Genomic DNA, 72,089 nt, shown 5'->3' with positions numbered 1-72,089 from the left:
AGTTTCCGTTGCACATCTGGGGACATTCTGTAATGTGTGGACAATCAGAGTGTTGATGAAACACAGAAATTGCATCGGGATTGAGTACTACAGTCACCATGCGCGCTTTCACCATGGGAGTAATGTCTCAAAAGGTCTACGCTTTGATCGTTCCCTGCAAGACCAGTAGTAGTTTCCGATGCACATCTGGAGACATTCCGTAATCTGTGGACCTTCAAAGTGTTGATGAAACACAGAAATTGCATCGGGATTGAATACAACAGTCACCATGCGCACTTTCCTCCACGGGAGTAATGTCACAAAGAGTCTACGCTTTGATCTTTCCCTGGAAGACCAGTAGCAGTTTCCGCAGCTCATCTGGAAGCATTCTGTAATCTGTGGACTATCAGAGTGTTGATGAAACACAGAAATTGCATCGGGATTCAATACAACAGTCACCATGCGCACTTTAGTCCATGGGAGTAATGTCTCAATCAGTTTACGTTTTGATCGTTCCCTGGAAGACCAGTAGTAGTTTCCGATGCACATCTGGAGGCATTCTGTAATCTGTGGACTATCCGAGTGTTAATGAAACACAGAAATTGCATCGGGATTGAATACAACAGTCACCATGCGCACTTTCCTCCATGGGAGTAATGTCTCAAACAGTTTACGCTTTGATCGTTCCCTGGATGAAAAGTAGTAGTTTCCGATGCACCTCTGGGCGCAATCAGTAATGTTTGGACTATCAGTGTGTTGATGATACACAGATATTGCATCAGGATTGAATACAACAGTCACCATGCGCACTTTCCTCCATGGGAGTAATGTCTCAAACAGTTTACGCTTTGATCGTTCCCTGGAAGACCAGTAGTAGTTTCCAATGCACATATGGAGGCATTCTGTAATCTGTGGACTATCAGAGTGTTGTTGAAACACAGAAATTGCATCGGGATTGAGTACAACAGTCACCATGAGCACTTTCCTCCGTGAGAGTAATGTTTCAAACAGTTTACGCTTTGATCGTTCCCTGGAAGACTTGTAGTAGTTTCCGTTGCACATCTGGGGGCATTGTGTATTGTGTGGACTATCAGAGTGTTGAAGAAACACAGAAATTGCATCAAGATTGAATACAACAGTCACCAGGCGCACTTTCCTCCATGGGAGTAATGTCTGAAACGGTTTACGCTTTGATCGTTCCCTGGAAGTCCAGTACTAGTTTCCGATGTACATCTGGATTCATTCTGTAATGCGTGGACTATCAGAGTGTTGTTGAAACACAGACATTGAATCGGGATTGAATACAACAGTCACCATGCGCAAATTTCCTAAATGGGAGTAATGTCTCAAACAGTCTACGCTTTGATCGTTCCCTGGAAGACCAGTAGTAGTTTCCGATGCACATCTGGAGGCATTCTGTAATCTGTTTACTATCAGAGTGTTGTTGAAACACAGAAATTGCATCGGGATTGAATACAACAGTCACCATGCGCACTTTCCTTCATGGGACTAATGTCTCAAACAGTCTACGCTTTGATCGTTCCCTGGAAGAACAGTAGTAGTTTTGGATGCACATCTTGAGGCAGTCTGTAATCTGTGGACTATCAGAGTGTTGTTGAAACACAGAAATTGCATCGGGATTGAATACAACAGTCACCATGCGCACTTTCCTCCATGGGAGTAATGACTCAAGCTATCTACGCTTTGTTCGTTTCCTGGAAGACCAGTAGTAGTTTCCGATGCACATCTGGAGACATTCTGTAATCTGTGGACCTTCAAAGTGTTGATGAAACACAGAAACTGCATCGGGATTGAATACAACAGTCACCATGCGCACTTTCCTCCACGGGAGTAATGTCACAAACAGTCTACGCTTTGATCTTTCCCTGGAAGACCAGTAGCAGTTTCCGCTGCACATCTGGAGGCATTCTGTAATCTGTGGACTATCAGAGTGTTGATGAAACACAGAAATTGCATCGGGATTGAATACAAAAGTCACCATGCGCGCTTTCCTCCATGGGACTAATGTCTCAAACAGTCTACGCTTTGATCGTTCCTTGGAAGACCAGTAGTAGTTTCCGATGCACATCTGGGGGCATTCTGTAATGTGTGGACTATCAGAGCGTTGATGAAACACAGAAATTGCATCGGGATTGAATACAACAGTCACCATGCGCACTTTCCTCCATGGGAGTAATGTCTCAATCAGTTTACGTTTTGATCGTTCCCTGGAAGACCAGCAGTAGTTTCTAATGCACATCTGGAGGTATTCTGTAATCTGTGGAACTTCAATGTGTTTATGAAGCACAGAAATTGATCGGGATTGAATACAACAGTCACCATGCGCACATTCCTCCATGGGAGTAATGTCTCAAACAGTCTACGCATTGATCGTTCCCTGGAAGAACAGTAGTAGTTTCCGATGCACATCTGGAGGCATTCTGTAATCTGTGGACAATCATAGTGTTGATGAAACACAGAGTTTGATCGGGGTTGAATACAACAGTCACCATGCGCACTTACCTCCATGGGAGTAATGTCTCAAACAGTCTACGCTTCTATCGTTCCCTGCAAGACCAGTAGTAGTTTCCGCTGCACATCTGGAGGCATTCTGTAATCTGTGGACTATCAGAGTGTGTTGAAACACAGAAATTGCATCGGGAATGAGTACAACAGTCACCATGAGCACTTTCCTCCATGGGAGTAATGTTTCAAACAGTCTACGCTTTGATCGTTCCCTGGAAGACCAGTAGTAGTTTCCGATGCACATTTGGAGTCATTATGTAATCTGTGGACCTTCAAAGTGTTGATGAAACACAGAAATTGCATCGGGATTTAATACAACAGTCACCATGCGCTCTTTCCTCCATGGGAGTAATGTCTCAAAGTCTCTACGCTTTGATCGTTCCCTGGAAGAACAGTAGTAGTTTCCGATGAACATCTAGAGGCATTCTGTAATCTGTGGACCTTCAAAGTGTTGATGAAACACAGAAATTGCATCGGGATTGAATACAACAGTCACCATGCGTACTTTCCTCCATGGAAGTAATGTCTCAATCAGTCTACGCTTTGATCGTTCCCTGGAAGACTTGTAGTAGTTTCCGTTGCACATCTAGGGGCATTGTGTAATGTGTGGACTATCACAGTGTTGAAGAAACACAGAAATTGCATCAGGATTAAATACAACAGTCACCAGGCGAACTTTCCTCCATGGGAGTAATGTCTCAAACGGTTTACGCTTTGATCGTTCCCTGGAAGTCCAGTTCTAGTTTCCGATGTACATCTGGGTTCATTCTGTAATGTGTGGACTATCAGAGTGTTGTTGAAATACAGACATTGAATCGGGATTGAATACATAAGTCACCATGCGCAAATTTCCTAAATGGGAGTAATGTCTCAAACAGTCTACACTTTGATCGTTCCCTGGAAGACCAGTAGTAGTTTCCGATGCACTTCTGGAGGCATTCTGTAATCTGTGGACTATCAGAGTGTTGTTGAAACACAGAAATTGCATCGGGATTGAATACAACAGTCACCATGCGCACTTTCATTCATGGGACTAAAGTCTCAAACAGTCTACGCTTTGATCGTTCCCTGGAAGACCAGTAGTAGTTTTGGATGCACATCTTGAGGCAGTCTGTAATCTGCGGACTATCAGAGTGTTGTTGAAACACAGAAATTGTATCGGGATTGAATACAACAGTCACCATGCGCACTTTCCTCCATGGGAGTAATGTCTCAAGCTGTCTACGCTTTGTTCGTTTCCTGGAAGACCAGTAGTAGTTTCCGATGCACATCTGGAGACATTCTGTAATCTGTGGACCTTCAAAGTGTTGATGAAACACAGAAATTGCATCGGGATTGGTACAACAGTAACCATGCGCAGATTCCTCCACGGGAGTAATGTCACAAACAGTCTACGCTTTGATCTTTCCCTGGAAGACCAGTAGCAGTTTCCGCTGCACATCTGGAGGCATTCTGTAATGTGTGGACTATCAGAGCGTTGATGAAACACAAAAATTGCATCGGGATTGAATACAACAGTCACCATGCGCACTTTCCTCCATGGGAGTAATGTCTCAATCACTTTACGTTTTGATCGTTCCCTGGAAGACCAGTAGTAGTTTCTAATGCACATCTGGAGGTATTCTGTAATCTGTGGAACTTCAATGTGTTTATGAAGCACAGAAATTGATCGGGATTGAATACAACAGTCACCATGCGCACTTTCCTCCATGGGAGTAATGTCTCAAACGGTCTACGCTTCAATCGTTCCCTGGAAGACCAGTAGTAGTTTCCGATGCACATCTGGAGGCATTCTGTAATCTGTGGACTATCAGAGTGTTGATGAAACACAGAAATTGCATCGGGATTGAATACAAAAGTCACCATGCGCACTTTCCTCCATGGGACTAATGTCTCAAACAGTCTACGCTTTGATCGTTCCCTGGAAGACCAGTAGTAGTTTGCGATGCACATCATGGGGCATTCTGTAATGTGTGGACTATCGGAGCGTTGATGAAACACAGATATTGAATCAGGATTGAATACAACAGTCACCATGCGCACTTTCCTCAATGGGAGTAATGTCTCAAACAGTTTACGCTTTGATCGTTCCCTGGAAGACCAGTAGTAGTTTCCGATGCACATCTGGAGGCATTCTGTAATCTGTGGACTATCAGAGTGTTGTTGAAACACAGAAATTGCATCGGGATTGAATACAACAGTCACCATGCGCACTTTCCTCCATGGGAGTAATGTCTCAATCAGTTTACGTTTTGATCGTTCCCTGGAAGACCAGTAGTAGTTTCTAATGCACATCTGGAGGTATTCTGTAATCTGTGGAACTTCAATGTGTTTATGAAGCACAGAAATTGATCGGGATTGAATACAACAGTCACGCTGCGCACATTCCTCCATGGGAGTAATGTCTCAAACAGTCTACGCATTGATCGTTCCCTGGAAGAACAGTAGTAGTTTCCGATGCACATCTGGAGGCATTCTGTTATCTGTGGACAATCATAGTGTTGATGAAACACAGAATGTGATCGGGATTGAATACAACAGTCACCATGCGCACTTCCCTCCATGGGAGTAATGTCTCAAACAGTTTACGCTTTGATCGTTCCCTGGGAGACCAGTAGTAGTTTCCGATGCACATCTGGAGGCATTCTGTAATCTGTGGACTATCCGAGTGTTGATGAAACACAGAAATTGCATCAGGATTGAATACAACAGTCACCATGCGCACTTTCCTCCATGGGAGTAATGTCTCAAACAGTCTACGCTTCTATCGTTCCCTGCAAGACCAGTAGTAGTTTCCGCTGCACATCTGGAGGCATTCTGTAATCTGTGGACTATCAGAGTGTGTTGAAACACAGAAATTGCATCGGGAATGAGTACAACAGTCACCTTGAGCACTTTCCTCCATGGGAGTAATGTTTCAAACAGTCTACGCTTTGACCGTTCCCTGGAAGACCAGTAGTAGTTTCCGATGCACATCAGGAGTCATTATGTAATCTGTGGACCTTCAAAGTGTTGATGAAACACAAAAATTGCATCGGGATTGAATACAACATTCACAATGCGCACTCTCCTCCAAGGGAGTAATGTCTCAAACAGTTTACGCTTTGATTGTTCCCTGGAAGACCAGTAGTAGTTTCCGATGCACATCTGGAGACATTCTGTAATCTGTGGACCTTCAAAGTGTTGATGAAACACAGAAATTGCATCGGGATTGGTACAACAGTAACCATGCGCACATTCCTCCACGGGAGTAATGTAACAAACAGTCTACGCTTTGATCTTTCCCTGGAAGACCAGTAGCAGTTTCCGCTGCACATCTGGAGGCATTCTGTAATCTGTGGACTATCACAATGTTGATGAAACACAGAAATTGCATCGGGATTGAATACAAAAGTCACCATGCGCACTTTCCTCCATGGGAGTAATGTCTCAATCAGTTTACGTTTTGATCGTTCCCTGGAAGACCAGTAGTAGTTTTTAATGCACATCTGGAGGTATTCTGTAATCTGTGGAACTTCAATGTGTTTATAAAGCACAGAAATTGATCGGGATTGAATACAACAGTCACCATGCGCACTTTCCTCCATGGGAGTAATGTCTCAAACAGTCTACGCTTCGATCGTTCCCTGGAAGACCAGTAGTAGTTTCCGATGCACATCTGGAGGCATTCTGTAATCTGTGGACTATCAGAGTGTTGATGAAACACAGAAATTGCATCGGAATTGAATACAAAAGTCACCATGCGCACTTTCCTCCGTGGGACTAATGTCTCAAACAGTCTACGCTTTGATCGTTCCCTGGAAGACCAGTAGTAGTTTGCGATGCACATCATGGGGCATTCTGTAATGTGTTCACTATCGGAGCGTTGATGAAACACAGATATTGAATCAGTATTGAATACAACAGTCACCATGCGCACTTTCCTCCATGGGAGTAATGTCTCAAACAGTTTACGCTTTGATCGTTCCCTGGAAAACCAGTAGTAGTTTCCGATGCACATCTGGAGGCATTCTGTAGTCTGTGGACTATCAGTGTGTTGTTGAAACACAGAAATTGCATCGGGATTGAATACAACAGTCACCATGCGCACTTTCCTCCATGGGAGTAATGTCTCAATCAGTTTACATTTTGATCGTTCCCTGGAAGACCAGTAGTAGTTTCTAATGCACATCTGGAGGTATTCTGTAATCTGTGGACCTTCAAAGTGTTGATGAAACACAGAAATTGCATCGGGATTGAATACAACAGTCACCATGCGCACTTTCCTCCATGGGAGTAATGTCTCAAACTCTCTACGCTTTGATCGTTCCCTGGAAGAACAGTAGTAGTTTCCGATGAACATCTAGAGGCATTCTGTAATCTGTGGACCTTCAGAGTGTTGATGAAACACAGAAATTGCATCGGGATTGAATACAACAGTCACAATGCGCACTCTCCTCCAAGGGAGTAATGTCTCAAACAGTTTAAGCTTTGATTGTTCCCTGGAAGACCAGTAGTAGTTTCCGATGCACATCTGTGGGCATTCTGTAATGTGTGGACTATCAGAGTGTTGATGAAACGCAGAAATTGCATCGGGATTGAATACAACAGTCACCATGCGCACTTTCCTCCATGGGAGTAATGTCTCAAACAGTTTACGCTTTGATCGTTCCCTGGAAGACTTGTAGTAGTTTCCGTTGCACATCTGGGGGCATTGTGTAATGTGTGGACTATCAGAGTGTTGAAGAAACACAGAAATTGCATCAGAATTGAATACAACAGTCACCATGCGCACTTTCCTCCACGGGAGTAATGTCACAAAGAGTCTACGCTTTGATCTTTCCCTGGAAGACCAGTAGCAGTTTCCGCTGCTCATCTGGAGGCATTCTGTAATCTGTGGACTATCAGAGTGTTGTTGAAACACAGAAATTGCATCGGGATTGAGTACAACAGTCACCATGAGCACTTTCCTCCGTGAGAGTAATGTTTCAAACAGTTTACGCTTTGATCGTTTCCTGGAAGAACAATAGTAGTTTCCGATGCACATCTGAGGGCATTCTGTAATGTGTGGACTATCAGAGTGTTGATGAAACACAGATATTGCATCGGGATTGAATACAACAGTCACCATGCGTACTTTCCTCCATGGGAGTAATGTCTCAATCAGTCTACGCTTTGATCGTTCCCTGGAAGACATGTAGTAGTTTCCGTTGCACATCTGGGGGCATTGTGTAATGTGTGGACTATCAGAGTGTTGAAGAAACACAGAAATTGCATCAGGATTGAATACAACAGTCACCAGGCGCACTTTCCTCCATGGGAGTAATGTCTCAAACGGTTTACGCTTTGATCGTTCCCTGGAAGTCCAGTACTAGTTTCCGATGTACATCTGGGTTCATTCTGTAATGTGTGGACTATCAGAGTGTTGATGAAACACAGACATTGAATCGGGATTGAATACATCAGTCACCATGCGCAAATTTCCTAAATGGGAGTAATGTCTCAAACAGTCTACACTTTGATCGTTCCCTGGAAGACCAGTAGTTGTTTCCGATGCACTTCTGGAGGCATTCTGTAATCTGTGGACTATCAGAGTGTTGTTGAAACACAGAAATTGCATCGGGATTGAATACAACAGTCACCATGCGCACTTTCCTTCATGGGACTAAAGTCTCAAACAGTCTACGCTTTGATCGTTCCCTGGAAGACAAGTAGTAGTTTCCGATGCACATCTTGAGGCAGTCTGTAATCTGTGGAATATCAGAGTGTTGTTGAAACACAGAAATTGCATCGGGATTGAATACAACAGCCACCATGCGCCCTTTCCTCCATGGGAGTAATGTCTCAAGCTGTCTACGCTTTGTTTGTTTCCTGGAAGACCAGTAGTAGTTTCCGATGCACATCTGGAGACATTCTGTAATCTGTGGACTTTCAAAGTGTTGATGAAACACAGAAATTGCATCGGGATTGGTACAACAGTAACCATGCGCACATTCCTCCACGGGAGTAATGTCTCAATCAGTCTACGCTTTGATCGTTCCCTGGAAGACATGTAGTAGTTTCCGTTGCACATCTGGGGGCATTGTGTAATGTGTGGACTATCAGAGTGTTGAAGAAACACAGAAATTGCATCAGGATTGAATACAACAGTCACCAGGCGCACTTTCCTCCATGGGAGTAATGTCTCAAACGGTTTACGCTTTGATCGTTCCCTGGAAGTCCAGTACTAGTTTCCGATGTACATCTGGGTTCATTCTGTAATGTGTGGACTATCAGAGTGTTGTTGAAACACAGACATTGAATCGGGATTGAATACATCAGTCACCATGCGCAAATTTCCTAAATGGGAGTAATGTCTCAAACAGTCTACACTTTGATCGTTCCCTGGAAGACCAGTAGTAGTTTCCGATGCACTTCTGGAGGCATTCTGTAATCTGTGGACTATCAGAGTGTTGATGAAACACAGAAATTACATCGGGATTGAATACAAAATCACCATGCGCGCTTTCTTCCATGGGACTAATGTCTCAAACAGTCTACGCTTTGATCGTTCCTTGGAAGACCAGTAGTAGTTTCCGATGCACATCTGGGGGCATTCTGTAATGTGTGGACTGTCAGAGCGTTGATGAAGCACAGAAATTGCATCGGGATTGAATACAACAGTCACCATGCGCACTTTCCTCCATGGGAGTAATGTCTCAATCAGTTTACGTTTTGATCGTTCCCTGGAAGACCAGTAGTAGTTTCTAATGCACATCTGGAGGTATTCTGTAATCTGTGGAACTTCAATGTGTTTATGAAGCACAGAAATTGATCGGGATTGAATACAACAGTCACCATGCGCACTTCCCTCCATGGGAGTAATGTCTCAAACAGTCTACGCTTTGATCGTTCCCTGGAAGACCAGTAGTAGTTTCCGATGCACATCTGGAGGCATTCTGTAATCTGTGGACTATCAGAGTGTTAATGAAACACAGAAATTGCATCGGGATTGAATACAAAAGTCACCATGCGCACTTTCCTCCATGGGACCAATGTCTCAAACAGTCTACGCTTTGATCGTTCCCTGGAAGACCAGTAGTAGTTTGCGATGCACATCATGGGGCATTCTGTAATGTGTGGACTATCGGAGCGTTGATGAAACACAGATATTGAATCAGGACTGAATACAACAGTCACCATGCGCACTTTCCTCCATGGGAGTAATGTCTCAAACAGTTTACGCTTTGATCGTCCCCTGGAAGACCAGTAGTAGTTTCCGATGCACATCTGGAGGCATTCTTTAATCTGTGGACTATCAGAATGTTGTTGAAACACAGAAATTGCATCGGGATTGAATACAACAGTCACCATGCGCTCTTTCCTCCATGGGAGTAATGTCTCAAACAGTCTACGCTTTGATCGTTCCCTGGAAGACCAGTAGTAGTTTCCGATGCACATCTGGGAGCATTCTGTAATTTGTGTACTATCAGAGCGTCGATGAAACACAGAAATTGCATCGGGATTGAGTACTACAGTCACCATGCGCACTTTCCTACATGGGAGTAATGTCTCAAACAGTCTACGCTTCTATCGTTCCCTGCAAGACCAGTAGTAGTTTCCGATGCACATCTGGAGGCATTCTGTAATCTGTGGACTATCAGAGTGTGTTGAAACACAGAAATTGCATCGGGAATGAGTACAATAGTCACCATGAGCACTTTCCTCCATGGGAGTAATGTTTCAAACAGTTTACGCTTTGATCGTTCCCTGGAAGACCAGTAGTAGTTTCCGATGCACATCTGGAGTCATTATGTAATCTGTGGACCTTCAAAGTGTTGATGAAACACAGAAATTGCATCGGGATTGAAAACAACAGTCACCATGCGCACTTTCCTCCATGGGAGTAATGTCTCAAACTCTCTACGCTTTGATCGTTCCCTGGAAGAACAGTAGTAGTTTCCGATGAACATCTAGAGGCATTCTGTAATCTGTGGACCTTCAGAGTGTTGATGAAACACAGAAATTGCATCGGGATTGAATACAACAGTCACAATGCGCACTCTCCTCCAAGGGAGTAATGTCTCAAACAGTTTACGCTTTGATTGTTCCCTGGAAGACCAGTAGTAGTTTCCGATGCACATCTGTGTGCATTCTGTAATGTGTGGACTATCAGAGTGTTGATGAAACGCAGAAATTGCATCGGGATTGAATACAACAGTCACCATGCGCACTTTCCTCCATTGGAGTAATGTCTCAAACAGTTTACACTTTGATCGTTCCCTGGAAGACTTGTAGTAGTTTCCGTTGCACATCTGGGGGCATTGTGTAATGTGTGGACTATCAGAGTGTTGAAGAAACACAGAAATTGCATCAGGATTGAATACAACAGTCACCATGCGCACTTTCCTCCACGGGAGTAATGTCACAAAGAGTCTACGCTTTGATCTTTCCCTGGAAGACCAGTAGCAGTTTCCGCTGCTCATCTGGAGGCATTCTGTAATCTGTGGACTATCAGAGTGTTGTTGAAACACAGAAATTGCATCGGAATTGAGTACAACAGTCACCATGAGCACTTTCCTCCGTGAGAGTAATGTTTCAAACAGTTTACGCTTTGATCGTTTCCTGGAAGACCAATAGTAGTTTCCGATGCACATCTGGGGGCATTCTGTAATGTGTGGACTATCAGAGTGTTGATGAAACACAGATATTGCATCGGGATTGAATACAACAGTCACCATGCGTACTTTCCTCCATGGGAGTAATGTCTCAATCAGTCTACGCTTTGATCGTTCCCTGGAAGACATGTAGTAGTTTCCGTTGCACATCTGGGGGCATTGTGTAATGTGTGGACTATCAGAGTGTTGAAGAAAGTCAGAAATTGCATCAGGATTGAATACAACAGTCACCAGGCGCACTTTCCTCCATGGGAGTAATGTCTCAAACGGTTTACGCTTTGATCGTTCCCTGGAAGTCCAGTACTAGTTTCCGATGTACATCTGGGTTCATTCTGTAATGTGTGGACTATCAGAGTGTTGTTGAAACACAGACATTGAATCGGGATTGAATACATCAGTCACCATGCGCAAATTTCCTAAATGGGAGTAATGTCTCAAACAGTCTACACTTTGATCGTTCCCTGGAAGACCAGTAGTAGTTTCCGATGCACTTCTGGAGGCATTCTGTAATCTGTGGAGTATCAGAGTGTTGTTGAAACACAGAAATTGCATCGGGATTGAATGCAACAGTCACCATGCGCACTTTCCTTCATGGGACTAAAGTCTCAAACAGTCTACGCTTTGATCGTTCCCTGGAAGACCAGTAGTAGTTTCCGATGCACATCTTGAGGCAGTCTGTAATCTGTGGACTATCAGAGTGTTGTTGAAACACAGAAATTGCATCGGGATTGAATACAACAGTCACCATGCGCACTTTCCTCCATGGGAGTAATGTCTCAAGCTGTCTACGCTTTGTTCGTTTCCTAAAAGACCAGTAGTAGTTTCCGATGCACATCTGGAGACATTCTGTAATCTGTGGACCTTCAAAGTGTTGATGAAACACAGAAATTGCATCGGGATTGGTACAACAGTAACCATGCGCACATTCCTCCACGGGAGTAATGTCACAAACAGTCTACGCTTTGATCTTTCCCTGGAAGACCAGTAGCAGTTTCCGCTGCACATCTGGAGGCATTCTGTAATCTGTGGACTATCAGAGTGTTGATGAAACACAGAAATTACATCGGGATTGAATACAAAAGTCACCATGCGCGCTTTCCTCCATGGGACTAATGTCTCAAACAGTCTACGCTTTGATCGTTCCTTGGAAGACCAGTAGTAGTTTCCGATGCACATCTGGGGGCATTCTGTAATGTGTGGACTATCAGAGCGTTGATGAAGCACAGAAATTGCATCGGGATTGAATACAACAGTCACCATGCGCACTTTCCTCCATGGGAGTAATGTCTCAATCAGTTTACGTTTTGATCGTTCCCTGGAAGACCAGTAGTAGTTTCTAATGCACATCTGGAGGTATTCTGTAATCTGTGGAACTTCAATGTGTTTATGAAGCACAGAAATTGATCGGGATTGAATACAACAGTCACCATGCGCACTTTCCTCCATGGGAGTAATGTCTCAAACAGTCTACGCTTCGATCGTTCCCTGGAAGACCAGTAGTAGTTTCCGATGCACATCTGGAGGCATTCTGTAATCTGTGGACTATCAGAGTGTTGATGAAACACAGAAATTGCATCGGGATTGAATACAAAAGTCACCATGCGCACTTTCCTCCATGGGACTAATGTCTCAAACAGTCTACGCTTTGATCGTTCCCTGGAAGACCAGTAGTAGTTTGCGATGCACATCATGGGGCATTCTGTAATGTGTGGACTATCGGAGCGTTGATGAAACACAGATATTGAATCAGGATTGAATACAACAGTCACCATGCGCACTTTCCTCCATGGGAGTAATGTCTCAAACAGTTTACGCTTTGATCGTTCCCTGGAAGACCAGTAGTAGTTTCCGATGCACATCTGGAGACATTCTGTAATCTGTGGACTATCAGAGTGTTGTTGAAACACAGAAATTGCATCGGGATTGAATACAACAGTCACCATGCGCACTTTCCTCCATGGGAGTAATGTCTCAAACAGTCTACGCTTTTGATCGTTCCCTGGAAGACCAGTAGTAGTTTCCGATGCACATCTGGGAGCATTCTGTAATTTGTGTACTATCAGAGCGTTGATGAAACACAGAAATTGCATCGGGATTGAGTACTACAGTCACCATGCGCACTTTCCTACATGGGAGTAATGTCTCAAACAGTCTACGCATTGATCGTTCCCTGGAAGAACAGTAGTAGTTTCCGATGCACATCTGGAGGCATTCTGTAATCTGTGGACAATCATAGTGCTGATGAAACACAGAATTTGATCGGGATTGAATACAACAGTCACCATGCGCACTTCCCTCCATGGGAGTAATGTCTCAAACAGTTTACGCTTTGATCGTTCCCTGGAAGACCAGTAGTAGTTTCCGATGCACATCTGGAGGCATTCTGTAATCTGTGGACTATCCGAGTGTTGATGAAACACAGAAATTGCATCGGGATTGAGTACAACAGACACCATGCGCACTTTCCTCCATGGGAGTAATGTCTCAAAGAGTCTACACTTCTATCGTTCCCTGCAAGACCAGTAGTAGTTTCCGCTGCACATCTAGAGGCATTCTGTAATCTGTGGACTATCAGAGTGTTGTTGAAACACAGAAATTGCATCGGGAATGAGTACAACAGTCACCATGAGCACTTTCCTCCATGGGAGTAATGTTTCAAACAGTCTACGCTTTGATCGTTCCCTGGAAGACCAGTAGCAGTTTCCGCTGCTCATCTGGAGGCATTCTGTAATCTGTGGACTATCAGAGTGTTGTTGAAACACAGAAATTGCATCGGAATTGAGTACAACAGTCACCATGAGCACTTTCCTCCGTGAGAGTAATGTTTCAAACAGTTTACGCTTTGATCGTTTCCTGGAAGACCAATAGTAGTTTCCGATGCACATCTGGGGGCATTCTGTAATGTGTGGACTATCAGAGTGTTGATGAAACACAGATATTGCATCGGGATTGAATACAACAGTCACCATGCGTACTTTCCTCCATACGAGTAATGTCTCAATCAGTCTACGCTTTGATCGTTCCCTGGAAGACATGTAGTAGTTTCCGTTGCACATCTGGGGGCATTGTGTAATGTGTGGACTATCAGAGTGTTGAAGAAACACAGAAATTGCATCAGGATTGAATACAACAGTCACCAGGCGCACTTTCCTCCATGGGAGTAATGTCTCAAACGGTTTACGCTTTGATCGTTCCCTGGAAGTCCAGTACTAGTTTCCGATGTACATCTGGGTTCATTCTGTAATGTGTGGACTATCAGAGTGTTGTTGAAACACAGACATTGAATCGGGATTGAATACATCAGTCACCATGCGCAAATTTCCTAAATGGGAGTAATGTCTCAAACAGTCTACACTTTGATCGTTCCCTGGAAGACCAGTAGTAGTTTCCGATGCACTTCTGGAGGCATTCTGTAATCTGTGGACTATCAGAGTGTTGTTGAAACACAGAAATTGCATCGGGATTGAATACAACAGTCACCATGCGCACTTTCCTTCATGGGACTAAAGTCTCAAACAGTCTACGCTTTGATCGTTCCCTGGAAGACCAGTAGTAGTTTCCGATGCACATCTTGAGGCAGTCTGTAATCTGTGGACTATCAGAGTGTTGTTGAAACACAGAAATTGCATCGGGATTGAATACAACAGTCACCATGCGCACTTTCCTCCATGGGAGTAATGTCTCAAGCTGTCTACGCTTTGTTCGTTTCCTAAAAGACCAGTAGTAGTTTCCGATGCACATCTGGAGACATTCTGTAATCTGTGGACCTTCAAAGTGTTGATGAAACACAGAAATTGCATCGGGATTGGTACAACAGTAACCATGCGCACATTCCTCCACGGGAGTAATGTCACAAACAGTCTACGCTTTGATCTTTCCCTGGAAGACCAGTAGCAGTTTCCGCTGCACATCTGGAGGCATTCTGTAATCTGTGGACAATCAGAGTGTTGATGAAACACAGAAATTACATCGGGATTGAATACAAAAGTCACCATGCGCGCTTTCCTCCATGGGACTAATGTCTCAAACAGTCTACGCTTTGATCGTTCCTTGGAAGACCAGTAGTAGTTTCCGATGCACATCTGGGGGCATTCTGTAATGTGTGGACTATCAGAGCGTTGATGAAGCACAGAAATTGCATCGGGATTGAATACAACAGTCACCATGCGCACTTTCCTCCATGGGAGTAATGTCTCAATCAGTTTACGTTTTGATCGTTCCCTGGAAGACCAGTAGTAGTTTCTAATGCACATCTGGAGGTATTCTGTAATCTGTGGAACTTCAATGTGTTTATGAAGCACAGAAATTGATCGGGATTGAATACAACAGTCACCATGCGCACTTTCCTCCATGGGAGTAATGTCTCAAACAGTCTACGCTTCGATCGTTCCCTGGAAGACCAGTAGTAGTTTCCGATGCACATCTGGAGGCATTCTGTAATCTGTGGACTATCAGAGTGTTGATGAAACACAGAAATTGCATCGGGATTGAATACAACAGTCACCATGCGCACTTTCCTCCATGGGACTAATGTCTCAAACAGTCTACGCTTTGATCGTTCCCTGGAAGACCAGTAGTAGTTTGCGATGCACATCATGGGGCATTCTGTAATGTGTGGACTATCGGAGCGTTGATGAAACACAGATATTGAATCAGGATTGAATACAACAGTCACCATGCGCACTTTCCTCCATGGGAGTAATGTCTCAAACAGTTTACGCTTTGATCGTTCCCTGGAAGACCAGTAGTAGTTTCCGATGCACATCTGGAGACATTCTGTAATCTGTGGACTATCAGAGTGTTGTTGAAACACAGAAATTGCATCGGGATTGAATACAACAGTCACCATGCGCACTTTCCTCCATGGGAGTAATGTCTCAAACAGTCTACGCTTTGATCGTTCCCTGGAAGACCAGTAGTAGTTTCCGATGCACATCTGGGAGCATTCTGTAATTTGTGTACTATCAGAGCGTTGATGAAACACAGAAATTGCATCGGGATTGAGTACTACAGTCACCATGCGCACTTTCCTACATGGGAGTAATGTCTCAAACAGGCTACGCTTCTATCGTTCCCTGCAAGACCAGTAGTAGTTTCCGATGCACATCTGGAGGCATTCTGTAAACTGTGGACCGTCAAAGTGTTGATGAAAGACAGAAATTGCATCGGGATTGAATACAACAGTCACCATGCGCACATTCCTCCATGGGAGTAATGTCTCAAACAGTCTACGCATTGATCGTTCCCTGGAAGAACAGTAGTAGTTTCCGATGCACATCTGGAGTCATTATGTAATCTGTGGACCTTCAAAGTGTTGATGAAACACAGAAATTGCATCGGGATTGAATACAACAGTCACCATGCGCACTTTCCTCCATGGGAGTAATGTCTCAAACTCTCTACGCTTTGATCGTTCCCTGGAAGAACAGTAGTAGTTTCCGATGCACATCTGGAGGCATTCTGTAATCTGTGGACTATCCGAGTGTTGATGAAACACAGATATTGCATCGGGATTGAATACAACAGTCAATATGCGCACTTTCCTCCATGGGAGTAATGTCTCAAACAGTTTACGCTTTGATCGTTCCCTGGAAGACCAGTAGTAGTTTCCGATGCACCTCTGGGGGCATTCTGTAATGTGTGGACTATCAGTGTGTTGATGAAACACAGATATTGCATTAGGATTGAATACAACAGTCACCATGCGCACTTTCCTCCATGGGAGTAATGTCTCAAACAGTCTACGCTTTGATCGTTCCCTGGAAGACCAGTAGTAGTTTCCGTTGCACATCTGGGGACATTCTGTAATGTGTGGACAATCAGAGTGTTGATGAAACACAGAAATTGCATCGGGATTGAGTACAACAGTCACCATGCGCACTTTCCTCCATGGGAGTTATGTCTCAAAGAGTCTACGCTTTGATCGTTCCTGCAAGACCAGTAGTAGTTTCCGATGCACATCTGGAGACATTCTGTAATCAGTGGACCTTCAAAGTGTTGATGAAACACAGAAATTGCATCGGGATTGAATACAACAGTCACCATGCGCACTTTCCTCCACGGGAGTAATGTCACAAAGAGTCTACGCTTTGATCTTTCCCTGGAAGACCAGTAGCAGTTTCCGCTGCTCATCTGGAGGCATTCTGTAATCTGTGGACTATCAGAGTGTTGATGAAACACAGAAATTGCATCGGGATTGAATACAACAGTCACCATGCGCACTTTAGACCATGGGAGTAATGTCTCAATCAGTTTACGTTTTGCTCGTTCCCTGGAAGACCAGTAGTAGTTTCCGATGCACATCTGGAGGCATTCTGTAATCTGTGGACTATCCGAGTGTTAATTAAACACAGAAATTGCATCGGGATTGAATACAACAGTTACCATGCGCACTTTCCTCTATGGGAGTAATGTCTCAAACAGTTTACGCTTTGATCGTTCCTTGGAAGAAAAGTTGTAGTTTCCGATGCACGTCTGGGGGCATTCAGTAATGTGTGGACTATCAGTGTGTTGATGATACACAGATATTGCATCAGGATTGAATACAACAGTCACCATGCGCACTTTCCTCCATGGGAGTAATGTCTCAAACAGTTTACGCTTTGATCGTTCCCTGGAAGACCAGTAGTAGTTTCCGATGCACATATGGAGGCATTCTGTAATCTGTGGACTATCAGAGTGTTGTTGAAACACAGAAATTGTTTCGGGATTGAGTATAACAGTCACCATGAGCACTTTCCTCCGTGAGAGTAATGTTTCAAACAGTCTACGCTTTGATCGTTCCCTGGAAAACCTGCAGTAGTTTCCGATGCACATCTGGAGTCATTCTGTAATCTGTGCACATTCAAGGTGTTGATGAAACACAGAAATTGCATCGGGATTGAATACAACAGTCACCATGCGCACTTTCCTCCATGGGAGTAATGTCTCAATCAGTCTACGCTTTGATCGTTCCCTGGAAGACCAGTAGTAGTTTCCGATGCACATCCGGAGGCTTTCTGTAATCTGTGGAGTATCAGAGTGTTGATTAAACACAGAAATTGCATCGGGATTGAATACAACAGTCACCATGCGCACTTTCCTCAATGGGAGTAAAGTCACAAGCAGTTTACGCTTTGATCGTTCCCTCGAAGACTTGTAGTAGTTTCCGATGCACATCTGGGGGCATTCTGTAATGTGTGGACTATCAGAGTGTTGAAGAAACACAGAAATTGCATCAGGATTGAATACAACAGTCACCATGCGCACTTTCCTCCAGGGGAGTAATGTCTCTAACTCTCTACGCATTGATCGTTCCCTGGAAGAACAGTAGTAGTTTCCGATGAACATCTAGAGGCATTCTGTAATCTGTGGAACTTCAAAGTGTTGATGAAACACAGAAATTGCATCGGGATTGAATACGACAGTCACAATGCGCACTCTCCTAAAAGGGAGTAATGTCTCAAACAGTTTACGCTTTGGTTGTTCCCTGGAAGACCAGTAGTAGTTTCCGATGCACATCTGTGGGCATTCTGTAATGTGTGGACTATCAGAGTGTTGATGAAACTCAGAAATTGCATCGGGATTGAATACAACAGTCACCATGCGCACTTTCCTCCATGGGAGTAATGTCTCAAAGAGTCTACGCTTTCATCGTTTCCTGCAAGACCAGTAGTAGTTTCCGATGCACATCTGGAGACATTCTGTAATCTGTGGACCTTCAAAGTGTTGATGAAACACAGAAATTGCATCGGGATTGAATACAACAGTCACCATGCGCACTTTCCTCCACGGGAGTAATGTCACAAAGAGTCTACGCTTTGATCTTTCCCTGGAAGACCAGTAGCAGTTTCCGCTGAACATCTGGAGGCATTCTGTAATCTGTGGACTATCAGAGTGTTGATGAAACACAGAAATTGCATCGGGATTGAATACAACAGTCACCATGCGCACTTTAGTCCATGGGAGTAATTTCTCAATCAGTTTACGTTTTGATCGTTCCCTGGAAGACCAGTAGTAGTTTCCGATGCACATATGGAGGCATTCTGTAATCTGTGGACTATCCGAGTGTTAATGAAACACAGAAATTGCATCGGGATTGAATACAACAGTCACCATGCGCACTTTCCTCCATGGGAGTAATGTCTCAATCAGTTTACGCTTTGTTCGTTCCCTGGAAGACCATTAGTAGTTTCCGATGCACATCAGGAGGAAATCTGCAATCTGTGGACTATCCGAGTGTTGATGAAACACAGAAATTGCATCGGGATTGAATACAACAGTCACCATGCGCACTTTCCTCCATGGGAGAAATGTCTCAAACAGTTTACGCTTTGATCGTTCCCTGGAAGACCAGTAGTAGCTTCCGATGCACCCCTGGGGGCATTCTGTAATGTTTGGACTATCGGAGTGTTGATGAAACACAGAAATTGCATCGGGATTGAGTACAGCAGTCACCATGCGCACTTTCCTCCATGGGAGTAATGTCTCAAACAGTCTACGTTTCTATCGTTCCCTGCAAGACCAGTAGTAGTTTCCGCTGCACATCTGGAGGCATTCTGTAATCTGTGGACTATCCGAGTGTTGATGAAACACAGAAATTGCATCGGGATTGAATACAACAGTCACCATGCGCACTTTCCTCCATAGGAGTAATGTCTCAATCAGTCTACGCTTTGATCGTTCCCTGGAAGACCAGTAGTAGTTTCCGATGCACATCCGTAGGCTTTCTGTAATCTGTGGACTATCAGAGTGTTGATTAAACACAGAAATTGCATCGGGATTGAATACAACAGTCACCATGCGCACTTTCCTCCATCGGAGTAAAGTCACAAGCAGTTTACGCTTTGATCGTTCCCTGGAAGACTTGTAGTAGTTTCCGATGCAAATCTGGGGGCATTCTGTAATGTGTGGACTATCAGAGTGTTGAAGAAACACAGAAATTGCATCAGGATTGAATACAACAGTCACCATGCGCACTTTCCTCCACGGGAGTAATGTCTCAAACAGTCTACGTTTCTATCGTTCCCTGTAAGACCAGTAGTAGATTCCGATGCACATCTGGAGGCATTCTGTAATCTGTGGACCTTCAAAGTGTGGATGAAACACAGAATATGCATCGGGATTGAATACAACAGTCACCATGCGCACATTCCTCCTTGGGAGTAATGTCTCAAACAGTTTACGCTTTGATCGTTCCCTGGAAGACCAGTAGTAGTTTCCGATGCGCATCTGGTGGCATTCTGTAATCTGTGGACCTTCAAAGTGTTGATGAAACACAGAAATTGAATCGGGATTGAATACAACAGTCACCATGCGCACTTTCCTCCATGTGAGTAATGTCTCAAACAGTTTACGCATTGATCGTTCCCTGGAAGACCAGTAGTAGTTTCCGATGCACATCTGGGGGCAATCTGTAATGTGCGGACTATCGGAGTGTTGATGAAACACAGAAATTGCATCGGGATTAAATACAACAGTCACCATGCGCACTTTCCTCCATGGGAGTAATGTGTCAATCAGTTTACGCTTTGTTCGTGCCCTGGAAGACCAGTAGTAGTTTCCGATGCACATCAGGAGGAATTCTGTAATCTGTGGACTATCCGAGTGTTGATGAAACACAGAAATTGCATCGGGATTGAATACAACAGTCACCATGCGCACTTTCCTCCATGGGAGAAATGTCTCAAACAGTTTACGCTTTGATCGTTCCCTGGAAGACCAGTAGTAGTTTCCGATGCACCTCTGGGGGCATTCTGTAATGTTTGGACTATCGGAGTGTTGATGAAACACAGAAATTGCATCGGGATTGAGTACAGCAGTCACCATGCGCACTTTCCTCCATGGGAGTTGTGTCTCAAACAGTCTACGTTTCTATCGTTCCCTGCAAGACCAGTAGTAGTTTCCGATGCACATCTGGAGGCATTCTGTAATCTGTGGACCTTCAAAGTGTTGATGAAACACAGAATATGCATCGGGATTGAATACAACAGTCACAATGCGCACATTCCTCCATGGGAGTAATGTCTCAATTAGTTTACGCTTTGATCGTTCCCTGGAAGACCAGTAGTAGTTTCCGCTGCACATCTGGAGGCATTCTGTAATCTGTGGACTATCCGAGTGTTGATGAAACACAGAAATTGCATCGGGATTGAATACAACAGTAACCATGCGCACTTTCCTCCATAGGAGTAATGTCTCAATCACTCTACGCTTTGATCGTTCCCTGGAAGACCAGTAGTAGTTTCCGATGCACATCCGGAGGCTTTCTGTAATCTGTGGACTATCAGAGTGTTGAAGAAACACATAAATTGCATCAGGAATGAATACAACAGTCACCATGCGCACTTTCCTCCACGGGAGTAATGTCACAAACAGTCTATGTTTTGATCTTTCCCTGGAAGACCAGTAGCAGTTTCCGCTGCACATCTGGAGGCATTCTATAATCTGTGGACTATCAGAGTGTTGATGAAACACAGAAATTGCATCGTGATTAAATACAACAGTCACCATGCGCACTTTCCTCCATGGGGGGAAAGGTCTCAATCAGTTTACGTTTTGATCGTTCCCTGGAAGACCAGTAGTAGTTTCCGATGAACATCTGGAGGCATTCTGTAATCTGTGGACTATCCGAGTGTTGATGAAACACAGAAATTGCAACGGGATTGAATACAAGAGTCTTTATGCGCACTTTCCTCCATGGGAGTAATGTCTCAAACAGTTTACGCTTTGATCGTTCCCTGGAAGACCAGTAGTAGTTTCCGATGCACCTCTGGGGGCATTCTGTAATGTGTGGACTATCAGTGTGTTGATGAAACACAGATATTGCATTAGGATTGAATATAACAGTCACCATGGGCACTTTCCTCCATGGGAGTAATGTCTCAAACAGTTTACGCTTTGATCGTTCCCTGGAAGACCAGTAGTAGTTTCCGATGCACATCTGGGGGCATTCTGTAATGTGTGGACATTCAAAGTGTTGATGAATCAGAGAGATTGCATCGGGATTGAATACAACAGTCACCATGCGCACTTTCCTCCACGGGAGTAATGTCACAAACAGTCTACGTTTTGATCTTTCCCTGGAAGACCAGTAGCAGTTTCCGCTGCACATCTGGAGGCATTCTGTAATCTGTGGACTATCAGAGTGTTGATGAAACACAGAAATTGCATCGGGATTGAATACAACAGTCACCATGCGCAATTTCCTCCATAGGAGTAATGTCTCAATCACTCTACACTTTGATCGTTCCCTGGAAGACCAGTAGTAGTTTCCGATGCACATCCGGAGGCTTTCTGTAATCTGTGGACTATCAGAGTGTTGATTAAACACAGAAATTGCATCGGGATTGAATACAACAGTCACCATGCGCACTTTCCTCCATGGGAGTAAGGTCACAAGCAGTTTACGCTTTGATCGTTCCCTGGAAGACTTGTAGTAGTTTCCGATGCACATCTGGGGGCATTCTGTAATGTGTGGACTATCAGAGTGTTGAAGAAACACAGAAATTGCATCAGGAATGAATACAACAGTCACCATGCGCACTTTCCTCCACGGGAGTAATGTCACAAACAGTCTATGTTTTGATCTTTCCCTAGAAGACCAGTAGCAGTTTCCGCTGCACATCTGGAGGCATTCTGTAATCTGTGGACTATCAGAGTGTTGATGAAACACAGAAATTGCATCGTGATTGAATACAACAGTTACCATGCGCACTTTCCTCCATGGGGGGAAAGGTCTCAATCAGTTTACGTTTTGATCGTTCCCTGGAAGACCAGTAGTAGTTTCCGATGAACATCTGGAGGCATTCTGTAATCTGTGGACTATCCGAGTGTTGATGAAACACAGAAATTGCAACGGGATTGAATACAAGAGTCTTTATGCGCACTTTCCTCCATGGGAGTAATGTCTCAAACAGTTTACGCTTTGATCGTTCCCTGGAAGACCAGTAGTAGTTTCCGATGCACCTCTGGGGGCATTCTGTAATGTGTGGACTATCAGTGTGTTGATGAAACACAGATATTGCATTAGGATTGAATACAACTGTCACCATGGGCACTTTCCTCCATGGGAGTAATGTCTCAAACAGTTTACGCTTTGATCGTTCCCTGGAAGACCAGTAGTAGTTTCCGATGCACATCTGGGGGCATTCTGTAATGTGTGGACTCTCAGAGCGTTGATGAAACACAGAAATTGCATCGGGATTGAGTACTACAGTCTCCATGCGCACTTTCCTCCATGGGAGTAATGTCTCAAAGAGTCTACGCTTTGATCGTTCCCTGCAAGACCAGTAGTAGTTTCCGATGCACGTCTGGTGGCATTCTGTAATATGTGGACCTTCAAAGTGTTGATGAAACACAGAAATTGCATCGGGATTGAATACAACATTCACCATGCGCACTTTCCTCCATGGCAGTAATGTCTTAAACAGTCCACGCTTTGATCGTTCCCAGGATGACCAGTAGTAGTTTCCGATGCACATCTGGAGTCATTCTGTAATCTGTGGACATTCAAAGTGTTGATGAATCAGAGAGATTGCATCGGGATTGAATACAACAGTCACCATGCGCACTTTCCTCCACGGGAGTAATGTCACAAACAGTCTACGCTTTGATCTTTCCCTGGAAGACCAGTAGCAGTTTCCGCTGCACATCTGGAGGCATTCTGTAATCTATGGACTATCAGAGTGTTGATAAAACATAGAAATTCCATCGGGATTGAGTACGACAGCCACCATGCGCACTTTCCTTCATGGGAGTAATGTCTCAAACAGTCTACGCTTTGATCGTTCCCTGCAAGACCAGTAGTAGTATCCGATGCACATCTGGAGGCATTCTGTAATCTGTGGACCTTCCAAGTGTTGATGAAAAACAGAAATTGCATCAGGATTGAATACAACATTCACCATGCGCACTTTCCTCCATGGCAGTAATGTCTTAAACAGTCTACGCTTTGATCGTTCCCAGGATGACCAGTAGTAGTTTCCGATGCACATCTGGAGTCATTCTGTAATCTGTGGACATTCAAAGTGTTGATGAATCAGAGAGATTGCATCGGGATTGAATACAACAGTCACCATGCGCACTTTCCTCCACTGGAGTAATGTCACAAACAGTCTACGCTTTGATCTTTCCCTGGAAGACCAGTAGCAGTTTCCGCTGCACATCTGGAGGCATTCTGTAATCTGTGGACTATCAGAGTGTTGTTGAAACATAGAAATTCCATCGGGATTGAATACAACATTCACCATGCGCACTTTCCTCCATGGCAGTAATGTCTTAAACAGTCTACGCTTTGATCGTTCCCAGGATGACCAGTAGAAGTTTCCGATGCACATCTGGAGTCATTCTGTAATCTGTGAATAATCAAAGTGTTGATGAATCAGAGAGATTGCATCGGGATTGAATACAACAGTCACCATGCGCACTTTCCTCCACGGGAGTAATGTCACAAACAGTCTACATTTTGATCTTTCCCTGGAAGACCAGTAGCAGTTTCCGCTGCACATCTGGAGGCATTCTGTAATCTGTGGACTATCAGAGTGTTGATGAAACACAGAAATTGCATCGGGAATAAATACAACAGTCACCATGCGCACTTTCCTCCACGGGAGTAATGTCACAAACAGTCTATGTTTTGATCTTTCCCTAGAAGACCAGTAGCAGTTTCCGCTGCACATCTGGAGGCATTCTGTAATCTGTGGACTATCAGAGTGTTGATGAAACACAGAAATTGCATCGTGATTGAATACAACAGTCACCATGCGCACTTTCCTCCATGGGGGGAAAGGTCTCAATCAGTTTACGTTTTGATCGTTCCCTGGAAGACCAGTAGTAGTTTCCGATGAACATCTGGAGGCATTCTGTAATCTGTGGACTATCCGAGTGTTGATGAAACACAGAAATTGCAACGGGATTGAATACAAGAGTCTTTATGCGCACTTTCCTCCATGGGAGTAATGTCTCAAACAGTTTACGCTTTGATCGTTCCCTGGAAGACCAGTAGTAGTTTCCGATGCACCTCTGGGGGCATTCTGTAATGTGTGGACTATCAGTGTGTTGATGAAACACAGATATTGCATTAGGATTGAATACAACAGTCACCATGGGCACTTTAATCCATGGGAGTAATGTCTCAAACAGTTTACGCCTTGATCGTTCCCTGGAAGACCAGTAGTAGTTTCCGATGCACATCTGGGGGCATTCTGTAATGTGTGGACTCTCAGAGCGTTGATGAAACACAGAAATTGCATCGGGATTGAGTACTACAGTCTCCATGCGCACTTTCCTCCATGGGAGTAATGTCTCAAAGAGTCTACGCTTTGATCGTTCCCTGCAAGACCAGTAGTAGTTTCCGATGCACGTCTGGTGGCATTCTGTAATATGTGGACCTTCAAAGTGTTGATGAAACACAGAAATTGCATCGGGATTGAATACAACATTCACCATGCGCACTTTCCTCCATGGCAGTAATGTCTTAAACAGTCTACGCTTTGATCGTTCCCAGGATGACCAGTAGTAGTTTCCGATGCACATCTGGAGTCATTCTGTAATCTGTGGACATTCAAAGTGTTGATGAATCAGAGAGATTGCATCGGGATTGAATACAACAGTCACCATGCGCACTTTCCTCCACGGGAGTAATGTCACAAACAGTCTACGCTTTGATCTTTCCCTGGAAGACCAGTAGCAGTTTCCGCTGAACATCTGGAGGCATTCTGTAATCTGTGGACTATCAGAGTGTTGATGAAACACAGAAATTGCATCGGGATTGAATACAACAGTCACCATGCGCACTTTAGTCCATGGGAGTAATTTCTCAATCAGTTTACGTTTTGATCGTTCCCTGGAAGACCAGTAGTAGTTTCCGATGCACATATGGAGGCATTCTGTAATCTGTGGACTATCCGAGTGTTAATGAAACACAGAAATTGCATCGGGATTGAATACAACAGTCACCATGCGCACTTTCCTCCATGGGAGTAATGTCTCAATCAGTTTACGCTTTGTTCGTTCCCTGGAAGACCAGTAGTAGTTTCCGACGCACATCAGGAGGAAATCTGCAATCTGTGGACTATCCGAGTGTTGATGAAACACAGAAATTGCATCGGGATTGAATACAACAGTCACCATGCGCACTTTCCTCCATGGGAGAAATGTCTCAAACAGTTTACGCTTTGATCGTTCCCTGGAAGACCAGTAGTAGCTTCCGATGCACCCCTGGGAGCATTCTGTAATGTTTGGACTATCGGAGTGTTGATGAAACACAGAAATTGCATCGGGATTGAGTACAGCAGTCACCATGCGCACTTTCCTCCATGGGAGTAATGTCTCAAACAGTCTACGTTTCTATCGTTCCCTGCAAGACCAGTAGTAGTTTCCGATGCACATCTGGAGGCATTCTGTAATCTGTGGACCTTCAAAGTGTTGATGATACACAGAATATGCATCGGGATTGAATACAACAGTCACCATGCGCACATTCCTCCATGGGAGTAATGTCTCAAACAGTTTACGCTTTGATCGTTCCCTGGAATAAAAGTAGTAGTTTCCGCTGCACATCTGGAGGCATTCTGTAATCTGTGGACTATCCGAGTGTTGATGAAACACAGAAATTGCATCGGGATTGAATACAACAGTCACCATGCGCACTTTCCTCCATAGGAGTAATGTCTCAATCAGTCTACGCTTTGATCGTTCCCTGGAAGACCAGTAGTAGTTTCCGATGCACATCCGTAGGCTTTCTGTAATCTGTGGACTATCAGAGTGTTGATTAAACACAGAAATTGCATCGGGATTGAATACAACAGTCACCATGCGCACTTTCCTCCATGGGAGTAAAGTCACAAGCAGTTTACGCTTTGATCGTTCCCTGGAAGACTTGTAGTAGTTTCCGATGCAAATCTGGGGGCATTCTGTAATGTGTGGACTATCAGAGTGTTGAAGAAACACAGAAATTGCATCAGGATTGAATACAACAGTCACCATGCGCACTTTCCTCCACGGGAGTAATGTCTCAAACAGTCTACGTTTCTATCGTTCCCTGTAAGACCAGTAGTAGATTCCGATGCACATCTGGAGGCATTCTGTAATCTGTGGAAATTCAAAGTGTGGATGAAACACAGAATATGCATCGGGATTGAATACAACAGTCACCATGCGCACATTCCTCCTTGGGAGTAATGTCTCAAACAGTTTACGCTTTGATCGTTCCCTGGAAGACCAGTAGTAGTTTCCGATGCGCATCTGGTGGCATTCTGTAATCTGTGGACCTTCAAAGTGTTGATGAAACACAGAAATTGAATCGGGATTGAGTACAACAGTCACCATGCGCACTTTCCTCCATGTGAGTAATGTCTCAAACAGTTTACGCATTGATCGTTCCCTGGAAGGCCAGTAGTAGTTTCCGATGCACATCTGGGGGCAATCTGTAATGTGCGGACTATCGGAGTGTTGATGAAACACAGAAATTGCATCGGGATTAAATACAACAGTCACCATGCGCACTTTCCTCCATGGGAGTAATGTGTCAATCAGTTTACGCTTTGTTCGTGCCCTGGAAGACCAGTAGTAGTTTCCGATGCACATCAGGAGGAATTCTGTAATCTGTGGACTATCCGAGTGTTGATGAAACACAGAAATTGCATCGGGATTGAATACAACAGTCACCATGCGCACTTTCCTCCATGGGAGAAATGTCTCAAACAGTTTACGCTTTGATCGTTCCCTGGAAGACCAGTAGTAGTTTCCGATGCACCTCTGGGGGCATTCTGTAATGTTTGGACTATCGGAGTGTTGATGAAACACAGAAATTGCATCGGGATTGAGTACAGCAGTCACCATGCGCACTTTCCTCCATGGGAGTTGTGTCTCAAACAGTCTACGTTTCTATCGTTCCCTGCAAGACCAGTAGTAGTTTCCGATGCACATCTGGAGGCATTCTGTAATCTGTGGACCTTCAAAGTGTTGATGAAACACAGAATATGCATCGGGATTGAATACAACAGTCACAATGCGCACATTCCTCCATGGGAGTAATGTCTCAATTAGTTTACGCTTTGATCGTTCCCTGGAAGACCAGTAGTAGTTTCCGCTGCACATCTGGAGGCATTCTGTAATCTGTGGACTATCCGAGTGTTGATGAAACACAGAAATTGCATCGGGATTGAATACAACAGTAACCATGCGCACTTTCCTCCATAGGAGTAATGTCTCAATCACTCTACGCTTTGATCGTTCCCTGGAAGACCAGTAGTAGTTTCCGATGCACATCCGGAGGCTTTCTGTAATCTGTGGACTATCAGAGTGTTGAAGAAACACATAAATTGCATCAGGAATGAATACAACAGTCACCATGCGCACTTTCCTCCACGGGAGTAATGTCACAAACAGTCTATGTTTTGATCTTTCCCTGGAAGACCAGTAGCAGTTTCCGCTGCACATCTGGAGGCATTCTATAATCTGTGGACTATCAGAGTGTTGATGAAACACAGAAATTGCATCGTGATTAAATACAACAGTCACCATGCGCACTTTCCTCCATGGGGGGAAAGGTCTCAATCAGTTTACGTTTTGATCGTTCCCTGGAAGACCAGTAGTAGTTTCCGATTAACATCTGGAGGCATTCTGTAATCTGTGGACTATCAGAGTGTTGATGAAACACAGAAATTGCATCGGGATTGAATACAAGAGTCTTTATGCGCAATTTCCTCCATAGGAGTAATGTCTCAATCACTCTACGCTTTGATCGTTCCCTGGAAGACCAGTAGTAGTTTCCGATGCACATCCGGAGGCTTTCTGTAATCTGTGGACTATCACAGTGTTGATTAAACACAGAAATTGCATCGGGATTGAATACAACAGTCACCATGCGCACTTTCCTCCATGGGAGTAAGGTCACAAGCAGTTTACGCTTTGATCGTTCCCTGGAAGACTTGTAGTAGTTTCCGATGCACATCTGGGGGCATTCTGTAATGTGTGGACTATCAGAGTGTTGAAGAAACACAGAAATTGCATCAGGAATGAATACAACAGTCACCATGCGCACTTTCCTCCACGGGAGTAATGTCACAAACAGTCTATGTTTTGATCTTTCCCTAGAAGACCAGTAGCAGTTTCCGCTGCACATCTGGAGGCATTCTGTAATCTGTGGACTATCAGAGTGTTGATGAAACACAGAAATTGCATCGTGATTGAATACAACAGTCACCATGCGCACTTTCCTCCATGGGGGGAAAGGTCTCAATCAGTTTACGTTTTGATCGTTCCCTGGAAGACCAGTAGTAGTTTCCGATGAACATCTGGAGGCATTCTGTAATCTGTGGACTATCCGAGTGTTGATGAAAAACAGAAATTGCAACGGGATTGAATACAAGAGTCTTTATGCGCACTTTCCTCCATGGGAGTAATGTCTCAAACAGTTTACGCTTTGATCGTTCCCTGGAAGACCAGTAGTAGTTTCCGATGCACCTCTGGGGGCATTCTGTAATGTGTGGACTATCAGAGTGTTGTTGAAACATAGAAATTCCATCGGGATTGAATACAACATTCACCATGCGCACTTTCCTCCATGGCAGTAATGTCTTAAACAGTCTACGCTTTGATCGTTCCCAGGATGACCAGTAGTAGTTTCCGATGCACATCTGGGGGCATTCTGTAATGTGTGGACCTTCAAAGTGTTGATGAAACACAGAAATTGCATCGGGATTGAATACAACATTCACCATGCGCACTTTCCTCCATGGCAGTAATGTCTTAAACAGTCTACGCTTTGATCGTTCCCAGGATGACCAGTAGAAGTTTCCGATGCACATCTGGAGTCATTCTGTAATCTGTGGACATTCAAAGTGTTGATGAATCAGAGAGATTGCATCGGGATTGAATACAACAGTCACCATGCGCACTTTCCTCCACGGGAGTAATGTCACAAACAGTCTACGTTTTGATCTTTCCCTGGAAGACCAGTAGCAGTTTCCGCTGCACATCTGGAGGCATTCTGTAATCTGTGGACTATCAGAGTGTTGTTGAAACATAGAAATTCCATCGGGATTGAATACAACATTCACCATGCGCACTTTCCTCCATGGCAGTAATGTCTTAAACAGTCTACGCTTTGATCGTTCCCAGGATGACCAGTAGTAGTTTCCGATGCACATCTGGGGGCATTCTGTAATGTGTGGACCTTCAAAGTGTTGATGAAACACAGAAATTGCATCGGGATTGAATACAACATTCACCATGCGCACTTTCCTCCATGGCAGTAATGTCTTAAACAGTCTACGCTTTGATCGTTCCCAGGATGACCAGTAGAAGTTTCCGATGCACATCTGGAGTCATTCTGTAATCTGTGGACAATCAAAGTGTTGATGAATGAGAGAGATTGCATCGGGATTGAATACAACAGTCACCATGCGCACTTTCCTCCACGGGAGTAATGTCACAAACTGTCTACGCTTTGATCTTTCCCTGGAAGACCAGTAGCAGTTTCCGCTGCACATCTGGAGGCATTCTGTAATCTGTGGACTATCAGAGTGTTGATGAAACACAGAAATTGCATCGGGATTGAATACAACAGTCACCATGCGCAATTTCCTCCATAGGGGTAATGTCTCAATCACTCTACGCTTTGATCGTTCCCTGGAAGACCAGTAGTAGTTTCCGATGCACATCCGGAGGCTTTCTGTAATCTGTGGACTATCAGAGTGTTGATTAAACACAGAAATTGCATCGGGATTGAATACAACAGTCACCATGCGCACTTTCCTCCATGGGGGGAAAGGTCTCAATCAGTTTACGTTTTGATCGTTCCCTGGAAGACCAGTAGTAGTTTCCGATGAACATCTGGAGGCATTCTGTAATCTGTGGACTATCCGAGTGTTGATGAAACACAGAAATTGCAACGGGATTGAATACAAGAGTCTTTATGCGCACTTTCCTCCATGGGAGTAATGTCTCAAACAGTTTACGCTTTGATCGTTCCCTGGAAGACCAGTAGTAGTTTCCGATGCACCTCTGGGGGCATTCTGTAATGTGTGGACTATCAGTGTGTTGATGAAACACAGATATTGCATTAGGATTGAATACAACAGTCACCATGGGCACTTTCCTCCATGGGAGTAATGTCTCAAACAGTTTACGCCTTGATCGTTCCCTGGAAGACCAGTAGTAGTTTCCGATGCACATCTGGGGGCATTCTGTAATGTGTGGACTCTCAGAGCGTTGATGAAACACAGAAATTGCATCGGGATTGAGTACTACAGTCTCCATGCGCACTTTCCTCCATGGGAGTAATGTCTCAAAGAGTCTACGCTTTGATCGTTCCCTGCAAGACCAGTAGTAGTTTCCGATGCACGTCTGGTGGCATTCTGTAATATGTGGACCTTCAAAGTGTTGATGAAACACAGAAATTGCATCGGGATTAAATACAACATTCACCATGCGCACTTTCCTCCATGGCAGTAATGTCTTAAACAGTCTACGCTTTGATCGTTCCCAGGATGACCAGTAGTAGTTTCCGATGCACATCTGGAGTCATTCTGTAATCTGTGGACATTCAAAGTGTTGATGAATCAGAGAGATTGCATCGGGATTGAATACAACAGTCACCATGCGCACTTTCCTCCACGGGAGTAATGTCACAAACAGTCTACGCTTTGATCTTTCCCTGGAAGACCAGTAGCAGCTTCCGCTGCACATCTGGAGGCATTCTGTAATCTGTGGACTATCAGAGTGTTGATGAAACATAGAAATTCCATCGGGATTGAGTACGACAGCCACCATGCGCACTTTCCTTCATGGGAGTAATGTCTCAAACAGTCTACGCTTTGATCGTTCCCTGCAAGACCAGTAGTAGTATCCGATGAACATCTGGAGGCATTCTGTAATCTGTGGACCTTCAAAGTGTTGATGAAAAACAGAAATTGCATCAGGATTGAATACAACAGTCACCATGCGCACTTTCCCCCATGGGAGTCATGTCTCAATCCGTTTACGTTTTGATCGTTCCCTGTAAGACCAGTAGTAGTTTCCGATGCACATCTGGAGGCATTCTGTAATCTGTGGACTATCCGAGTGTTGATGAAACACAGAAAATGCATCGGGATTGAATACAACAGTCACCATGCGCACTTTCCTCCATGGGAGTAATGTCTCAAACAGTTTACGCTTTGATCGTTCCCTGGAAGACAAGTAGTAGTTTCCGATGCACCGCTGGGTTTATTCTGTAATGTGTCAACTATCAGTGTGTTGATGAAACACAGATATTGCATCAGGATTGAATACAACAGTTACCATGCTCTTTTTCCTCCATGGGAGTAATGTCTCAAACAGTTTACGCTTTGATCGTTCCCTGGTAGACCAGTCGTAGATTCCGGTGCACGTCTGGAGGCATTCTGTTATCTGTGGACTATCAGAGTGTTGTTGAAACACAGAAATTGCATCGGGAATGAGTACAACAGTCACCATGAGCACTTTCCTCCATGGGAGTAATGTTTCAAACAGTCTACGCTTTGATCGTTCCCTGGAAGACCAGTAGTAGTTTCCGATGCACATCTGGAGTCATTATGTAATCTGTGGACCTTCAAAGTGTTGATGAAACACAGAAATTGCATCGGGATTGAATACAACAGTCACCATGCGCACTTTCCTCCATGGGAGTAATGTCTCAAACTCTCTACGCTTTCATCGTTCCCTGGAAGAACAGTAGTAGTTTCCGATGATCATCTAGAGGCATTCTGTAATCTGTGGACCTTCAAAGTGTTGATGAAACACAGAAATTGCATCGGGATTGAATACAACAGTCACCATGCGCACTTTCCTCCATGGGAGTAATGTCTCAAACTCTCTACGCTTTCATCGTTCCCTGAAAGAACAGTAGTAGTTTCCGATGCACATCTGGAGGCATTCTGTAATCTGTGGACCTTCAAAGTGTTGATGAAACACTGAATATGCATCGGGATTGAATACAACAGTCACCATGCGCACATTCCTCCATGGGAGTAATGTCTCAAACAGTTTCCGCTTTGATCGTTCCCTGAAAGACCAGTAGTAGTTTCCGCTGCACATCTGGAGGCATTCTGTAATCTGTGGACTATCCGAGTGCTGATGAAACACAGAAATTGCATCGGGATTGAATACAACAGTCACCATGCGCACTTTCCTCCATAGGAGTAATGTCTCAATCACTCTACGCTTTGATCGTTCCCTGGAAGACCAGTAGTAGTTTCCGATGCACATCCAGAGGCTTCCTGTAATCTGTGGACTATCAGAGAGTTGATTAAACACAGAAATTGCATCGGGATTGAATACAACAGTCACCATGCGCACTTTCATCCATGGGAGTAATGTCACAAGCAGTTTACGCTTTGATCGTTCCCTGGAAGACTTGTAGTAGTTTCCGATCCACATCTGGGGGCATTCTGTAATGTGTGGACTATCAGAGTGTTGAAGAAACACAGAAATTGCATCAGGATTGAATACAACAGTCACCATGCGCACTTTCCTCCACGGGAGTAATGTTACAAACAGTCTATGCTTTGATCTTTCCCTGGAAGACCAGTAGCAGTTTCCGCTGCACATCTGGAGGCATTCTGTAATCTGTGGACTATCCGAGTGTTGAAGAAACACAGAAATTGCATCGGGATTGAATACAAGAGTCACCATGCGCACTTTCCTCTATGGGAGTAATGTCTCAAACAGTTTACGCTTTGATCGTTCCCTGGAAGACCAGTAGTAGTTTCCGATGCACCTCTGGGGGCATTGTGTAATGTGTGGACTATCAGTGTGTTGATGAAACACAGATATTGCATTAGGATTGAATACAACAGTCACCATGCGCACTTTCCTCCATGGGAGTAATGTCTCAAACAGTTTACGCTTTGATCGTTCCCTGGAAGACCAGTAGTAGTTTCCGATGCACATCTGGGGGCATTCTGTAATGTGTGGACTATCAGAGCGTTGATGAAACACAGAAATTGCATCGGGATTGAATACAACATTCACCATGCGCACTTTCCTCCATGGCAGTAACGTCTTAAACAGTCTACGCTTTGATCGTTCCCAGGATGACCAGTAGTAGTTTCCGATGCACATCTGGAGTCATTCTGTAATCTGTGGACATTCAAAGTGTTGATGAATCAGAGAGATTGCATCGGGATTGAATACAACAGTCACCATGCGCACTTTCCTCCACGGCAGTAATGTCACAAACAGTCTACGCTTTGATCTTTCCCTGGAAGACCAGTAGCAGTTTCCGCTGCACATCTGGAGGCATTCTGTAATCTGTGGACTATCAGAGTGTTGATGAAACATAGAAATTCCATCGGGATTGAGTACGACACTCACCATGCGCACTTTCCTTCATGGGAGTAATGTCTCAAACAGTCTACGCTTTGATCTTTCCCTGCAAGACCAGTAGTAGTATCCGATGCACATCTGGAGGCATTCTGTAATCTGTGGACCTTCAAAGTGTTGATGAAGAACAGAAATTGCATCAGGATTGAATACAACAGTCACCATGCGCACTTTCCCCCATGGGAGTCATGTCTCAATCAGTTTACGTTTTGATCGTTCCCTGTAAGACCAGTAGTAGTTTCCGATGCACATCTGGAGGCATTCTGTAATCTGTGGACTATCCGAGTGTTGATGAAACACAGAAAATGCATCGGGATTGAATACAACAGTCACCATGCGCACTTTCCTCCATGGGAGTAATGTCTCAAGCTGTCTACGCTTTGTTCGTTTCCTGGTAGACCAGTAGTAGTTTCCGATGCACATCTGGAGACATTCTGTAATCTGTGGACCTTCAAAGTGTTGATGAAACACAGAAATTGCATCGGGATTGAATACAACAGTCACCATGCGCACTTTCCTCCACGGGAGTAATGTCACAAACAGTCTACGCTTTGATCTGTCCCTGGAAGACCAGTAGCAGTTTCCGCTGCACATCTGGAGGCATTCCGTAATCTGTGGACTATCAGAGTGTTGATGAAACACAGAAATTGCATCGGGATTGAGTACGACAGCCACCATGCGCACTTTCCTTCATGGGAATAATGTCTCAAACAGTCTACGCTTTGATCGTTCCCTACAAGACCAGTAGTAGTTTCCGATGCACATCTGGAGGCATTCTGTAATCTGTGGACCTTCAAAGTGTTGATGAAAAACAGAAATTGCATCAGGATTGAATACAACAGTCACCATGCGCACTTTCCCCCATGGGAGTCATGTCTCAATCAGTTTACGTTTTGATCGTTCCCTGTAAGACCAGTAGTAGTTTCCGATGCACATCTGGAGGCATTCTGTAATCTGTGGACTATCCGAGTGTTGATGAAACACAGAAAATGCATCGGGATTGAATACAACAGTCACCATGCGCACTTTCCTCCATGGGAGTAATGTCTCAAACAGTTTACGCTTTGATCGTTCCCTGGAAGACAAGTAGTAGTTTCCGATGCACCGCTGGGTTCATTCTGTAATGTGTGGACTATCAGTGTGTTGATGAAACACAGATATTGCATCAGGATTGAATACAACAGTCACCGTGATCTTTTTCCTCCATGGGAGTAATGTCTCAAACAGTTTACGCTTTGATCGTTCCCTGGTAGACCAGTCGTAGTTTCCGGTGCACGTCTGGAGGCATTCTGTTATCTGTGGACTATCAGAGTGTTGTTGAAACACAGAAATTGCATCGGGAATGAGTACAACAGTCACCATGAGCACTTTCCTCCATGGGAGTAATGTTTCAAACAGTCTACGCTTTGATCGTTCCCTGGAAGACCAGTAGTAGTTTCCGATGCACATCTGGAGTCATTATGTAATCGGTCGACCTTTAAAGTGTTGATGAAACACAGAAATTGCATCGGGATTGAATACAACAGTCACCATGCGCACTTTCCTCCATGGGAGTAATGTCTCAAACTCTCTACGCTTTCATCGTTCCCTGGAAGAACAGTAGTAGTTTCCGATGAACATCTAGAGGCATTCTGTAATCTGTGGACCTTCAAAGTGTTGATGACACACAGAAATTGCATCGGGATTGAATACAACAGTCACAATGCGCACTCTCCTATAAGGAAGTAATGTCTCAAACAGTTTACGCTTTGATTGTTCCCTGGAAGACCAGTAGTACTTTCCAATGCACATCTGTGGGCATTCTGTAATCTGTGGACATTCAAGATGTTGATGAAAAACAGAAATTGCATCGCGATTTAATACAACAGTCACCATGCGCACATTCCTCCATGGGAGTAATGTCTCAAACAGTCTACGCTTTGATCGTTCCCTGCAAGGCCAGTAGTAGTTTCCGATGCTCATCTGGTGGCATTCTGTAGTCTGTGGACCTTCAAAGTGTTGATGAAACACAGAAATTGAATCGGGATTGAATACAACAGTCACCATGCGCACTTTCCTCCATGGGAGTAATGTCTCAAACAGTTTACGCTTTGATCGTTCTCTGGAAGACCAGTAGTAGTTTCCGATGCACATCTGGGGGCATTCTGTAATGTGCGGACTATCAGAGTGTTGATGAAACACAGAAATTGCATCAGGATTGAATACAACAGTCACCATGCGCACTTTCCTCCATGGGAGTAATGTCTCAATCAGTTTACGCTTTGTTCGTTCCCTGGTAGACCAGTAGTAGTTTCCGATGCACATCTGGAGACATTCTGTGATCTGTGGACCTTCAAAGTGTTGATGAAACACAGAAATTGCATCGGGATTGAATACAACAGTCACCATGCGCACTTTCCTCCACGGGAGTAACGTCACAAACAGTCTACGCTTTAATCTTTCCCTGGAAGACCAGTAGCAGTTCACGCTGCACATCTGGAGGCATTCTGTAATCTGTGGACTATCAGAGTGTTGATGAAACACAGAAATTGCATCGGGATTGAGTACGACAGCCACCATGCGCACTTTCCTTCATGGGAATAATGTCTCAAACAGTCTACGCTTTGATCGTTCCCTGCAAGACAAGTAGTAGTTTCCGATGCACATCTGGAGGCATTCTGTAATCTGTGGACCTTCAAAGTGTTGATGAAAAACAGAAATTGCATCAGGATTGAATACAACAGTCACCATGCGCACTTTCCCCCATGGGAGTCATGTCTCAATCAGTTTACGTTTTGATCGTTCCCTGTAAGACCAGTAGTAGTTTCCGATGCACATCTGGAGGCATTCTGTAATCTGTGGACTATCCGAGTGTTGATGACACACAGAAAATGCATCGGGATTGAATACAACAGTCACCATGCGCACTTTCCCCCATGGGAGTAATGTCTCAAACAGTTTACGCTTTGATCGTTCCCTGAAGACAAGTAGTAGTTTCCGATGCACCGCTGGGTTCATTCTGTAATGTGTGGACTATCAGTGTGTTGATGAAACACAGATATTGCATCAGGATTGAATACAACAGTCACCATGCTCTTTTTCCTCCATGGGAGTAATGTCTCAAACAGTTTACGCTTTGATCGTTCCCTGGTAGACCAGTAGTAGTTTCCGGTGCACGTCTGGAGGCATTCTGTTATCTGTGGACTATCAGAGTGTTGTTGAAACACAGAAATTGCATCGGGATTGAATACAACAGTCACAATGCGCACTCTCCTCCAAGGGAGTAATGTCTCAAACAGTTTACGCTTTGATTGTTCCCTGGAAGACCAGTAGTACTTTCCGATGCACATCTGTGGGCATTCTGTAATCTGTGGACATTCAAGGTGTTAATGAAACACAGAAATTGCATCGGGATTGAATACAACAGTCACCATGCGCACTTTCCTCCATGGGAGTAAAGTCACAAGCAGTTTACGCTTTGATCGTTCCCTCGAAGACTTGTAGTAGTTTCCGATGCACATCTGGGGGCATTCTGTAATGTGTGGACTATCAGAGTGTTGAAGAAACACAGAAATTGCATCAGGATTGAATACAACAGTCACCATGCGCACTTTCCTCCACGGGAGTAATGTCACAAATAGTCTACGCTTTTATCTTTCCCTGGAAGACCAGTACCAGTTTCCGCTGCACATCTGGAGGCATTCTGTAATCTGTGGACTATCAGAGTGTTGATGAAACACAGAAAATGCATCGTGATTGAATACAACAGTCACCATGCGCACCTTCCTCCATGGGAGTAATGTCTCAATCAGTTTACGCTTTGTTCGTTCCCTGGAAGACCAGTAGTAGTTTCCGATGCACATCAGGAGGAATTCTGTAATCTGTAGACTATCCGAGTGTTGATGAAACACAGAAATTGCATCGGGATTGAATACAACAGTCAACATGCGCACTTTCCTCCATGGGAGAAATGTCTCAAACAGTTTACGCTTTGATCGTTCCCTGGAAGAGCAGTAGTAGCTTCCGATGCACCCCTGGGGGCATTCTGTAATGTTTGGCCTATCGGAGTGTTGATGAAACACAGAAATTGCATCGGGATTGAGTACAGCAGTCACCATGCGCACTTTCCTCCATGGGAGTAATGTCTCAAACAGTCTACGTTTCTATCGTTCCCTGCAAGACCAGTAGTAGTTTCCGATGCACATCTGGAGGCATTCTGTGATCTGTGGACCTTCAAAGTGTTGATGAAACACAGAATATGCATCGGGATTGAATACAACAGTCACCATGCGCACATTCCTCCATGGGAGTAATGTCTCAAACAGTTTACGCTTTGATCGTTCCCTGGAATAAAAGTAGTAGTTTCCGCTGCACATCTGGAGGCATTCTGTAATCTGTGGACTATCCGAGTGTTGATGAAACACAGAAGTTGCATCGGGATTGAATACAACAGTCACCATGCGCACTTTCCTCCATAGGAGTAATGTCTCAATCAGTCTACGCTTTGATCGTTTCCTGGAAGAACAGTAGTAGTTTCCGATGCACATCCGTAGGCTTTCTGTAATCTGTGGACTATCAGAGTGTTGATTAAACACAGAAATTGCATCGGGATTGAATACAACAGTCACCATGCGCACTTTCCTCCATGGGAGTAAAGTCACAAGCAGTTTACGCTTTGATCGTTCCCTGGAAGACTTGTAGTAGTTTCCGATGCACATCTGGGGGCATTCTGTAGTGTGTGGACTATCAGAGTGTTGAAGAAACACATAAATTGCATCAGGATTGAATACAACAGTCACCATGCGCACTTTCCTCCACGGGAGTAATGTCTCAAACAGTCTACGTTTCTATCGTTCCCTGTAAGACCAGTAGTAGTTTCCGATGCACATCTGGAGGCATTCTGTAATCTGTGGACCTTCAAAGTGTGGATGAAACACAGAATATGCATCGGGATTGAATACAACAGTCACCATGCGCACATTCCTCCTTGGGAGTAATGTCTCAAACAGTTTACGCTTTGATCGTTCCCTGGAAGACCAGTAGTAGTTTCCGATGTGCATCTGGTGGCATTCTGTAATCTGTGGACCTTCAAAGTGTTGATGAAACACAGAAATTGAATCGGGATTGAATACAACAGTCACCATGCGCACTTTCCTCCATGGGAGTAATGTCTCAAACAGTTTACACTTTGATCGTTCCCTGGAAGACCAGTAGTAGTTTCCGATGCACATCTGGGGGCATTCTGTAATGTGCGGACTATCAGAGTGTTGATGAAACACAGAAATTGCATCGGGATTGAATACAACAGTCACCATGCGCACTTTCCTCCATGGGAGTAATGTGTCAATCAGTTTACGCTTTGTTCGTTCCCTGGAAGACCAGTAGTAGTTTCCGATGCACATCAGGAGGAATTCTGTAATCTGTGGACTATCCGAGTGTTGATGAAACACAGAAATTGCATCGGGATTGAATACAACAGTCACCATGCGCACTTTCCTCCATGGGAGAAATGTCTCAAACAGTTTACGCTTTGATCGTTCCCTGGAAGACCAGTAGTAGTTTCCGATGCACCACTGGGGGCATTCTGTGATGTTTGGACTATCGGAGTGTTGATGAAACACAGAAATTGCATCGGGATTGAGTACAGCAGTCACCATGCGCACTTTCCTCCATGGGAGTAATGTCTCAAACAGTCTACGTTTCTATCGTTCCCTGCAAGACCAGTAGTAGTTTCCGATGCACAACTGGAGGCATTCTGTAATCTGTGGACCTTCAAAGTGTTGATGAAACACAGAATATGCATCGGGATTGAATACAACAGTCACCATGCGCACTTTCCTCCATGGGAGTAATGTCTCAAACAGTTTACGCTTTGATCGTTCCCTGGAAGACCAGTAGTAGTTTCCGCTGCACATCTGGAGGCATTCTGTAATCTGTGGACTATCCGAGTGTTGATGAAACACAGAAATTGAATCGGGATTGAATACAACAGTCACCATGCGCACTTTCCTCCATAGGAGTAATGTCTCAATCACTCTACGCTTTGATCGTTCCCTGGAAGACCAGTAGTAGTTTCCGATGCACATCCGGAGGCTTTCTGTAATCTGTGGACTATCAGAGTGTTGATTAAACACAGAAATTGCATCGGGATTGAATACAACAGTCACCATGCGCACTTTCTACATGGGAGTAAGGTCACAAGCAGTTTACGCTTTGATCGTTCCCTGGAAGACTTGTAGTAGTTTCCGATGCACATCTGGGGGCATTCTGTAATGTGTGGACTATCAGAGTGTTGAAGAAACACTGAAATTGCATCAGGAATGAATACAACAGTCACCATGCGCACTTTCCTCCACGGGAGTAATGTCACAAACAGTCTATGTTTTGATCTTTCCCTGGAAGACCAGTAGCAGTTTCCGCTGCACATCTGGAGGCACTCTGTAATCTGTGGACTATCAGAGTGTTGATGAAACACAGAAATTGCATCGTGATTGAATACAACAGTCACCATGCGCACTTTCCTCCATGGGGGGAAAGGTCTCAATCAGTTTACGTTTTGATCGTTCCCTGGAAGACCAGTAGTAGTTTCCGATGAACATCTGGAGGCATTCTGTAATCTGTGGACTATCCGAGTGTTGATGAAACACAGAAATTGCAACGGGATTGAATACAAGAGTCTTTATGCGCACTTTCCTCCATGGGAGTAATGTCTCACACAGTTTACGCTTTGATCGTTCCCTGGAAGACCAGTAGTAGTTTCCGATGCACCTCTGGGGGCATTCTGTAATGTGTGGACTATCAGTGTGTTGATGAAACACAGATATTGCATTAGGATTGAATATAACAGTCACCATGGGCACTTTCCTCCATGGGAGTAATGTCTCAAACGGTTTACGCTTTGATCGTTCCCTGGAAGACCAGTAGTAGTTTCCGATGCACATCTGGGGGTATTCTGTAATGTGTTGACATTCAAAGTGTTGATGAATCAGAGAGATTGCATCGGGATTGAATACAACAGTCAGCATGCGCACTTTCCTCCACGGGAGTAATGTCACAAACAGTCTACGCTTTGATCTTTCCCTGGAAGACCAGTAGCAGTTTCCGCTGCACATCTGGAGGCATTCTGTAATCTGTGGACTATCAGAGTGTTGATGAAACACAGAAATTGCATCGGGATTGAATACAACAGTCACCATGCGCACTTTCCTCCATAGGAGTAATGTCTCAATCACTCTACGCTTTGATCGTTCCCTGGAAGACCAGTAGTAGTTTCCGATGCACATCCGGAGGCTTTCTGTAATCTGTGAACTATCAGAGTGTTGATTAAACACAGAAATTGCATCGGGATTGAATACAACAGTCACCATGCGCACTTTCCTCCATGGGAATAAGGTCACAAGCAGTTTACGCTTTGATCGTTCCCTGGAAGACTTGTAGTAGTTTCCGATGCACATCTGGGGGCATTCTGTAATCTGTGGACTATCAGAGTGATGATTAAACACAGAAATTGCATCGGGATTGAATACAACAGTCACCATGCGCACTTTCCTCCATGGGAGTAAAGTCACAAGCAGTTTACGCTTTGATCGTTCCCTGGAAGACTTGTAGTAGTTTCCGATGCACATCTGGGGGCATTCTGTAATGTGTGGACTATCAGAGTGTTGAAGAAACACATAAATTGCATCAGGATTGAATACAACAGTCACCATGCGCACTTTCCTCCACGGGAGTAATGTCTCAAACAGTCTACGTTTCTATCGTTCCCTGTAAGACCAGTAGTAGTTTCCGATGCACATCTGGAGGCATTCTGTAATCTGTGGACCTTCAAAGTGTGGATGAAACACAGAATATGCATCGGGATTGAATACAACAGTCACCATGCGCACATTCCTCCTTGGGAGTAATGTCTCAAACAGTTTACGCTTTGATCGTTCCCTGGAAGACCAGTAGTAGTTTCCGATGTGCATCTGGTGGCATTCTGTAATCTGTGGACCTTCAAAGTGTTGATGAAACACAGAAATTGAATCGGGATTGAATACAACAGTCACCATGCGCACTTTCCTCCATGGGAGTAATGTCTCAAACTGTTTACACTATGATCGTTCCCTGGAAGACCAGTAGTAGTTTCCGATGCACATCTGGGGGCATTCTGTAATGTGCGGACTATCAGAGTGTTGATGAAACACAGAAATTGCATCGGGATTGAATACAACAGTCACCATGCGCACTTTCCTCCATGGGAGTAATGTGTCAATCAGTTTACGCTTTGTTCGTTCCCTGGAAGACCAGTAGTAGTTTCCGATGCACATCAGGAGGAATTCTGTAATCTGTGGACTATCCGAGTGTTGATGAAACACAGAAATTGCATCGGGATTGAATACAACAGTCACCATGCGCACTTTCCTCCATGGGAGAAATGTCTCAAACAGTTTACGCTTTGATCGTTCCCTGGAAGACCAGTAGTAGTTTCCGATGCACCACTGGGGGCATTCTGTGATGTTTGGACTATCGGAGTGTTGATGAAACACAGAAATTGCATCGGGATTGAGTACAGCAGTCACCATGCGCACTTTCCTCCATGGGAGTAATGTCTCAAACAGTCTACGTTTCTATCGTTCCCTGCAAGACCAGTAGTAGTTTCCGATGCACATCTGGAGGCATTCTGTAATCTGTGGACCTTCAAAGTGTTGATGAAACACAGAATATGCATCGGGATTGAATACAACAGTCACCATGCGCACTTTCCTCCATGGGAGTAATGTCTCAAACAGTTTACGCTTTGATCGTTCCCTGGAAGACCAGTAGTAGTTTCCGCTGCACATCTGGAGGCATTCTGTAATCTGTGGACTATCCGAGTGTTGATGAAACACAGAAATTGCATCGGGATTGAATACGACAGTCACCATGCGCACTTTCCTCCATAGGAGTAATGTCTCAATCACTCTACGCTTTGATCGTTCCCTGGAAGACCAGTAGTAGTTTCCGATGCTTATCCGGAGGCTTTCTGTAATCTGTGGACTATCAGAGTGTTGATTAAACACAGAAATTGCATCGGGATTGAATACAACAGTCACCATGCGCACTTTCCTACATGGGAGTAAGGTCACAAGCAGTTTACGCTTTGATCGTTCCCTGGAAGACTTGTAGTAGTTTCCGATGCACATCTGGGGGCATTCTGTAATGTGTGGACTATCAGAGTGTTGAAGAAACACAGAAATTGCATCAGGAATGAATACAACAGTCACCATGCGCACTTTCCTCCACGGGAGTAATGTCACAAACAGTCTATGTTTTGATCTTTCCCTGGAAGACCAGTAGCAGTTTCCGCTGCACATCTGGAGGCATTCTGTAATCTGTGGACTATCAGAGTGTTGATGAAACACAGAAATTGCATCGTGGTTGAATACAACAGTCACCATGCGCACTTTCCTCCATGGGGGGAAAGGTCTCAATCAGTTTACGTTTTGATCGTTCCCTGGAAGACCAGTAGTAGTTTCCGATGAACATCTGGAGGCATTCTGTAATCTGTGGACTATCCGAGTGTTGATGAAACACAGAAATTGCAACGGGATTGAATACAAGAGTCTTTATGCGCACTTTCCTCCATGGGAGTAATGTCTCACACAGTTTACGCTTTGATCGTTCCCTGGAAGACTAGTAGTAGTTTCCGATGCACCTCTGGGGGCATTCTGTAATGTGTGGACTATCAGTGTGTTGATGAAACACAGATATTGCATTAGGATTGAATATAACAGTCACCATGGGCACCTTCCTCCATGGGAGTAATGTCTCAAACGGTTTACGCTTTGATCGTTCCCTGGAAGACCAGTAGTAGTTTCCGATGCACATCTGGGGGTATTCTGTAATGTGTTGACATTCAAAGTGTTGATGAATCAGAGAGATTGCATCGGGATTGAATACAACAGTCACCATGCGCACTTTCCTCCACGGGAGTAATGTCACAAACAGTCTACGCTTTGATCTTTCCCTGGAAGACCAGTAGCAGTTTCCGCTGCACATCTGGAGGCATTCTGTAATCTGTGGACTATCAGAGTGTTGATGAAACACAGAAATTGCATCGGGATTGAATACAACAGTCACCATGCGCACTTTCCTCCATAGGAGTAATGTCTCAATCACTCTACGCTTTGATCGTTCCCTGGAAGACCAGTAGTAGTTTCCGATGCACATCCGGAGGCTTTCTGTAATCTGTGAACTATCAGAGTGTTGATTAAACACAGAAATTAAATCGGGATTGAATACAACAGTCACCATGCGCACTTTCCTCCATGGGAATAAGGTCACAAGCAGTTTACGCTTTGATCGTTCCCTGGAAGACTTGTAGTAGTTTCCGATGCACATCTGGGGGCATTCTGTAATGTGTGGACTATCAGAGTGTTGAAGAAACACAGAAATTGCATCAGGAATGAATACAACAGTCACCATGCGCACTTTCCTCCACGGGAGTAATGTCACAAACAGTCTATGTTTTGATCTTTCCCTGGAAGACCAGTAGCAGTTTCCGCTGCACATCTGGAGGCATTCTGTAATCTGTGGACTATCAGAGTGTTGATGAAACACAGAAATTGCATCGTGATTGAATACAACAGTCACCATGCGCACTTTCCTCCATGGGGGGAAAGGTCTCAATCAGTTTACGTTTTGATCGTTCCCTGGAAGACCAGTAGTAGTTTCCGATGAACATCTGGAGGCATTCTGTAATCTGTGGACTATCCGAGTGTTGATGAAACACAGAAATTGCAACGGGATTGAATACAAGAGTCTTTATGCGCACTTTCCTCCATGGGAGTAATGTCTCAAACAGTTTACGCTTTGATCGTTCCCTGGAAGACCAGTAGTAGTTTCCGATGCACCTCTGGGGGCATTCTGTAATGTGTGGACTATCAGTGTGTTGATGAAACACAGATATTGCATTAGGATTGAATACAACAGTCACCATGGGCACTTTCCTCCATGGGAGTAATGTCTCAAACAGTTTACGCTTTGATCGTTCCCTGGAAGACCAGTAGTAGTTTCCGATGCACATCTGGGGGCATTCTGTAATGTGTGGACTATCAGAGCGTTGATGAAATACAGAAATTGCATCGGGATTGAGTACTACAGTCTCCATGCGCACTTTCCTCCATGGGAGTAATGTCTCAAAGAGTCTACGCTTTGATCGTTCCCTGCAAGACCAGTAGTAGTTTCCGATGCACGTCTGGTGGCATTCTGTAATCTGTGGACCTTCAAAGTGTTGATGAAACACAGAATATGCATCGGGATTGAATACAACAGTCACCATGCGCACATTCCTCCATGTGAGTAATGTCTCAAACAGTTTACGCTTTGATCGTTCCCTGGAATAAAAGTAGTAGTTTCCGCTGCACATCTGGAGGCATTCTGTAATCTGTGGACTATCCGAGTGTTGATGAAACACAGAAATTGCATCGGGATTGAATACAACAGTCACCATGCGCACTTTCCTCCATAGGAGTAATGTCTCAATCAGTCTACGCTTTGATCGTTCCCTGGAAGACCAGTAGTAGTTTCCGATGCACATCCGTAGGCTTTCTGTAATCTGTGAACTATCAGAGTGTTGATTAAACACAGAAATTGCATCGGGATTGAATACAACAGTCACCATGCGCACTTTCCTCCATGGGAGTAAAGTCACAAGCAGTTTACGCTTTGATCGTTCCCTGGAAGACTTGTAGTAGTTTCCGATGCACATCTGGGGGCATTCTGTAATGTGTGGACTATCAGAGTGTTGAAGAAACACAGAAATTGCATCAGGATTGAATACAACAGTCACCATGCGCACTTTCCTCCACGGGAGTAATGTCTCAAACAGTCTACGTTTCTATCGTTCCCTGTAAGACCAGTAGTAGTTTCCGATGCACATCTGGAGGCATTCTGTAATCTGTGGACCTTCAAAGTGTGGATGAAACACAGAATATGCATCGGGATTGAATACAACAGTCACCATGCGCACATTCCTCCTTGGGAGTAATGTCTCAAACAGTTTACGTTTTGATCGTTCCCTGGAAGACCAGTAGTAGTTTCCGATGCGCATCTGGTGGCATTCTGTAATCTGTGGACCTTCAAAGTGTTGATGAAACACAGAAATTGAATCGGGATTGAATACAACAGTCACCATGGGCACTTTCCTCCATGGGAGTAATGTCTCAAACAGTTTACACTTTGATCGTTCCCTGGAAGACCAGTAGTAGTTTCCGCTGCACATCTGGAGGCATTCTGTAATCTGTGGACTATCCGAGTGTTGATGAAACACAGAAATTGCATCGGGATTGAATACAACAGTCACCATGCGCACTTTCCTCCATAGGAGTAATGTCTCAATCACTCTACGCTTTGATCGTTCCCTGGAAGACCAGTAGTAGTTTCCGATGCACCTCCGGAGGCTTACTGTAATCTGAGGACTATCAGAGTGTTGATTAAACACAGAAATTGCATCGGGATTGAATACAACAGTCACCATGCGCACTTTCCTACATGGGAGTAAGGTCACAAGCAGTTTACGCTTTGATCGTTCCCTGGAAGACTTGTAGTAGTTTCCGATGCACGTCTGGGGGCATTCTGTAATGTGTGGACTATCAGAGTGTTGAAGAAACACAGAAATTGCATCAGGAATGAATACAACAGTCACCATGCGCACTTTCCTCCACGGGAGTAATGTCACAAACAGTCTATGTTCTGATCTTTCCCTGGAAGACCAGTAGCTGTTTCCGCTGCACATCTGGAGGCATTCTGTAATCTGTGGACTATCAGAGTGTTGATGAAACACAGAAATTGCATCGTGATTGAATACAACAGTCACCATGCGCACTTTCCTCCATGGGGGGAAAGGTCTCAATCAGTTTACGTTTTGATCGTTCCCTGGAAGACCAGTAGTAGTTTCCGATGAACATCTGGAGGCATTCTGTAATCTGTGGACTATCTGAGTGTTGATGAAACACAGAAATTGCAACGGGATTGAATACAAGAGTCTTTATGCGCACTTTCCTCCATGGGAGTAATGTCTCAAACAGTTTACGCTTTGATCGTTCCCTGGAAGACCAGTAGTAGTTTCCGATGCACCTCTGGGGGCATTCTGTAATGTGTGGACTATCAGTGTGTTGATGAAACACAGATATTGCATTAGGATTGAATATAACAGTCACCATGGGCACTTTCCTCCATGGGAGTAATGTCTCAAACAGTTTACGCTTTGATCGTTCCCTGGAAGACCAGTAGTAGTTTCCGATGCACATCTGGGGGCATTCTGTAATGTGTGGACATTCAAAGTGTTGATGAATCAGAGAGATTGCATCGGGATTGAATACAACAGTCACCATGCGCACTTTCCTCCATGGGAGTAATGTCACAAACAGTCTACGCTTTGATCTTTCCCTGGAAGACCAGTAGCAGTTTCCGCTGCACATCTGGAGGCATTCTGTAATCTGTGGACTATCAGAGTGTTGATGAAACACAGAAATTGCATCAGGATTGAATACAACAGTCACCATGCGCACTTTCCTCCATGGCAGTAATGTCTTAAACAGTCTACGCTTTGATCGTTCCCAGGATGACCAGTAGTAGTTTCCGATGCACATCTGGAGTCATTCTGTAATCTGTGGACATTCAAAGTGTTGATGAATCAGAGAAATTGCATCGGGATTGAATACAACAGTCACCATGCGCACTTTCCTCCACGGGAGTAATGTCACAAACAGTCTACGTTTTGATCTTTCCCTGGAAGACCAGTAGCAGTTTCCGCTGCACATCTAGAGGCATTCTGTAATCTGTGGACTATCAGAGTGTTGATGAAACATAGAAATTCCATCGGGATTGAGTACGACAGCCACCATGCGCACTTTCCTTCATGGGAGTAATGTCTCAAACAGTCTACGCTTTGATCGTTCCCTGCAAGACCAGTAGTAGTATCCGATGCACATCTGGAGGCATTCTGTAATCTGTGGACCTTCAAAGTGTTGATGAAAAACAGAAATTGCATCAGGATTGAATACAACAGTCACCATGCGCACTTTCCCCCATGGGAGTCATGTCTCAATCAGTTTACGTTTTGATCGTTCCCTGTAAGACCAGTAGTAGTTTCCGATGCACATCTGGAGGCATTCTGTAATCTGTGGACTATCCGAGTGTTGATGAAACACAGAAAATGCATCGGGATTGAATACAACAGTCACCATGCGCACTTTCCTCCATGGGAGTAATGTCTCAAACAGTTTACGCTTTGATCGTTCCCTGGAAGACAAGTAGTAGTTTCCGATGCACCGCTGGGTTTATTCTGTAATGTGTCAACTATCAGTGTGTTGATGAAACACAGATATTGCATCAGGATTGAATACAACAGTCACCATGCTCTTTTTCCTCCATGGGAGTAATGTCTCAAACAGTTTACGCTTTGATCGTTCCCTGGTAGACCAGTCGTAGTTTCCGGTGCACGTCTGGAGGCATTCTGTTATCTGTGGACAATCAGAGTGTTGTTGAAACACAGAAATTGCATCGGGAATGAGTACAACAGTCACCATGAGCACTTTCCTCCATGGGAGTAATGTTTCAAACAGTCTACGTTTTGATCGTTCCCTGGAAGACCAGTAGTAGTTTCCGATGCACATCTGGAGTCATTATGTAATCTGTGGACCTTCAAAGTGTTGATGAAACACAGAAATTGCATCGGGATTGAATACAACAGTCACCATGCGCACTTTCCTCCATGGGAGTAATGTCTCAAACTCTCTACGCTTTCATCGTTCCCTGGAAGAACAGTAGTAGTTTCCGATGAACATCTAGAGGCATTCTGTAATCTGTGGACCTTCAAAGTGTTGATGAAACACAGAAATTGCATCGGGATTGAATACAACAGTCACCATGCGCACTTTCCTCCATGGGAGTAATGTCTCAAACTCTCTACGCTTTCATCGTTCCCTGGAAGAACAGTAGTAGTTTCCGATGCACATCTGGAGGCATTCTGTAATCTGTGGACCTTCAAAGTGTTGATGAAACACAGAATATGCATCGGGATTGAATACAAAAGTCACCATGCGCACATTCCTCCATGGGAGTAATGTCTCAAACAGTTTACGCTTTGATCGTTCCCTGGAAGACCAGTAGTAGTTTCCGCTGCACATCTGGAGGCATTCTGTAATCTGTGGACTATCCGAGTGTTGATGAAACACAGAAATTGCATCGGGATTGAATACAACAGTCACCATGCGCACTTTCCTCCATAGGAGTAATGTCTCAATCACTCTACGCTTTGATCGTTCCCTGGAAGACCAGTAGTAGTTTCTGATGCACATCCGGAGGCTTTCTGTAATCTGTGGACTATCAGAGTGTTGATTAAACACAGAAATTGCATCGGGATTGAGTACAACAGTCACCATGCGCACTTTCCTCCATGGGAGTAATGTCACAAGCAGTTTACGCTTTGATCGTTCCCTGGAAGACTTGTAGTAGTTTCCGATGCACATCTGGGGGCATTCTGTAATGTGTGGACTATCAGAGTGTTGAAGAAACACAGAAATTGCATCAGGATTGAATACAACAGTCACCATGCGCACTTTCCTCCACGGGAGTAATGTTACAAACAGTATATGCTTTGATCTTTCCCTGGAAGACCAGTAGCAGTTTCCGCTGCACATCTGGGGGCATTCTGTAATCTGTGGACTATCAGAGTGTTGATGAAACACAGAAATTGCATCGTGATTGAATACAACAGCCACCATGCGCACTTTCCTCCATGGGGGGAGAGGTCTCAATCAGTTTACGTTTTGATCGTTCCCTGGAAGACCAGTAGTAGTTTCCGATGAACATCTGGAGGCATTCTGTAATCTGTGGACTATCCGAGTGTTGATGAAACACAGAAATTGCATCGGGATTGAATACAAGAGTCACCATGCGCACTTTCCTCCATAGGAGTAATGTCTCAAACAGTTTACGCTTTGATCGTTCCCTGGAAGACCAGTAGTAGTTTCCGATGCACCTCTGGGGGCATTCTGTAATGTGTGGACTATCAGTGTGTTGATGAAACACAGATATTGCATTAGGATTGAATACAACAGTCATCATGCGCACTTTCCTCCATGGGAGTAATGTCTCAAACAGTTTACGCTTTGATCGTTCCCTGGAAGACCAGTAGTAGTTTCCGATGCACATCTGGGGGCATTCTGTAATGTGTGGACATTCAAAGTGTTGATGAATCAGAGAGATTGCATCGGGATTGAATACAACAGTCACCATGCGCACTTTCCTCCATGGGAGTAATGTCACAAACAGTCTACGCTTTGATCTTTCCCTGGAAGACCAGTAGCAGTTTCCGCTGCACATCTGGAGGCATTCTGTAATCTGTGGACTATCAGAGTGTTGATGAAACACAGAAATTGCATCAGGATTGAATACAACAGTCACCATGCGCACTTTCCTCCATGGCAGTAATGTCTTAAACAGTCTACGCTTTGATCGTTCCCAGGATGACCAGTAGTAGTTTCCGATGCACATCTGGAGTCATTCTGTAATCTGTGGACATTCAAAGTGTTGATGAATCAGAGAAATTGCATCGGGATTGAATACAACAGTCACCATGCGCACTTTCCTCCACGGGAGTAATGTCACAAACAGTCTACGCTTTGATCTTTCCCTGGAAGACCAGTAGCAGTTTCCGCTGCACATCTAGAGGCATTCTGTAATCTGTGGACTATCAGAGTGTTGATGAAACATAGAAATTCCATCGGGATTGAGTACGACAGCCACCATGCGCACTTTCCTTCATGGGAGTAATGTCTCAAACAGTCTACGCTTTGATCGTTCCCTGCAAGACCAGTAGTAGTATCCGATGCACATCTGGAGGCATTCTGTAATCTGTGGACCTTCAAAGTGTTGATGAAAAACAGAAATTGCATCAGGATTGAATACAACAGTCACCATGCGCACTTTCCCCCATGGGAGTCATGTCTCAATCAGTTTACGTTTTGATCGTTCCCTGTAAGACCAGTAGTAGTTTCCGATGCACATCTGGAGGCATTCTGTAATCTGTGGACTATCCGAGTGTTGATGAAACACAGAAAATGCATCGGGATTGAATACAACAGTCACCATGCGCACTTTCCTCCATGGGAGTAATGTCTCAAACAGTTTACGCTTTGATCGTTCCCTGGAAGACAAGTAGTAGTTTCCGATGCACCGCTGGGTTTATTCTGTAATGTGTCAACTATCAGTGTGTTGATGAAACACAGATATTGCATCAGGATTGAATACAACAGTCACCATGCTCTTTTTCCTCCATGGGAGTAATGTCTCAAACAGTTTACGCTTTGATCGTTCCCTGGTAGACCAGTCGTAGTTTCCGGTGCACGTCTGGAGGCATTCTGTTATCTGTGGACAATCAGAGTGTTGTTGAAACACAGAAATTGCATCGGGAATGAGTACAACAGTCACCATGAGCACTTTCCTCCATGGGAGTAATGTTTCAAACAGTCTACGTTTTGATCGTTCCCTGGAAGACCAGTAGTAGTTTCCGATGCACATCTGGAGTCATTATGTAATCTGTGGACCTTCAAAGTGTTGATGAAACACAGAAATTGCATCGGGATTGAATACAACAGTCACCATGCGCACTTTCCTCCATGGGAGTAATGTCTCAAACTCTCTACGCTTTCATCGTTCCCTGGAAGAACAGTAGTAGTTTCCGATGAACATCTAGAGGCATTCTGTAATCTGTGGACCTTCAAAGTGTTGATGAAACACAGAAATTGCATCGGGATTGAATACAACAGTCACCATGCGCACTTTCCTCCATGGGAGTAATGTCTCAAACTCTCTACGCTTTCATCGTTCCCTGGAAGAACAGTAGTAGTTTCCGATGCACATCTGGAGGCATTCTGTAATCTGTGGACCTTCAAAGTGTTGATGAAACACAGAATATGCATCGGGATTGAATACAAAAGTCACCATGCGCACATTCCTCCATGGGAGTAATGTCTCAAACAGTTTACGCTTTGATCGTTCCCTGGAAGACCAGTAGTAGTTTCCGCTGCACATCTGGAGGCATTCTGTAATCTGTGGACTATCCGAGTGTTGATGAAACACAGAAATTGCATCGGGATTGAATACAACAGTCACCATGCGCACTTTCCTCCATAGGAGTAATGTCTCAATCACTCTACGCTTTGATCGTTCCCTGGAAGACCAGTAGTAGTTTCTGATGCACATCCGGAGGCTTTCTGTAATCTGTGGACTATCAGAGTGTTGATTAAACACAGAAATTGCATCGGGATTGAGTACAACAGTCACCATGCGCACTTTCCTCCATGGGAGTAATGTCACAAGCAGTTTACGCTTTGATCGTTCCCTGGAAGACTTGTAGTAGTTTCCGATGCACATCTGGGGGCATTCTGTAATGTGTGGACTATCAGAGTGTTGAAGAAACACAGAAATTGCATCAGGATTGAATACAACAGTCACCATGCGCACTTTCCTCCACGGGAGTAATGTTACAAACAGTATATGCTTTGATCTTTCCCTGGAAGACCAGTAGCAGTTTCCGCTGCACATCTGGGGGCATTCTGTAATCTGTGGACTATCAGAGTGTTGATGAAACACAGAAATTGCATCGTGATTGAATACAACAGCCACCATGCGCACTTTCCTCCATGGGGGGAGAGGTCTCAATCAGTTTACGTTTTGATCGTTCCCTGGAAGACCAGTAGTAGTTTCCGATGAACATCTGGAGGCATTCTGTAATCTGTGGACTATCCGAGTGTTGATGAAACACAGAAATTGCATCGGGATTGAATACAAGAGTCACCATGCGCACTTTCCTCCATAGGAGTAATGTCTCAAACAGTTTACGCTTTGATCGTTCCCTGGAAGACCAGTAGTAGTTTCCGATGCACCTCTGGGGGCATTCTGTAATGTGTGGACTATCAGTGTGTTGATGAAACACAGATATTGCATTAGGATTGAATACAACAGTCATCATGCGCACTTTCCTCCATGGGAGTAATGTCTCAAACAGTTTACGCTTTGATCGTTCCCTGGAAGACCAGTAGTAGTTTCCGATGCACATCTGGGGGCATTCTGTAATGTGTGGACTATCAGAGCGTTGATGAAACACAAAAATTCCAACGGGATTGAGTACGACAGCCACCATGCGCACTTTCCTTCATGGGAGTAATGTCTCAAACAGTCAACGCTTTGATCGTTCCCTGCAAGACCAGTAGTAGTATCCGATGCACATCTGGAGGCATTCTGTAATCTGTGGACCTTCAAAGTGTTGATGAAAAACAGAAATTGCATCAGGATTGAATACAACAGTCACCATGCGCACATTCCCCCATGGGAGTCATGTCTCAATCAGTTTACGTTTTGATCGTTCCCTGTAAGACCAGTAGTAGTTTCCGATGCACATCTGGAGGCATTCTGTAATCTGTGGACTATCCGAGTGTTGATGAAACACAGAAAATGCATCGGGATTGAAAACAACAGTCACCATGCGCACTTTCCTCCATGGGAGTAAGGTCTCAAGCTGTCTACGCTTTGTTCGTTTCCTGGTAGACCAGTAGTAGTTTCCGATGCACATCTGGAGACATTCTGTAATCTGTGGACCTTCAAAGTGTTGATGAAACACAGAAATTGCATCGGGATTGAATACAACAGTCACCATGAGCACTTTCCTCCATGGGAGTAATGTTTCAAACAGTCTACGCTTTTATCGTTCCCTGGAAGACCAGTAGTAGTTTCCGATGCACATCTGGAGTCATTATGTAATCTGTGGACCTTTAAAGTGTTGATGAAACACAGAAATTGCATCGGGATTGAATACAAAGTCACCATGCGCACTTTCCTCCATGGGAGTAATGTCTCAAACTCTCTACGCCTTCATCGTTCCCTGGAAGAACAGTAGTAGTTTCCGATAAACATCTAGAGGCATTCTGTAATCTGTGGACCTTCAAAGTGTTGATGACACACAGAAATTGCATCGGGATTGAATACAACAGTCACAATGCGCACTCTCCTCCAAGGGAGTAATGTCTCAAACAGTTTACGCTTTGATTGTTCCCTGGAAGACCAGTAGTACTTTCCAATGCACATCTGTGGGCATTCTGTAATCTGTGGACATTCAAGGTGTTGATGAAACACAGAAATTGCATCGGGATTGAATACAACAGTCACCATGCGCACATTCCTCCATGGGAGTAATGTCTCAAACAGTCTACGCTTTGATCGTTCCCTGCAAGACCAGTAGTAGTTTCCGATGCTCATCTGGTGGCATTCTGTAGTCTGTGGACCTTCAAAGTGTTGATGAAACACAGAAATTGAATCGGGATTGAATACAACAGTCACCATGCGCACTTTCCTCCATGGGAGTAATGTCTCAAACAGATTACGCTTTGATCGTTCTCTGGAAGACCAGTAGTAGTTTCCGATGCACATCTGGGGGCATTCTGTAATGTGCGGACTATCAGAGTGTTGATGAAACACAGAAATTGCATCAGGATTGAATACAACAGTCACCATGCGCACTTTCCTCCATGGGAGTAATGTCTCAATCAGTTTACGATTTGTTCGTTCCCTGGTAGACCAGTAGTAGTTTCCGATGCACATCTGGAGACGTTCTGTAATCTGTGGACCTTCAAAGTGTTGATGAAACACAGAAATTGCATCGGGATTGAATACAACAGTCACCATGCGCACTTTCCTCCACGGGAGTAACGTCACAAACAGTCTACGCTTTAATCTTTCCCTGGAAGACCAGTAGCAGTTTCCGCTGCACATCTGGAGGCATTCTGTAATCTGTGGACTATCAGAGTGTTGATGAAACACAGAAATTGCATCGGGATTGAGTACGACAGCCACCATGCGCACTTTCCTTCCTGGGAATAATGTCTCAAACAGTCTACGCTTTGATCGTTCCCTGCAAGACAAGTAGTAGTTTCCGATGCACATCTGGAGGCATTCTGTAATCTGTGGACCTTCAAAGTGTTGATGAAAAACAGAAATTGCACCAGGATTGAATACAACAGTCACCATGCGCACTTTCCCCCATGGGAGTCATGTCTCAATCAGTTTACGTTTTGATCGTTCCCTGTAAGACCAGTAGTAGTTTCCGATGCACATCTGGAGGCATTCTGTAATCTGTGGACTATCCGAGTGTTGATGAAACACAGATATTGCATCAGGATTGAATACAACAGTCACCATGCTCTTTTTCCTCCATGGGAGTAATGTCTCAAACAGTTTACGCTTTGATCGTTCCCTGGTAGACCAGTAGTAGTTTCCGGTGCACGTCTGGAGGCATTCTGTTATCTGTGGACTATCAGAGTGTTGTTGAAACACAGAAATTGCATCGGGAATGAATACAACAGTCACAATGCGCACTCTCCTCCAAGGGAGTAATGTCTCAAACAGTTTACGCTTTGATTGTTCCCTGGAAGACCAGTAGTACTTTCCGATGCACATCTGTGGGCATTCTGTAATCTGTGGACATTTAAGGTGTTGATGAAACACAGAAATTGCATCGGGATTGAATACAACAGTCACCATGCGCACATTCCTCCATGGGAGTAATGTCTCAAACAGTCTACGCTTTGATCGTTCCCTGCAAGACCAGTAGTAGTTTCCGATGCTCATCTGGTGGCATTCTGTAGTCTGTGGACCTTCAAAGTGTTGATGAAACACAGAAATTGAATCGGGATTGAATACAACAGTCACCATGCGCACTTTCCTCCATGGGAGTAATGTCTCAAACAGTTTACGCTTTGATCGTTCCCTGGAAGACCAGTAGTAGTTTCCGATGCACATCTGGGGGCATTCTGTAATGGGCGGACTATCAGAGTGTTGATGAAACACAGAAATTGCCTCGGGATTGAATACAACAGTTACCATGCGCACTTTCCTCCATGGGAGTAATGTCTCAATCAGTTTACGCTTTGTTCGTTCCCTGGAAGACCAGTAGTAGTTTCCGATGCACATCAGGAGGAATTCTGTAATCTGTGGACTATCCGAGTGTTGATGAAACACAGAAATTGCATCGGGATTGAATACAACAGTCACCATACGCACTTTCCTCCATGGGAGAAATGTCTCAAACAGTTTACGCTTTGATCGTTCCATGGAAGACCAGTAGTAGTTTCCGATGCACCTCTGGGGGCATTCTGTAATGTTTGGACTATCGGAGTGTTGATGAAACACAGAAATTGCATCGGGATTGAGTACAGCAGTCACCATGCGCACTTTCCTCCATGGGAGTAATGTCTCAAACTGTCTACGTTTCTATCGTTCCCTGCAAGACCAGTAGTAGTTTCCGATGCACATCTGGAGGCATTCTGTAATCTGTGTACCTTCAAAGTGTTGATGAAACACAGAATATGCATCGGGATTGAATACAACAGTCACCATGCGCACATTCGTCCATGGGAGTAATGTCTCAAACAGTTTACGCTTTGATCGTTCCCTGGAAGACCAGTAGTAGTTTCCGCTGCACATCTGGAGGCATTCTGTAATCTGTGGACTATCCGAGTGTTGATGAAACACAGAAATTGCATCGGGATTGAATACAAGAGTCACCATGCGCACTTTCGTCCATGGGAGTAATGTCTCAAACAGTTTACGCTTTGATCGTTCCCTTTAAGACCAGTAGTAGTTTCCGATGCACCTCTGGGGGCATTCTGTAATGTGTGGACTATCAGTGTGTTGATGAAACACAGATATTGCATTAGGATTGAATACAACAGTCACCATGCGCACTTTCCTCCATGGGAGTAATGTCTCAAACAGTTTACGCTTTGATCGTTCCCTGGAAGACCAGTAGTAGTTTCCGATGCACATCTGGGGGCATTCTGTAATGTGTGGACTATCAGAGCTTTGATGAAACACAGAAATTGCAACGGGATTGAGTACTACAGTCACCATGCGCACTTTCCTCCATGGGAGTAATGTCTCAAAGAGTCAACGCTTTGATCGTTCCCTGCAAGACCAGTAGTAGTTTCCGATGCACGTCTGGTGGCATTCTGTAATCTGTGGACCTTCAAAGTGTTGATGAAACACAGAAATTGCATCGGGATTGAATACAACAGTCACCATGCGCACTTTCCTCCATGGGAGTAATGTCTCAAAGAGTCTACGCTTTGATCTGTCCCTGGAAGACCAGCATCAGTTTCCGATGCACATCTGGAGTCATTCTGTAATCTGTGGACATTCAAAGTGTTGATGAATCAGAGAGATTGCATCGGGATTGAATACAACAGTCACCATGCGCACTTTCCTCCATGGGAGTAATGTCACAAACAGTCTACGCTTTGATCTTTCCCTGGAAGACCAGTAGCAGTTTCCGCTGCACATCTGGAGGCATTCTGTAATCTGTGGACTATCAGAGTGTTGATGAAACACAGAAATTCCATCGGGATTGAGTACGACAGCCACCATGCGCACTTTCTTTCATGGGAGTAATGTCTCAAACAGTCTACGCTTTGATCGTTCCCTGCAAGACCAGTAGTAGTATCCGATGCACATCTGGAGGCATTCTGTAATCTGTGGACTATCAGAGTGTTGATGAAACACAGAAAATGCATCGGGATTGAATACAACAGTCACCATGCGCACTTTCCTCCATGGGAGTAATGTCTCAAGCTGTCTACGCTTTGTTCGTTTCCTGGTAGACCAGTAGTAGTTTCCGATGCACATCTGGAGACATTCTGTAATCTGTGGACCTTCAAAGTGTTGATGAAACACAGAAATTGCATCGGGATTGAATACAACAGTCACCATGCGCACTTTCCTCCACGGGAGTAATGTCACAAACAGTCTACGCTTTGATCTTTCCCTGGAAGACCAGTAGCAGTTTCCGCTGCACATCTGGAGGCATTCTGCAATCTGTGGACTATCAGAGTGTTGATGAAACACAGAATATTCATCGGGATTGAGTACGACAGCCACAATGCGCACTTTCCTTCATGGGAATAATGTCTCAAACAGTCTACGCTTTGATCGTTCCCTGGAAGACCAGTAGTAGTTTCCGATGCACCGCTGGGTTCATTCTGTAATGTGTGGACTATCAGTGTGTTGATGAAACACAGAAATTGCATCAGGATTGAATACAACAGTCACCATGCCCTTTTTCCTCCATGGGAGTAATGTCTCAAACAGTTTACGCTTTGATCGTTCCCTGGTAGGCCAGTAGTAGTTTCCGGTGCACGTCTGGAGGCATTCTGTTATCTGTGGACTATCAGAGTGTTGTTGAAACACAGAAATTGCATCGGGAATGAGTACAACAGTCACCATGAGCACTTTCCTCCATGGGAGTAATGTTTCAAACAGTCTACGCTTTCATCGTTCCCTGGAAGACCAGTAGTAGTTTCCGATGCACATCTGGAGTCATTGTGTAATCTGTGGACCTTCAAAGTGTTGATGAAACACAGAAATTGCATCGGGATTGAATACAACAGTCACCATGCGCACTTTCCTCCATGCGAGTAATGTCTCAATCAGTTTACGTTTTGATCGTTCCCTGGAACACCAGTAGTAGTTTCCGATGCAGATCTGGAGGCATTCTGTAATCTGTGGACTATCAGAGTGTTGATGAAACACAGAAATTGCATCGGGATTGAATACAACAGTCACCATGCGCACTTTCCTCCATGCGAGTAATGTCTCAATCAGTTTACGTTTTGATCGTTCCCTGGAACACCAGTAGTAGTTTCCGATGCACATCTGGAGGCATTCTGTAATCTGTGGACTATCCGACTGTTAATGAAACACAGAAATTGCATCGGGATTGAATACAACAGTCACCATGCGCACTTTCCTCCATGGGAGTAATGTCTCAATCAGTTTACGTTTTGATCGTTCCCTGGAACACCAGTAGTAGTTTCCGATGCACCTCTGGGGGCATTCTGTAATGTGTGGACTATCAGTGTGTTGATGAAACACAGATATTGCATTAGGATTGAATACAACAGTCACCATGCGGACTTTCCTCCATGGCAGTAATGTCTTAAACAGTCTACGCTTTGATCGTTCCCAGGATGACCAGTAGTAGTTTCCGATGCACATCTGGAGTCATTCTGTAATCTGTGGACATTCAAAGTGTTGATGAATCAGAGAGATTGCATCGGGATTGAATACAACAGTCACCATGCGCACTTTCCTCCATGTGAGTAATGTCTCAAACAGTCTACGCTTTGATCGTTCCCTGGAAGAACAGTAGTAGTTTCCGATGCACATCTGGAGGCATTTTGTAATCTGTGGACCTTCAAAGTGTTGATGAAACACTGAAATTGCATCGGGATTGAATACAACAGTCACCATGCGCACTTTCCTCCACGGGAGTAATGTCACAAACAGTCTACGCTTTGATCTTTCCCTGGAAGACCAGTAGCAGTTTCCGCTGCACATCTGGAGGTATTCTGTAATCTGTGGACTATCAGGGTGTTGATGATTCACAGAAATTGCATCGGGATTGAGTACAACAGTCACCATGCGCACTTTCCTCCATGGGAGAAGTGTCTCAAATAGTTTACGCTTTGATCGTTCCCTGGAAGACCAGTAGTAGTTTCCGATGCACCTCTGGGGGCATTCTGTAATGTTTGGACGATCGGAGTGTTGATGAAACACAGAAATTGCATCGGGATTGAGTACAACAGTCACCATGCGCACTTTCCTCCATGGGAGTAATGTCTCAAACAGTCTACGTTTCTATCGTTCCCTGCAAGACCAGTAGTAGTTCCGATGCACATCTGGAGGCATTCTGTAATCTGTGGACCTTCAAAGTGTTGATGAAACACAGAAATTGCATCGGAATCGAATACAACAGTCACCATGCGCACATTCCTCCATGGGAGTAATGTCTCAAACAGTTTACGCTTTGATCGTTCCCTGGAAGATCAGTAGTAGTTTCCGATGCACCTCTGGGGGCATTCTGTAATGTTTGGACTATCGGAGTGTTGATGATACACAGAAATTGCATCGGGATTGAGTACAACAGTCACCATGCGCACTTTCCTCCATGGGAGTAATGTCTCAAACAGTCTACGTTTCTATCGTACCCTGCAAGACCAGTAGTAGTTTCCGATGCACATCTGGAGGCATTCTGTAATCTGTGGACTATCAGAGTGTTGATGAAACACAGAAATTGCATCGGGATTGAATACAACAGTCACCATGCGCACTTTCCTCCATGGGAGTATTGTCTCAATCAGTTTACGTTTTGATCGTTCCCTGGAAGACCAGTAGTAGTTTCCGATGCACATCTGGAGGCATTCTGTAATCTGTGGACTATCCGAGTGTTGATGAAACACAGAAATTGCATCGGGATTGAATACAACAGTCACCAAGCGCACTATCCTCCATGGGAGTAATGTCTCAAACAGTCTACGTTTTGATCGTTCCCTGGAAGAACAGAAGTAGTTTCCGATGCACATCTGGAGGCATTCTGTAATCTGTGGACCTTCAAAGTGTTGATGAAACACAGAAATTGCATCGAGATTGAATACAACAGTCACAATGCGCACTCTCCTCCAAGGGAGTAATGTCTCAAACATTTTACGCTTTGATTGTTCCCTGGAAGACCAGTAGTAGTTTCCGATGCACATCTGTGGGCATTCTGTAATGTGTGGACTATCAGAGTGTTGATGAAACACAGAAATTGCATCGGGATTGAATACAACAGTCACCATGCGCACTTTCCTCCATGGGAGTAATGTCTCAAACAGTCTACGTTTTGATCGTTCCCTGGAAGAACAGAAGTAGTTTCCGATGCACATCTGGAGGCATTCTGTAATCTGTGGACCTTCAAAGTGTTGATGAAACACAGAAATTGCATCGGGATTGAATACAACAGTCACAATGCGCACTCTCCTCCAAGGGAGTAATGTCTCAAACAGTTTACGCTTTGATTGTTCCCTGGAAGACCAGTAGTAGTTTCCGATGCACCTCTGGGGGCATTCTGTAATGTGTGGACTATCAGTGTGTTGAAGAAACACAGAAATTGCATCGGGATTGAATACAACAGTCACCATGCGCACTTTCCTCCATGGGAGTAATGTCACAAACAGTCTACGCTTTGATCTTTCCCTGGAAGACCAGTAGCAGTTTCCGCTGCACATCTGGAGGCATTCTGTAATCTGTGGACTATCAGAGTGTTGATGAAACACAGAAATTCCATCGGGATTGAGTACGACAGCCACCATGCGCACTTTCTTTCATGGGAGTAATGTCTCAAACAGTCTACGCTTTGATCGTTCCCTGCAAGACCAGTAGTAGTATCCGATGCACATCTGGAGGCATTCTGTAATCTGTGGACTATCAGAGTGTTGATGAAACACAGAAAATGCATCGGGATTGAATACAACAGTCACCATGCGCACTTTCCTCCATGGGAGTAATGTCTCAAGCTGTCTACGTTTTGTTCGTTTCCTGGTAGACCAGTAGTAGTTTCCGATGCACATCTGGAGACATTCTGTAATCTGTGGACCTTCAAAGTGTTGATGAAACACAGAAATTGCATCGGGATTGAATACAACAGTCACCATGCGCACTTTCCTCCACGGGAGTAATGTCACAAACAGTCTACGCTTTGATCTTTCCCTGGAAGACCAGTAGCAGTTTCCGCTGCACATCTGGAGGCATTCTGTAATCTGTATACTATCAGAGTGTTGATGAAACACAGAATATGCATCGGGATTGAGTACGACAGCCACAATGCGCACTTTCCTTCATGGGAATAATGTCTCAAACAGTCTACGCTTTGATAGTTCCCTGGAAGACCAGTAGTAGTTTCCGATGCACCGCTGTGTTCATTCTGTAATGTGTGGACTATCAGTGTGTTGATGAAACACAGAAATTGCATCAGGATTGAATACAACAGTCACCATGCCCTTTTTCCTCCATGGGAGTAATGTCTCAAACAGTTTACGCTTTGATCGTTCCCTGGTAGGCCAGTAGTAGTTTCCGGTGCACGTCTGGAGGCATTCTGTTATCTGTGGACTATCAGAGTGTTGTTGAAACACAGAAATTGCATCGGGAATGAGTACAACAGTCACCATGAGCACTTTCCTCCATGGGAGTAATGTTTCAAACAGTCTACGCTTTCATCGTTCCCTGGAAGACCAGTAGTAGTTTCCGATGCACATCTGGAGTCATTGTGTAATCTGTGGACCTTCAAAGTGTTGATGAAACACAGAAATTGCATCGGGATTGAATACAACAGTCACCATGCGCACTTTCCTCCATGGGAGTAATGTCTCAAACTCTCTACGCTTTGATCGTTCCCTGGAAGAACAGTAGTAGTTTCCGATGAACATCTAGAGGCATTCTGTAATCTGTGGACCTTCAAAGTGTTGATGAAACACAGAAATTGCATCGGGATTGAATACAACAGTCACAATGCGCACTTTCCTCCACGGGAGTAATGTCACAAAGAGTCTACGCTTTGATCTTTCCCTGGAAGACCAGTAGCAGTTTCCGCTGCTCATCTGGAGGCATTCTGTAATCTGTGGACTATCAGAGTGTTGATGAAACACAGAAATTGCATCGGGATTGAATACAACAGTCACCATGCGCACTTTCCTCCATGCGAGTAATGTCTCAATCAGTTTACGTTTTGATCGTTCCCTGGAAGACCAGTAGTAGTTTCCGATGCACATCTGGAGGCATTCTGTAATCTGTGGACTATCCGAGTGTTAATGAATCACAGAAATTGCATCGGGATTGAATACAACAGTCACCATGCGCACTTTCCTCCATGGGAGTAATGTCTCAAACAGTTTACGCTTTGATCGTTCCCTGGAAGACCAATAGTAGTTTCCGATGCACCTCTGTTGGCATTCTGTAATGTGTGGACTATCAGTGTGTTGATGAAACACAGATATTGCATTAGGATTGAATACAACAGTCACCATGCGGACTTTCCTCCATGGCAGTAATGTCTGAAACAGTCTACGCTTTGATCGTTCCCAGGATGACCAGTAGTAGTTTCCGATGCACATCTGGAGTCATTCTGTAATCTGTGGACATTCAAAGTGTTGATGAATCAGAGAGATTGCATCGGGATTGAATACAACAGTCACCATGCGCACTTTCCTCCATGTGAGTAATGTCTCAAACAGTCTACGCTTTGATCGTTCCCTGGAAGAACAGTAGTAGTACCGATGCACATCTGGAGGCATTTTGTAATCAGTGGACCTTCAAAGTGTTGATGAAACACTGAAATTGCATCGGGATTGAATACAACAGTCACCATGCGCACTTTCCTCCACGGGAGTAATGTCACAAACAGTCTACGCTTTGATCTTTCCCTGGAAGACCAGTAGCAGTTTCCGCTGCACATCTGGAGGCATTTTGTAATCCGTGGACTATCAGGGTGTTGATGATTCACAGAAATTGCATCGGGATTGAGTACAACAGTCACCATGCGCACTTTCCTCCATGGGAGAAGTGTCTCAAACATTTTACGCTTTGATCGTTCCCTGGAAGACCAGTAGTAGTTTCCGATGCACCTCTGGGGGCATTCTGTAATGTTTGGACTATCGGAGTGTTGATGAAACACAGAAATTGCATCGGGATTGAGTACAACAGTCACCATGCGCACTTTCCTCCATGGGAGTAATGTCTCAAACAGTCTACGTTTCTATCGTTCCCTGCAAGACCAGTAGTAGTTCCGATGCACATCTGGAGGCATTCTGTAATCTGTGGACCTTCAAAGTGTTGATGAAACACAGAAATTGCATCGGGATCGAATACAACAGTCACCATGCGCACATTCCTCCATGGGAGTAATGTCTCAAACAGTTTACGCTTTGATCGTTCCCTGGAAGATCAGTAGTAGTTTCCGATGCACCTCTGGGGGCATTCTGTAATGTTTGGACTATCGGAGTGTTGATGAAACACAGAAATTGCATCGGGATTGAGTACAACAGTCACCATGCGCACTTTCCTCCATGGGAGTAATGTCTCAAACAGTCTACGTTTCTATCGTACCCTGCAAGACCAGTAGTAGTTTCCGATGCACATCTGGAGGCATTCTGTAATCTGTGGACTATCAGAGTGTTGATGAAACACAGAAATTGCATCGGGATTGAATACAACAGTCACCATGCGCACTTTCCTCCATGGGAGTATTGTCTCAATCAGTTTACGTTTTGATCGTTCCCTGGAAGACCAGTAGTAGTTTCCGATGCACATCTGGAGGCATTCTGTAATCTGTGGACTATCAGAGTGTTGTTGAAACACAGAAATTGCATCGGGAATGAGTACAACAGTCACCATGAGCACTTACCTCCATGGGAGTAATGTTTCAAACAGTCTACGCTTTCATCGTTCCCTGGAAGACCAGTAGTAGTTTCCGATGCACATCTGGAGTCATTGTGTAATCTGTGGACCTTCAAAGTGTTGATGAAACACAGAAATTGCATCGGGATTGAATACAACAGTCACCATGCGCACTTTCCTCCATGGGAGTAATGTCTCAAACTCTCTACGCTTTGATCGTTCCCTGGAAGAACAGTAGTAGTTTCCGATGAACATCTAGAGGCATTCTGTAATCTGTGGACCTTCAAAGTGTTGATGAAACACAGAAATTGCATCGGGATTGAATACAACAGTCACAATGCGCACTTTCCTCCACGGGAGTAATGTCACAAAGAGTCTACGCTTTGATCTTTCCCTGGAAGACCAGTAGCAGTTTCCGCTGCTCATCTGGAGGCATTCTGTAATCTGTGGACTATCAGAGTGTTGATGAAACACAGAAATTGCATCGGGATTGAATACAACAGTCACCATGCGCACTTTCCTCCATGCGAGTAATGTCTCAATCAGTTTACGTTTTGATCGTTCCCTGGAAGACCAGTAGTAGTTTCCGATGCACATCTGGAGGCATTCTGTAATCTGTGGACTATCCGAGTGTTAATGAAACACAGAAATTGCATCGGGATTGAATACAACAGTCACCATGCGCACTTTCCTCCATGGGAGTAATGTCTCAAACAGTTTACGCTCTGATCGTTCCCTGGAAGACCAATAGTAGTTTCCGATGCACCTCTGGGGGCATTCTGTAATGTGTGGACTATCAGTGTGTTGATGAAACACAGATATTGCATTAGGATTGAATACAACAGTCACCATGCGGACTTTCCTCCATGGCAGTAATGTCTGAAACAGTCTACGCTTTGATCGTTCCCAGGATGACCAGTAGTAGTTTCCGATGCACATCTGGAGTCATTCTGTAATCTGTGGACATTCAAAGTGTTGATGAATCAGAGAGATTGCATCGGGATTGAATACAACAGTCACCATGCGCACTTTCCTCCATGTGAGTAATGTCTCAAACAGTCTACGCTTTGATCGTTCCCTGGAAGAACAGTAGTAGTACCGATGCACATCTGGAGGCATTTTGTAATCAGTGGACCTTCAAAGTGTTGATGAAACACTGAAATTGCATCGGGATTGAATACAACAGTCACCATGCGCACTTTCCTCCATGGGAGTAATGTCACAAACAGTCTACGCTTTGATCTTTCCCTGGAAGACCAGTAGCAGTTTCCGCTGCACATCTGGAGGCATTCTGTAATCTGTGGACTATCAGGGTGTTGATGATTCACAGAAATTGCATCGGGATTGAGTACAACAGTCACCATGCGCACTTTCCTCCATGGGAGAAGTGTCTCAAACAGTTTACGCTTTGATCGTTCCCTGGAAGACCAGTAGTAGTTTCCGATGCACCTCTGGGGGCATTCTGTAATGTTTGGACTATCGGAGTGTTGATGAAACACAGAAATTGCATCGGGATTGAGTACAACAGTCACCATGCGCACTTTCCTCCATGGGAGTAATGTCTCAAACAGTCTACGTTTCTATCGTTCCCTGCAAGACCAGTAGTAGTTCCGATGCACATCTGGAGGCATTCTGTAATCTGTGGACCTTCAAAGTGTTGATGAAACACAGAAATTGCATCGGGATCGAATACAACAGTCACCATGCGCACATTCCTCCATGGGAGTAATGTCTCAAACAGTTTACGCTTTGATCGTTCCCTGGAAGATCAGTAGTAGTTTCCGATGCACCTCTGGGGGCATTCTGTAATGTTTGGACTATCGGAGTGTTGATGAAACACAGAAATTGCATCGGGATTGAGTACAACAGTCACCATGCGCACTTTCCTCCATGGGAGTAATGTCTCAAACAGTCTACGTTTCTATCGTACCCTGCAAGACCAGTAGTAGTTTCCGATGCACATCTGGAGGCATTCTGTAATCTGTGGACTATCAGAGTGTTGATGAAACACAGAAATTGCATCGGGATTGAATACAACAGTCACCATGCGCACTTTCCTCCATGGGAGTATTGTCTCAATCAGTTTACGTTTTGATCGTTCCCTGGAAGACCAGTAGTAGTTTCCGATGCACATCTGGAGGCATTCTGTAATCTGTGGACTATCCGAGTGTTGATGAAACACAGAAATTGCATCGGGATTGAATACAACAGTCACCATGCGCACTATCCTCCATGGGAGTAATGTCTCAAACAGTCTACGTTTTGATCGTTCCCTGGAAGAACAGAAGTAGTTTCCGATGCACATCTTGAGGCATTCTGTAATCTGTGGACCTTCAAAGTGTTGATGAAACACAGAAATTGCATCGGGATTGAATACAACAGTCACAATGCGCCCTCTCCTCCAAGGGAGTAATGTCTCAAACATTTTACGCTTTGATTGTTCCCTGGAAGACCAGTAGTAGTTTCCGATGCACATCTGTGGGCATTCTGTAATGTGTGGACTATCAGAGTGTTGATGAAACACAGAAATTGCATCGGGATTGAATTCAACAGTCACCATGCGCACTTTCCTCCATGGGAGTAATGTCTCAAACAGTCTACGTTTTGATCGTTCCCTGGAAGAACTGAAGTAGTTTCCGATGCACATCTGGAGGCATTCTGTAATCTGTGGACCTTCAAAGTGTTGATGAAACACAGAAATTGCATCGGGATTGAATACAACAGTCACAATGCGCACTCTCCTCCAAGGGAGTAATGTCTCAAACAGTTTACGCTTTGATTGTTCCCTGGAAGACCAGTAGTAGTTTCCGATGCACCTCTGGGGGCATTCTGTAATGTGTGGACTATCAGTGTGTTGATGAAACACAGAAATTGCATCGGGATTGAATACAACAGTCACCACGCGCACTTTCCTCCACGGGAGTTATGTCACAAACTGTCTACGCTTTGATCTTTCCCTGGAAGACCAGTAGTAGTTTCCGATGCACATCTGTGGGCATTCTGTAATGTGTGGACTATCAGAGTGTTGATGAAACACAGAAATTGCATCGGGATTGAATACAACAGTCACCATGCGCACTTTCCTCCATGGGAGTAATGTCTCAAAGAGTCTACGCTTTGATCGTTCCCTGCAAGACCAGTAGTAGTTTTCGATGCACATCTGGTGGCATTCTGTAATCTGTGGACTTTCAAAGTGTTGATGAAACACAGAAATTGCATCGGGATTGAATACAACAGTCACCATTCGCACTTTCCTCCATGGGAGTAATGTCTCAAAGAGTCTACGCTTTGATCGTTCCCTGGAAGACCAGTAGTAGTTTCCGATGCACATCTGGGGGTATTCTCTAATGTGTGGACTATCAGAGCGTTGATGAAACACAGAAATTGCATCGGGATTGAATACAACAGTCACCATGCGCACTTTCCTCCATGGCAGTAATGTCTTAAACAATCTACGCTTTGATCGTTCCCAGGATGACCAGTAGTAGTTTCTGATGCACATCTGGAGTCATTCTGTAATCTGTGGACATTCAAAGTGTTGATGAATCACAGAAATTGCATCGGGATTGAATACAACAGTCACCATGCGCACTTTCCTCCATGGGAGTAATGTCTCAAACAGTCTACGCTTTGATCGTTCCCTGGAAGAACAGTAGTAGTTTCCGATGCACATCTGGAGGCATTCTGTAATCTGTGGACTATCAGGGTGTTGATGAAACACAGAAATAGCATCGGGATTGAGTACAACAGTCACCATGCGCACTTTCCTTCATGGGAGTAATGTCACAAACAGTCTACGCTTTGATCGTTCCCTGCAAGACCAGTAGCAGTTTCCGCTGCACATCTGGTGTCATTCCCTATTCTGTGGACTATCAGAGTGTTGATGAAACACAGAAATTGCATCGGGATTGAATACAACAGTCACCATGCGCACTTTCCTCCACGGGAGTAATGTCTCAACCAGTTTACGCTTTGATCGTTCCCTGGAAGACCAGTAGTAGTTCCCGATGCACATCTGAGACCATTCTGTAATGTGTCGACTATCAGAGTGTTGATGAAACACAGAAATTGCAAAAGGATTGAATACAACAGTCACCATGCGCACTTTCCTCCATGGGAGTAATGTCTCAAACAGTTTACGATTTTATCGTTCCCTGGAAGACCAGTAGTAGTTTCCGATGCACCTCTGGGGGCATTCTGTAATGTGTGGACTATCAGTGTGTTGATGAAACACAGATATTGCATTAGGATTGAATACAACAGTCACCATGCGCACTTTCCTCCATGGGAGTAATGTCTCAAACAGTTTACGCTTTGATCGTTCCCTCGAAGACCAGTAGTAGTTTCCGATGCACATCTGGAGGCATTCTGTAATCTGTGGAATATCAGAGTGTTGTTGAAACACAGAAATTCCATCGGGATTGAGTACAACAGTCACCAGAGCACTTTCCTCCATGGGAGTAATGTTTCAAACAGTCTACGCTTTGATCATTCCCTGGAAGACCAGTAGTAGTTTCCGATGCACATCTGGAGTCATTCTGTAATCTGTGGACATTGAAAGTGTTGATGAAACACAGAAATTGCATCGGGATTGAATACAACAGTCACCATGCGCACTTTCCTCCATGGGAGTAATGTCTCAAACAGTCTACGCTTTGATCGTCCCTGGAAGACCAGTAGTAGTTTCCGATGCACATCTGGGGGCATTCTGTAATGTGTGGACTATCAGAGCGTTGATGAAACACAGAAATTGCATCGGGATTGAATACAACAGTCACCATGCGCACTTTCCTCCATGGGAGTATTGTCTCAATCAGTTTACGTTTTGATCGTTCCCTGGAAGACCAGTAGTAGTTTCCGATGCACATCTGGAGGCATTCTGTAATCTGTGGACTATCAGAGTGTTGTTGAAACACAGAAATTGCATCGGGAATGAGTACAACAGTCACCATGAGCACTTACCTCCATGGGAGTAATGTTTCAAACAGTCTACGCTTTCATCGTTCCCTGGAAGACCAGTAGTAGTTTCCGATGCACATCTGGAGTCATTGTGTAATCTGTGGACCTTCAAAGTGTTGATGAAACACAGAAATTGCATCGGGATTGAATACAACAGTCACCATGCGCACTTTCCTCCATGGGAGTAATGTCTCAAACTCTCTACGCTTTGATCGTTCCCTGGAAGAACAGTAGTAGTTTCCGATGAACATCTAGAGGCATTCTGTAATCTGTGGACCTTCAAAGTGTTGATGAAACACAGAAATTGCATCGGGATTGAATACAACAGTCACAATGCGCACTTTCCTCCACGGGAGTAATGTCACAAAGAGTCTACGCTTTGATCTTTCCCTGGAAGACCAGTAGCAGTTTCCGCTGCTCATCTGGAGGCATTCTGTAATCTGTGGACTATCAGAGTGTTGATGAAACACAGAAATTGCATCGGGATTGAATACAACAGTCACCATGCGCACTTTCCTCCATGCGAGTAATGTCTCAATCAGTTTACGTTTTGATCGTTCCCTGGAAGACCAGTAGTAGTTTCCGATGCACATCTGGAGGCATTCTGTAATCTGTGGACTATCCGAGTGTTAATGAAACACAGAAATTGCATCGGGATTGAATACAACAGTCACCATGCGCACTTTCCTCCATGGGAGTAATGTCTCAAACAGTTTACGCTTTGATCGTTCCCTGGAAGACCAATAGTAGTTTCCGATGCACCTCTGGGGGCATTCTGTAATGTGTGGACTATCAGTGTGTTGATGAAACACAGATATTGCATTAGGATTGAATACAACAGTCACCATGCGGACTTTCCTCCATGGCAGTAATGTCTGAAACAGTCTACGCTTTGATCGTTCCCAGGATGACCAGTAGTAGTTTCCGATGCACATCTGGAGTCATTCTGTAATCTGTGGACATTCAAAGTGTTGATGAATCAGAGAGATTGCATCGGGATTGAATACAACAGTCACCATGCGCACTTTCCTCCATGTGAGTAATGTCTCAAACAGTCTACGCTTTGATCGTTCCCTGGAAGAACAGTAGTAGTACCGATGCACATCTGGAGGCATTTTGTAATCAGTGGACCTTCAAAGTGTTGATGAAACACTGAAATTGCATCGGGATTGAATACAACAGTCACCATGCGCACTTTCCTCCACGGGAGTAATGTCACAAACAGTCTACGCTTTGATCTTTCCCTGGAAGACCAGTAGCAGTTTCCGCTGCACATCTGGAGGCATTCTGTAATCTGTGGACTATCAGGGTGTTGATGATTCACAGAAATTGCATCGGGATTGAGTACAACAGTCACCATGCGCACTCTCCTCCATGGGAGAAGTGTCTCAAACAGTTTACGCTTTGATCGTTCCCTGGAAGACCAGTAGTAGTTTCCGATGCACCTCTGGGGGCATTCTGTAATGTTTGGACTATCGGAGTGTTGATGAAACACAGAAATTGCATCGGGATTGAGTACAACAGTCACCATGCGCACTTTCCTCCATGGGAGTAATGTCTCAAACAGTCTACGTTTCTATCGTTCCCTGCAAGACCAGTAGTAGTTCCGATGCACATCTGGAGGCATTCTGTAATCTGTGGACCTTCAAAGTGTTGATGAAACACAGAAATTGCATCGGGATCGAATACAACAGTCACCATGCGCACATTCCTCCATGGGAGTAATGTCTCAAACAGTTTACGCTTTGATCGTTCCCTGGAAGATCAGTAGTAGTTTCCGATGCACCTCTGGGGGCATTCTGTAATGTTTGGACTATCGGAGTGTTGATGAAACACAGAAATTGCATCGGGATTGAGTACAACAGTCACCATGCGCACTTTCCTCCATGGGAGTAATGTCTCAAACAGTCTACGTTTCTATCGTACCCTGCAAGACCAGTAGTAGTTTCCGATGCACATCTGGAGGCATTCTGTAATCTGTGGACTATCAGAGTGTTGATGAAACACAGAAATTGCATCGGGATTGAATACAACAGTCACCATGCGCACTTTCCTCCATGGGAGTATTGTCTCAATCAGTTTACGTTTTGATCGTTCCCTGGAAGACCAGTAGTAGTTTCCGATGCACATCTGGAGGCATTCTGTAATCTGTGGACTATCCGAGTGTTGATGAAACACAGAAATTGCATCGGGATTGAATACAACAGTCACCATGCGCACTATCCTCCATGGGAGTAATGTCTCAAACAGTCTACGTTTTGATCGTTCCCTGGAAGAACAGAAGTAGTTTCCGATGCACATCTTGAGGCATTCTGTAATCTGTGGACCTTCAAAGTGTTGATGAAACACAGAAATTGCATCGGGATTGAATACAACAGTCACAATGCGCCCTCTCCT

The sequence above is a fragment of the Schistocerca gregaria genome, unplaced genomic scaffold, assembly GCF_023897955.1.
Source record: "Schistocerca gregaria isolate iqSchGreg1 unplaced genomic scaffold, iqSchGreg1.2 ptg000156l, whole genome shotgun sequence".
Classification (NCBI taxonomy): Eukaryota; Metazoa; Arthropoda; class Insecta; order Orthoptera; family Acrididae; genus Schistocerca; species Schistocerca gregaria.
This window is presented reverse-complemented; position numbering follows the sequence as displayed.